Here is a 72089-nt window from a genome sequence, read left to right as displayed (position 1 = left end):
TCTAGAAGCTGCGTATGATACGGGTACATATACTCTAGGTATACGTATAGAAATCTTTGAGGAAACGGAACGAGGATTCAAATATAGCTATCTTTTGTAAATATACTTATATTGTTTTATGTATGTAAGCCCTTTAAAAGTAATAAAATACATATCTATACGATGCATGTATAAGTAATATAGGTTATAAGTATTTACGTCGAAAAACATTACGTATAGTTATCGTTTTGAAAACTTAAGTTAGTAGTTTTAAAATATACTTATAACTTATTGTTATTAATACAAAATGAGATATTAAAACATTCTTAGATCATGTTAAATATGTATATATACATATATATATACACAAACGTATAATTATCATATGTTATATAGTTCGTGATATCATCGGTCAAACTAGACGGTCAAACGTTGTGTAAACTCTTTTCGGAAATATAAATCTCGACAATTTGGATTGCTTATCATGTTGGTAAGGTTTAATTTATGTAAATATTAATCTTATAAGTATAGAACGATCGAAAAAGTGCGGGTCATGTTGGTAAGGTTTAATTTGGTCTATTATTATGATTTGATATATATAGGTTAAACCTATAACTCACCAACATTTTTGTTGACGTTTTAAGCATGTTTATTCTCAGGTGATTATTAAGAGCTTCTGCTGTCGCATACTTAAATAAGGACGAGATTTGGAGTCCATGCTTGTATGATATTGTGTAAAAACTGCATTCAAGAAACTTATTTTGTTGTAACATATTTGTATTGTAAACCATTATGTAATGGTCGTGTGTAAACAGGATATTTTAGATTATCATTATTTGATAATCTACGTAAAGCTTTTTAAACCTTTATTGATAAAATAAAGGTTATGGTTTTTTTTTAAAATGAATGCAGTCTTTGAAAAACGTCTCATATAGAGGTCAAAACCTCGCAACGAAATCAATTAATATGGAACGTTTTTAATCAATAAGAACGGGACATTTCAGTTGGTATCTGAGCGTTGGTCTTAGAGAACCAGAATTTTGCATTAGTGTGTCTTATCGAGTTTGTTAGGATGCATTAGTGAGTCTGGACTTCGACCGTGTTTACTTGAAAAATGATTGCTTAACAAATTTTGTTGGAAACTATATATTTTTAACATATGAATATTATGTGATATATTAATCTCTTAACGTGTTTGATATTATGTGATAGATGTCTACCTCTAGAACAAGTCCCATTGACTCACCTAATAATAATGAAGAGTCAAATGTAAATTGGAATGATTCGTGGACTGATTCACAAGTTCCCGAAGAGGAACCGGAAGAAGAGTCGGAACCGGAAGAAGAATCGGAATCGAAAGAAGAACCGGAAAAAGAAATAGAACCGGTGGAGGAAATAATAAAATGGTTAAGTAAAAGAGAATCCTCAACCAACCGACCAAGGTTAATTATGGTCAATGGTGTTTCCGCTAAGGAAGCAAAATATTGGGAGGATTACCAATTCTCCGATGAATCAGATTCCGACGAGAATTCCGATGATGTTATAGAAATTACCCCAACTGAATTTAAAAAGGCAAAAGAAAATAATAAGGGAAAGGGCATAAAAATAGAGAAATCTAATTCCAACCCCAATGAACTTTATATGTATCGTCAACCCCCGAAGTCCTTAAGTTGTAACAATGACCCGGGAACCTCTAAACCACCAGGTTTTTCTAAACCAATGTGGACAACGACGGCTCGTATTAGAGGAACATCATATATCCCTAGAAACTTGGCAAAACGAACCAAAACCGAACAAGAAGAAACGAGCGAGTTGGAATAAGATAGTTGTATTCGTGTGGTGTAATATATGTAATATAGTGTGCTTATGCTTTATGATATATGTAAAAATTGCTTGTATTAATAAGTATTTTTTTTATGAATCTAACTCTTGTCTATTTTACAGTATAAAAACACAAAATGGATAGACAACCCGATATTTTAAGAGACCTACCCGGAGACATGATTGATGAAATCTTGTCTAGAGTCGGTCAGAATTCTTCGGCACAACTATTTAAGGTGAGATCAGTTTGTAAGACATTCGAAGAACGTTCCAAGAATGCCTTGGTTTATAAAAGGCTTTCGTTCGAAAGATGGGGGATATCACATTGGGAAATCCATAAGTTACGATGTGTTTACTTTGACGCATATATTGCGGGGAACCCAAATGCTATTTTACGCAATGGGTTAAGAAATTATTTTGACTCAATATATCCGAATATTGGTCTTCGTGATTTAGAAAAAGCGGCTAACATGCAACATAAAGAAGCATGTTATGCTTATGGATTAGTAATGTTCTTCACCAAAGTGAGAACAAGAACATCGGGCTACAACTATTAAACAAAACGTTCCCACAAGTGACGGAGTCGGTAATTAGGGTAAGAAATGAGGTTTTTAGATTATTACGGGACTGTTGGACATTACGTAACCCTCGTCCCTTTGACGATGTTACAACACGCTGTCTTATCAATGGCCATAACGGTTATGTTCCACAAGACCAAGGATGGGAAGTAGTCCTAGTAAAACCAGAATGCATGACTTGTTTCTGGACATATGAATTACGTGTCTTTATTGCCTTTGCTGAACGACTTGTGTACTAGCTAGAATTATCTTCACAACTATCTTGTATCAAAGTTATTGTGTGCTTTATGTAAAATAAACGGTATTGTAAGTTTGTAAAATATTATATAAAAGTTTGAACGCGAAATATTATTACAATCAGTTTTTCATATAGAATTGTAGTAGTTGAATTGTATACTAGCTCCTAAGTATGAACTTAACGGGTAGGTACTACCCGAATTTAAACTTATAAAACGCTAATATGAAGAAAAAGCTTTTATAAATGAGTTCATATTATGCTACGAAATACTATTAACTACTTTTAATATTCTGTATGATTAACTTGTTCCATTTGACTATTTTGAAGGAAATGGCACCGACTACTCGACACACCGTGAATATGAATGAAGAGGAATTCCGTATTTTTCTAGCTTCAAACATAGCCGCAGTACAGGCTGCGCTACATACCAACAATAACCTTGGATCTAGCAGTACAGGAAATCGTGTAGGATGCACCTACAAAGAATTCACTGCCTGCAAACCTTTGGAATTTGATGGAACCGAAGGACCGATCGGATTGAAACGGTGGACCGAGAAGGTCGAATCGGTGTTTGCCATAAGTAAGTGTACTGAAGAGGACAAAGTGAAGTACGCTACGCATACCTTCACAAGTTCTGCGTTAACATGGTGGAATACCTATCTAGAGCAAGTGGGACAAGACGATGCGTACGCACTACCGTGGTCAGCATTCAAGCACTTGATGAACGAGAAGTACCGTCCCAGAACCGAGGTCAATAAGCTCAAGACAGAACTTAGAGGGTTACGAACCCAAGGATTTGATATTACCACGTACGAAAGACGATTCACAGAATTGTGCCTATTGTGTCCGGGAGCATTCGAAGATGAGGAAGAGAAGATCGACGCGTTTGTGAAAGGATTACCGGAAAGAATCCAAGAAGATATAAGTTCACACGAGCCCGCCTCCATACAACAGGCATGTAGAATGGCTCACAAACTAGTGAACCAGATTGAAGAAAGAATTAAAGAACAGACTGCTGAAGAGGCCAATGTGAAGCAAGTCAAAAGAAAGTGGGAGGAAAACGGTGATAAGAATCACCAATACAACAACAACAGCAATTACAACAATAATCGCAACAATTATCCCAACAATCGCAACATCAATCGCAACTACAACAAACGGCCCAACAACAACAACAACAACAACAACAACAACAGCAACTACAACAATCATCCCAACAACAATAATAACCGCAACAACAACAATCAGAAGCAGCTATGCCAAAGGTGTGAAAAGTATCACTCGGAGTTCTGCACCAAATTTTGCAACAAGTGTAAAAGAAATGGTCATAGCGTGACGAACTGTGAGGTCTACGGACCAGGAGTTAATAGAACGAAAGGAACAAATGGTGTCGGAACGAGTAATGGCGGAGCAAGTAGTGTCGGAGCAAGTTATGCCAATGTAGTTTGTTATAAATGTGGAAAACCGGGCCACATTATTAGAAATTGCCCGAACCAGGAGAACACGAATGGACAAGGCCGCGGAAGAGTTTTCAATATTAATGCGGCAGAGGCACAAGAAGACCCGGAGCTTGTTACGGGTACGTTTCTTATTGACAATAAATTTTCTTACGTTTTATTTGATTCGGGTGCGGATAGAAGCTATATGAGTAGAGATTTTTGTGCTAAATTAAGTTGTCCATTGACGCCTTTGGATAGTAAATTTTTACTCGAATTAGCAAATGGTAAATTAATTTCAGCAGATAATATATGTCGGAATCGAGAAATTAAACTGGTTAGCGAAACATTTAAGATTGACTTGATACCAGTAGAGTTAGGGAGTTTTGATGTGATAATCAGTATGGACTGGTTGAAAGAAGTGAAAGCAGAGATCGTTTGTTACAAAAATGCAATTCGCATTATACGAGAAAAAGGAAAACCCTTAATGGTGTACGGAGAAAAGGGCAACACGAAGCTACATCTTATTAGTAATTTGAAGGCACAAAAACTAATAAGAAAAGGTTGCTATGATGTTCTAGCACACGTCGAGAAAGTACAAACTGAAGAAAAGAGCATCAATGATGTTCCCATTGCAAAAGAATTTCCCGATGTATTTCCGAAAGAATTACCGGGATTACCCCCACATCGATCCGTTGAATTTCAAATAGATCTTGTACCTGGAGCTGCACCAATAGCTCGTGCTCCTTACAGACTCGCACCCAGCGAGATGAAAGAACTGCAAAGCCAATTAAAAGAACTTTTAGAGTATGGTTTCATTCGACCAAGCACATCACCGTGGGGAGCTCCTGTTTTGTTTGTCAAGAAGAAAGATGGTACATTCAGGTTGTGTATCGACTACCGAGAGTTGAACAAACTTACCATCAAGAATCGCTACCCACTACCGAGAATCGACTACTTATTTGATCAACTACAAGGCTCGTCTGTTTATTCAAAGATTGACTTACGTTCCGGGTATCATCAAATGCGGGTGAAAGAAGATGATATTCTAAAGACTACTTTCAGAACACGTTACGGTCATTACGAGTTTATGGTCATGCCATTTGGTTTAACTAATGCACCAGCTGTGTTCATGGACCTTATGAACCAAGTGTGTGGACCATACCTTGACAAGTTTGTCATTGTTTTCATTGATGACATACTTATTTACTCAAAGAATGACCAAGAACACGGTGAACATTTGAGAAAGGTATTAGAAGTATTGAGGAAGGAAGAATTGTACGCTAAGTTTTCAAAGTGTGCATTTTGGTTGGAAGAAGTTCAATTCCTCGGTCACATAGTGAACAAAGAAGGTATTAAGGTGGATCCGGCAAAGATAGAAACTGTTGAAAAGTGGGAAACCCCGAAAACTCCGAAACACATACGCCAGTTTTTAGGACTAGCTGGTTACTACAGAAGGTTCATCCAAGACTTTTCCAGAATAGCAAAACCCTTGACTGCATTAACGCATAAAGGGAAGAAATTTGAATGGAATGATGAACAAGAGAAAGCATTTCAGTTATTGAAGAAAAAGCTAACTACGGCACCTATATTGTCATTGCCTAAAGGGAATGATGATTTTGTGATTTATTGTGACGCATCAAAGCAAGGTCTCGGTTGTGTATTAATGCAACGAACGAAGGTGATTGCTTATGCGTCTAAACAATTGAAGATTCACGAACAAAATTATACGACGCATGATTTGGAATTAGGCGCGGTTGTTTTTGCATTAAAGACTTGGAGGCACTACTTATATGGGGTCAAAAGTATTATATATACCGACCACAAAAGTCTTCAACACATATTTAATCAGAAACAACTGAATATGAGGCAGCGTAGGTGGATTGAATTATTGAATGATTACGACTTTGAGATTCGTTACCACTCGGGGAAGGAAAATGTGGTAGCCGATGCCTTGAGCAGGAAGGACAGAGAACCCATTCGAGTAAAATCTATGAATATAATGATTCATAATAACCTTACTACTCAAATAAAGGAGGCGCAACAAGGAGTTTTAAAAGAGGGAAATTTAAAGGATGAAATACCCAAAGGATCGGAGAAGCATCTTAATATTCGGGAAGACGGAACCTGGTATAGGGCTGAAAGGATTTGGGTACCAAAATTTGGAGATATGAGAGAAATGGTACTTAGAGAAGCTCATAAAACCAGATACTCAATACATCCTGGAACGGGGAAGATGTACAAAGATCTCAAGAAACATTTTTGGTGGCCGGGTATGAAAGCCGATGTTGCTAAATATGTAGGAGAATGTTTGACGTGTTCTAAGGTCAAAGCTGGGCATCAGAAACCATCAGGTCTACTTCAACAACCCGAAATCCCAGAATGGAAATGGGAAAACATTACCATGGATTTCATCACTAAATTGCCAAGGACTGCAAGTGGTTTTGATGCTATTTGGGTAATAGTTGATCGTCTCACCAAATCAGCACACTTCCTGCCAATAAGAGAAGATGACAAGATAGAGAAGTTAGCACGACTGTATTTGAAGGAAGTCGTCTCCAGACATGGAATACCAATCTCTATTATCTATGATAGGGATGGCAGATTTATTTCAAGATTCTGGCAGACATTACAGCAAGCATTAGGAACTCGTCTAGACATGAGTACTGCCTGTCATCCACAAACTGATGGGCAGAGCGAAAGGACGATACAAACGCTTGAAGACATGCTACGGGCATGTGTTATTGATTTCGGAAACAGTTGGGATCGACATCTACCGTTAGCAGAATTTTCCTACAACAACAGCTACCATTCAAGCATTGAGATAGCGCCGTTTGAAGCACTTTATGGTAGAAAGTGCAGGTCTCCGATTTGTTGGAGTGAAGTGGGGGATAGACAGATTACGGGTCCGGAGATTATACAAGAAACTACCGAGAAGATCATCCAAATTCAACAACGGTTGAAAACCGCCCAAAGTCGACAAAAGAGCTACGCTGACATTAAAAGAAAAGATATATAATTTGAAATTGGAGAGATGGTCATGCTTAAAGTTGCACCTTGGAAAGGCGTTGTTCGACTTGGTAAACGAGGGAAATTAAATCCAAGGTATATTGGACCATTCAAGATTATTGATCGTGTCGGACCAGTAGCTTACCGACTTGAGTTACCTCAACAACTCGCGGCTGTATATAACACTTTCCACGTCTCGAATTTGAAGAAATGTTTTGCTAAAGAAGATCTCACTATTTCGTTAGATGAAATCCAAATCAACGAAAAACTCCAATTCATCGAAGAACCCGTCGAAATAATGGATCGTGAGGTTAAAAGACTTAAGCAAAACAAGATACCAATTGTTAAGGTTCGATGGAATGCTCGTAGAGGACCCGAGTTCACCTGGGAGCGTGAAGATCAGATGAAGAAGAAATACCCGCATCTATTTCCAGAAGATTCGTCAACACCTTCAACAGCTTAAAATTTCGGGACGAAATTTATTGAACGGGTAGGTACTGTAGTGACCCGAACTTTTCCATGTTTATATATATTAATTGAGATTGATATTTACATGATTAAATGTTTCCAACTTATTAAGCAATCAAACTTGTTAAGACTTGATTAATTGAAATATGTTTCATATAGACAATTGACCACCCAAGTTGACCGGCGATTCACGAACGTTAAAACTTGTAAAAACGACATGACGATATATATAAGGATATACATATGGTTAACATGAGATTATGATAAGTAAGTATCTCCATAAGTATATTAACAATGAGTTATATACATATAAACAAGACTACTAACTTAAGGATTTCGAAACGAGACATATATGTAACGATTATCATTGTAACGACATTTAAATGTATATATATCATATTAAGATATATTAATATATCATAATATCATGATAATATAATAATTTACCATCTCATTAGATATAATAAACAATGGGTTAACAACATTAATTGAGATCGTTAACTTAAAGGTTTCAAAACAACACTTACATGTAACGACTAACGATGACTTAACGACTCAGTTAAAATGTATATACATGTAGTGTATTTAGATGTATTAAAATACTTTTGGAAGACTTCAAGACATATAACAAAACACTCATACTTAACGAAAATGGTTACAGTTACTTTCTCATTCTTTTCTTTCATCAAGAATTATAGTCGTATTCTTACCCGTATTATACACAGCTTCAAAACGTACTTACTATGGGTATATACCAATAGGAACTAGCATGAGATTCCACTCTTGATTATGTCATGTATGACTAATCAATTTTAACTTCTACCATGAGCTAGTCAACTAACTAGAACTCCTTTTAACCCCACTCACCACTCACCAATTACCACTCATCATTCACTCCATTTCACTTCCAATTCTCTTTCTAATTCTCTCTCAACACACACACACACACACACACTATTATGAACGTATTTTTCCAATAGTTAATCATCATCTTCATCAAAAATCACTTCAAGAATCAAGCTATAATTATCATAGGAAGAACACTTCAAGAACACTTCAAAAATCCCTTCAAGTTTACTAATTTACTTCCAAGCTTTCTAATCCATTCCAAGTAATCATCTAAGATCAAGAAACCTTTGTTATATATAGTAGGTTATCTTTCTTATTCAAGGTAATATTCATATTCAAACTTTTATTCAGTTTCTATAACTATAAACTATCTTAATTCGAGTAAAAATCTTACTTGAACTTGTTTTTGTGTCATGATCCTACTTCAAGAACTTTCAAGCCATCCAAGATCCTTTGAAGCTAGATCATTTCTTGTCACTTACAGTAGGTTTACCTTCTAAACTTGAGGTAGTAATGATGTACATAATATCATTCGATTCATATATATAAAACTATCTTATTCGAAGGTTTAAACTCGTAATCACTAGAACATACTTTAGTTAATTCTAAACTTGTTCGCAAACAAAAGTTAATCCTTCTAACTTGACTTTTAAAATCAACTAAACACATGTTCTATATCTATATGATATGCTAATTTAATGATTTAAAACCTGGAAACACGAAAAACACCGTAAAACCGGATTTACGCCGTCGTAGTAACACCGCGGGCTGTTTTGGATTAGTTAATTAAAAACTATGATAAAATTTGATTTAAAAGTTGTTATTCTGAGAAAATGATTTTTATTATGAACATGAAACTATATCCAAAAATTATGGTTAAACTCAAAGTGGAAGTATGTTTTCTAAAATGGTCATCTAGACGTCGTTCTTTCGACAGAAATGACTACCTTTACAAAAACGACTTGTAACTTATTTTTCCGACTATAAACCTATACTTTTCTATTTAGATTCATAAAATAGAGTTCAATATGAAACCATAGCAATTTGATTCACTCAAAACGGATTTAAAATGAAGAAGTTATGGGTAAAACAAGATTGGATAATTTTTCTCATTTTAGCTACGTGAAAATTGTTAACAAATCTATTCCAACCATAACTTAATCAACTTGTATTGTATATTATGTAATCTTGAGATACCATAGACACGTATACAATGTTTCGACCTATCATGTCGACACATCTATATATATTTCGGAACAACCATAGACACTCTATATGTGAATGTTGGAGTTAGCTATACAGGGTTGAGGTTGATTCCAAAATATATATAGTTTGAGTTGTGATCAATACTGAGATACGTATACACTGGGTCTTGGATTGATTCAAGATAATATTTATCGATTTATTTCTGTACATCTAACTGTGGACAACTAGTTGTAGGTTACTAACGAGGACAGCTGACTTAATAAACTTAAAACATCAAAATATATTAAAAGTGTTGTAAATATATTTTGAACATACTTTGATATATATGTATATATTGTTATAGGTTCGTGAATCAACCAGTGGCCAAGTCTTACTTCCCGACGAAGTAAAAAATCTGTGAAAGTGAGTTATAGTCCCACTTTTAAAATCTAATATTTTGGGATGAGAATACATGCAGGTTTTATAAATGATTTACAAAATAGACACAAGTACGTGAAACTACATTCTATGGTTGAATTATCGAAATCGAATATGCCCCTTTTTATTAAGTCTGGTAATCTAAGAATTAGGGAACAGACACCCTAATTGACGCGAATCCTAAAGATATATCTATAGGGCCTAACAAACCCCATCCAAAGTACCGGATGCTTTAGTACTTCGAAATTTATATCATATCCGAAGGGTGTCCCGGAATGATGGGGATGTTCTTATATATGCATCTTGTTAATGTCGGTTACCAGGTGTTCACTATATGAATGATTTTTATCTCTATGTATGGGATGTGTATTGAAATATGAAATCTTGTGGTCTATTATTATTATTTGATATATATAGGTTAAACCTATAACTCACCAACATTTTTGTTGACGTTTTAAGCATGTTTATTCTCAGGTGATTATTAAGAGCTTCCGCTGTCGCATACTTAAATAAGGACGAGATTTGGTGTCCATGCTTGTATGATATTGTGTAAAAACTGCATTCAAGAAACTTATTTTGTTGTAACATATTTGTATTGTAAACCATTATGTAATGGTCGTGTGTAAACAAGATATTTTAGATTATCATTATTTGATAATCTACGTAAAGCTTTTTAAACCTTTATTGATGAAATAAAGGTTATGGTTTTTTTTTTAAATGAATGCAGTCTTTGAAAAACGTCTCATATAGAGGTCAAAACCTCGCAACGAAATCAATTAATATGGAACGTTTTTAATCAATAAGAACGGGACATTTCAATTATTACTAACGATTTCCTTGTATGGCTTGGTGAGATTCAAATAGAAGCGTATGTTCACAACAAGCATGAAGAGCAGATTGTGGGGCAAACGGAGTTCATTACTATCGGCTCGTGTGGTTTGTTGTCATTTCAAGGAAGAGTGTGGGTACCTAAGATGGGTGGTAACCGACAAGTGCTACTAGATGAAGCACATAAGTCAAAGTATTCCATTCATCTGGGTGCAACAAAGATGTACTATGACTTAAAGAAAGATTATTGGTGGCCCGGTATGAAACGTGATGTGGTTAAGTATGTTGAACAATGCGTCACATGTTTGCAAGTTAAAGCCGAACACCAAAAGCCGTACGGTAAGTTACAAACCTTGGAAGTCCCGAAATGGAAATGGGAGCCCAATATGATACGATTTGGGTGATAGTTGATCGATTGACGAAAAGTGCTTTGTTTCTTCCCATTCGGGAAACGATATCATCGGAGACTTTATCCAACTTGTTTATCAAGGAGTATTGTTTCGGATCGAGATACTCATTTTACATCCCGGTTTTGGAACAAGTTTCATGAAGATATGGGTACTCAATTGAAAATGAGCACGGCGTATCATCCTCAAACGGACGGTCAAACCAAGCGTACGAACCAAACGTTGGAGGATATGTTAAGGGTGTGTATTATTGATTTTGGTGGAAGTTGGGATGAGCACTTGCCATTGGTGGAATTCTCGTACAATAATGGTTACCACACTAGTATTGGAATGCCACCGTATAAGATGCTTTATGGGCGTAGGTGTCGAACTCCCATTTGTTGGGGAGAAGTGGGACAAAGAGAGATCGGGAGCTCTGATTTGGTTTTGGAGACGAATTGTAAGATTGAGATGATTCGGGCTCGACTTAAAGCGGCACAAGATCGACAAAAGCCTTATGCCGATAAAGGTAGGAGAACGATTGAGTTTCAAGAAGGTGACATGGTGATGCTTAAGGTTTCTCCATGGAAGGGTGTTATCCGGTTTTGGAAACGAGGAAAGATAGATCCTCGGTGTATTGGTCCTTTCAAGGTGTCGGCACGTGTTGGTGAGGTTGCTTATCGACTAGAGTTACCCGAAGAACTTGCGGGAATCCATAACACATTTCATGTTTCCCATCTTCGTAAGCGTCTTGCGGATGACTCGACTTGGGTGCCTTTAGATGAGATTACGTTGAATAACAAGCTAGAGTATGTGGAAGAACCGGTTGCAATCCTTGATGAGAAGGTTAAGATGTTGCGAAACAAGGAAATTAGAACTTTCAAGGTGCAATGGCGACATCGTAAGGGTTCCGAGTTTACATGGGAATCCGAAGAGTTTGTCTTGGTCTATCTTCTGGCTTGTCATGCGGCTTGGATCGCGAGGACGCTCTCTGATACAAGTGGGGGAGAGTTGTAACATCCCGTTTTTCCCGTACGTATCGAAAGGTACATGCTTAATCATTTGTACGTTTTTAACTCGTTGTTTATGCGTAATTGTGTAGATACATATATATATGTACTTGTTAATGTGTGCGTATATAAGTTTGTAAATGAGTTTTGGTTAGCGTTAAGTCTTGTGAGGCTTAGATACGATGTTTAGACGTGTATTGGAAGCTTGAACGACTTGAATGTTGTGTAAAATGATTTTTGTGTTTAAGGTTGTCGAGCTGGCCAGAGAGTGCCTTAGGCCGCGCCGCGACAAACGTGTCCGCGCCGCGGCATATCAAGCAAACCAGGGACAGAACATGGGTTAAGAAAGGGTGATTTTCCCTTTGTTCGTCGCGCCGCGATGATTAGAGCCGCGCCGCGGCATTACTGCCAGACTGGTGTCGAACTTAGCTCTTTATAAGTGATTTTAAGGGGAAATTTGGTAAATTGGCGTATGGATCAGATTGGAGAATTAAATCTGCACCACTAGTTCATTTAATTCATTTTCTTTTCCCTTTTCTTTCTATTTTCTCTCCCAAAACTTAAAACCCAATTGAATTAAAGGTGAGATTTGAGAGTGAAGGATTGAGGGTTGATATTTGGAGCAAAATTAAAGTTGTTCCTCTTGTCTCTAGCTACCCGATGATAGTCTCGGTAAGTTCTAACTCTAAGTTTTAAGTTTTAATTGGTTAATGGCTAGGGTTTTGGTTACTAGAGACTTGTATGACCCATTTGGGGTTAAAATGGGTGAACTTGGGTTATGTGGGTGAAAGGAAATCTTAAATAGCTATAACCTAGGGTTTGGCCTTATGATTTAAGATTTGTAAGTATTAATGGTGTTGTTAAGCTTTAAAACACTTGTTTAATGTTGAAAGAGTGTTAAAATGGGTCAAAAAGGGTAATGTTGACCTAGTTTGGGTGAAATGGGTATGAATTACCCTATGTTGCGATTAAGTAATGTTAGTAGACTTAAATCACTAGCTTTAGTGATTTAATATGAGTCTTGGCCATTTATGGGCGGTTTTGTGGTAGGTGAGCTATTTAATGCAAATGAGTCATTAAATGCTCAAGTGATATGTAGTGTGGTAAGTTCCACTAGTTGTGTAATTAAATGTGTACTTATGTATTAGGTACGTTGCCTTAAAGTTTCGGAAGTGCATAATCATCACCGAAGTGTTAAGGTGAGTGGAATAATTATATGCGTGCATATATGATGTATTTATTTGTGTAGTTGAGTTGTGAAGTGTCGAGTGTTAAGACACCACTCCTCACGTGGCGAGTGAAGTGTCGATGTGTTAAGACACCACTCGGGAGTGAAGTATCGATGTGTTAAGATGCCACTCCGAGAGATGTAACGAGTGAAGTGTCGATGTGCTAAGACACCACTCGGGGTGAAGTGTCGACGTGTTAAGGCACCACCCGGGGTGAAGTATCGACATGTTAAGATGCCACCCGTAGGGTTAGTGTACGAAGTGTTAAGTGCACTAATGGTTGTTATGAACTCCGACTGTCTTTAAACAATGTTCCCTCGTTCGTTTGGTTAACCATGGTTGTGTGTGTGTGGATTGTAGCATATTATATTGTTTAAACTATATGCTATTGTTATGCTAGCTCGTATGGTGGAAGGTTTAGTGTTATACTTGTGATGGTATGATTACTTATAATGCTAGCATGTATGCGGTAAATGCGTAAGTGATTGCAAGTAAGTAGGTTGTATATGTAAACGTATAATTGTTGCACTCACTAAGCATTAGCTTACTCCTCTCGTTATTTATCTTTTAGATGCAGGTGTGGACAAGGGCAAGGGGGTTGTTGGGCACTAGGTGTCCGTTGATGATGTTATGTTGGAGCTTTTGGAAGTTGGCCTAGCGTTTGGGTAGTTTAGTCCCAAACCATGCTCGATGTGTTGTTTGGTTTAAAACTATCATTTTTGTATTGGTCAAACTTGTATCACATTCGTTAATGGCCTTTGTGCCTTTTGTAAACACTAAACTTGTTGTATGTTTTAACGAAATGTGTGGAATGGTTTACATATTTAATTGGTGCGTAAATGTGTATTATTTTTAAAAAAAAAATTTATCATATGGAATACGGGTTGGGTTGTTTCACCTACTATAAATAACAAAGGTTTCTTGATCTTAGATGATTACTTGGAATGGATTAAAGTAAACTAGTAAACTTGAAAGTGTTATTGAAGTGTTCTTGAGTAGTTGTTTTGTAAGTTGATTAATGGTTGGATTTATGAGCTAGATTGAAGTAGACTTTGATGAAAATGATGAAGAACACTTAGAACATCATCATGGAATAAGAGAGAGATCAAATGGATGAAAGAAAATTGAAAAATGCAAGTGTATGTTATGGGTAAAAAAAACGTGAACTAGCATGTCATTATATGCTCCATTTAGTTTGTAATTTTGTTAGATATTTTATGCTAGTTGCCAAATGGTTGGTTCCACATGTTTGTTGACTAAATGAGGGCTGCTAATAGCTGATCATTGAAGTGTATATACCAATAGTATATATATATATATATATGTATATATATATATATATATATATATTGGAGCTGTGTATTGTACGAGTACGAATACGGATTGAATACGAGTAAATAGTGTTTACTGTAGTAAATAGTATTTTACTTTAGCAAATAGCATTTTGCTGTACATCTTTGATTTAATTGTATTTCTTCTTATATATATATATATATATATATATATATATATATATATATATATATATATATATATAATAAAAACTTACATCATAAAATAAATATAACGATTATATAACTATCACAAGTTATGACGTTCGTGAATCATCAGGCAAACTGGGTGGTCAAACGTTAACACTCAATCCGTTTTAGTTAATCAAGTCTTAATAAGTTTGATTGCTTAATATGTTGGAAACATTTATTCATGTAAATATTAATCGCATATAATATATAATCATGGAAATGTTCGGGTCACTACAGTAACTACCTGTTAAATAAATTTCATCCCGAAATTTTAAGCAGTTGGAGGTGTTGTCGTATCTTCTGGAAATAAGTGTGGGTATTTCTTCTTCATTTGATCTTCACACTCCCAGGTGAACTCGGGTCCCCTATTAGCATTCCATCGAACCTTAACGATTGGTATCTTATTTTGCTTAATTCCTTTAACCTCACGATCAATTATTTCTACGTGTTCTTCAATGAATTGAAGTTTTTCATTGATTTGGATTTCGTCTAAAGGAATAGTGAGATCTTCTTTGGCTAAGCATTTCTTCAGATTCGATACATGAAAAGTATCATGTATGCTGGCGAGTTGTTGAGGTAATTCAAGTCAGTAAGCTACTGGTCCGACATGATCTATAATATTGAATGGTCCAATGTACCTTGGATTCAGCTTCCACCGTTTACCAAATCGAACAACACCTTTCCAAGGTGATACCTTAAGCATGACCATGTCACCAATTTCAAATTCTATATCTTTTCTTTTACTGTCCGCGTAGCTCTTTTGTCGACTTTGGGCGGTTTTCAACCGTTGTTGAATTTGAATGATTTTCTTGGTAGTTTCTTGGATAATTTCTAGACCCGTAATTTGTCTATCTCCCACTTCACTCCAACAAATCGGAGACCTGCACTTTCTGCCATAAAGTGCCTCAAACGGTGCCATCTCAATACTCGAGTGGTAACTGTTGTTGTAGGAAAATTCTGCTAACGGTAGATGTCGATCTCAACTATTTCCAAAATCAATAACACATGCTCATAGCATGTCTTCAAGAGTCTGTATCGTCCTTTCACTCTACCCATCAGTTTGTGGATGATAGGCAGTACTCATATCTTGACGAGTTCCCAATGCTTGTTGTAACGTTTGCCAAAACCTTGAAACAAATCTACCGTCCCTATCAGAGATAATAGAGATTGGTATTCCGTGTCTGGAGACGACTTCCTTCAAGTATAGTCGTGCCAACTTTTCCATTTTATCATCTTCTCGCATTGGTAGAAAGTGCGCTGATTTGATGAGGCGAACGACTATTACCCAAAAAGTATCATAACCACTTGCACTCCTTGGCAATTTAGTAATGAAATCCATGGTAATGTTTTCCCATTTCCATTCCGGGATTTCAGGTTGTTGAAGTAGACATGATGGTTTCTAATGTTCAGCTTTTACCTTAGAACACGTTAAACATTCTCCTACGTACTTAGCAATATCGGCTTTCATACCCGGCCACCAAAAATGTTTCTTGAGATCTTTGTACATCGTTCCCGCTCCGGGATGTATTGATTATCTGGTTTTATGTGCTTCCCTAAGTACCATTTCTCTCACATCTCCAAACTTTGGTACCCAAATTCTTTCAGCCCTATACCGGGTTCCATCTTCCCGAACATTAAGATGTTTCTCCAATCGTTTGGGTATTTCATTCTTCAAATTTCCCTCTTTTAAAACTCTCTGTTGCGCTTCCTTTATTTGAGTAATAAGGTTAGTACGAATAATTATATTCATAACTTTTACCCGCATAGGTTCTCTGTCCTTTCTATTCAAAGCGTCGGCTACCACGTTCGCCTTCCCTGGGTGGTAACGAATCACAAAATCGTAATCATTCAACAATTCAATCCATCTATGCTGCCTCATGTTCAGTTGTTTCTGATCAAATATATGTTGAAGACTTTTGTGGTCGGTATATATACTACTTTTGACCCCATATAAGTAGTGCATCCATGTCTTTAATGCAAAAACAACAGCGCACAACTCCAAATCATGAGTCGTATAATTTTGCTCATGAATCTTTAATTGTCTGGACGCATAAGTAATTACCTTCGTTCGTTGCATTAATTGAAACAACCTATCTCGTATTTAAACCGGCCCGTAAATTTTTTTCTTTATAATACATTAATATCGTTAACATTTAAGTCCCATTACACCATTTCCAAAACTTATTTATCGTCAAAGTAAGTTCAATATACATTTAAAACATTTAATGCATAGTTTAATTATCAGAACGGGCAAACACGACCCGACTATTTTAATGTCCCTCCAAACCGAGCATAGTGATTGGGGATATGCTACCCAATCCAAATCGATCCAAAAGCACATCTTCTAAAGAAAACTACGCAAGTCCACTAGTCCCCACGCTTACCCGAGCCACCGCCTCCATGCAAATCTAAAAAAATGTAAACAACGAGAGGGTAAGCTAACGCTTAGTGAGTGAGAATATACTACATACATATATATGCATAAAATAGACACGCCACACAAGTAATCAAATAACGCATACCAGAGCATCCAAACATAAAGGCAAGCTAAGCTAAGCATACCGTACGATCACTAAGCAACAAGCTAAAAATAACAACAAATATAAGTTCACCAACGACGATGTGAACAACGCCAGTAAGCTACACCCGGAGGGTTAGCTACTGAAGCGCCCCGTCCTAATCCATCCAGACGAAGTTCATATCGATTATAAACGATTCACAACAGTTGATTACATCGTGAGGTACTTGACCTCTATATGATACATTTTACAAACATTGCATTCGTTTTTGAAAAGACAATCTTTCATTACATCGAAAGTTGACAATATGCATACCATTTCGTAATATATCTTACTATAATTGACTTAATAATAATCTTGATGAACTCAACGACTCGAATGCAACGTCTTTTAAAATATGTCATGAATGACTCCAAATAATATCTCTAAGATGAGCAAATGCACAGCGGAAGATTTCTTTCGTACCTGAGAATAAACATGCTTTAAAGTGTCAACCAAAAGGTTGGTGAGTTCATTAGTTTAACATAAATAATAATTTCATAATTTTAATAGACCACAAGATTTCATATTTCCATTTCTCATAAACATACGTCCCATGCATAGAGACAAAAATCATTCCTATGGATTGAACACCTGGTAATCGACATTAACAATATGCATATAAGAATATCCCCATCATTCCGGGATCCTCCTTCGGACATGATATAAATTTCGAAGTACTAAAGCATCCGGTACTTTGGATGGGGCTTGTTGGGCCCGATAGATCTATCTTTAGGATTCGCGTCAATTAGGGTGTCTGTTCCCAAATTCTTAGATTACCAGACTTAATAAAAAGGGGCATATTCGATTTCGATAATTCAACCATATAATGTAGCTTCGATTACTTGTGTCTATTTCGTAAAACAATTATAAAAGTATTTCATGCATTCTCAGTTCAAAATATATTTCAAAAGCATTTAATAAAGCAGTTATAAAAACAGCGCATGTATTCTCAATCCCAAAAATGTAAGAGTAAAAGGGAATCAAATGAACTCACGCATATAATTATTGTAAAATAGTTACTAAAGCATTTGCATGTAATCTCAGCCCCAAAAATATAAAGAGTAAGAGGGGATCAATGAAACTCACATATTGTATTTTGTAGTAAAAATACATATAACGTCATTGAACAAGTGCATGGTTGGCCTCGGATTCACAAACCTATATCAGGTATATATATTAATACATGTAATCATAATCAAACAAATTTATACATATAGTTAGTGATATAAATGTTATTTTTATAGTTTATGTGTTTTATTAATAACTTAATTAAATATTTATGTTATATACTTTAAATAATTTATAAAAATATTAATCAAATTTTATTAAGTAAAATTTTTATACGACTAGCTTTTATCGTAATAATAATATTAATAGTAACATTGGTAATAATAATAACATAGTTGTATTATTAATAATAATGATACTAGTAGTAAAAATGATAACAATAATAATAATATAGTTGTACTAATAATAGTAATAAGTAAAAATTTGTGATATCTTTATAATGATAATAATACTACTAATAATAATAACTATAATAATTTTTCTAATAATAATACTAATATTAATAACTATCATGATAATAGCTATAATAATAATTTTTACTAATAACAATTATACTAATATTTATAATAATAAAAATAATAATGATAAGAATAATAATAATAATAATTCTAATAATAAAAATAAAAATGATAATTTTTGTAAAAGTGATAATCATGATAATAATTGTTAATAATAACAATGATAGCCATATTAATAATAGTAATGGTATTATCGATAATAATACTTATGTTAATCAAAATAATAATGATAATAATATTTATAAAACTGATAGTAATCCTAATATTAATGATAATTATAATCTTGTTATTAATATTAGGGATAATAACAATTAACATGCTAATAATAACAATAATTAATAATAATAATAATAATAATAATAATAATAATAATAATAATAATAATAATAATAATAATAATAATAATAATAATAATAATAATAATAATAATAATAATAATAATAATAATAATAATAATAATAGAGAACTACCTCAAAGAAGTATCTCAAAAAAAATACCCAAGTCCGGGTTTGAACCCGCGACCTCCCGCTAACCCGGAAATACCCTTAGTCATTCTTCTGTATCTGTTTTTCTGATTAATATGATACCTATATTTATATAACCCCTTTTCTTCGTGTTTCTCTTTCTTCTTCTTTTCTAAAAAAAATGTCACAACCGAGGCTCGAACCCGAGACCTCTAGTTAAACACCCATACTACCAACCATTGAACTTCCATGATACTTTCTTAATTAAAGCCCACATTTAATTCTTTTATCATATAGGAAGTTGAAGTCCAATTCAAAAAGTTTATTAAATCCACCAAGCCTAAAACTAATCTATGTCTTTTTAATCCCCAAGGCCCAATCATAACTAATTAGTAGCCCACTTAGCATCCCAAACAAGAGGGATTTTAAACGTACAAGCCCTAGTTTGATTAACAGGTAGAGATTGAGCAGGATTACATCAATAAAACCACTACAGTAATTAGTTCTGTAACAACAGCATAATAAATTACTGGTTTAACTTTACAGCTCATCACCATCATATATATACTGCGTTTATTATATGAATCATCATAATCATTCAAACAGTAAATCACCATCGCTATCACCATCTTCATCGTAATCACAGAACAGTAGCAGTAATAAACAATCTCATCTCCAACGCATCATCATCATTATATTTGTATCTTCATCTTCCTCGTTTCATTATCACAGTCTTCGTTCACTGTATCATCGTCATCGATCCCTCTTACTCCTAACATAAAATCACGGCTTCATCATCATTATCGTCTCCCCTATTCATCGTCATCAATTAATCATCATGATTATCATAATCGGGTTATAATTTCAAACAGCTGCAGAAGACACGAGGTTACGGTGGTGGTGACTGTTTTCGATTATGAAGAAGATACAGAAAGTGATTTGTGGTGACGGTTGTGGGTTTTGAGGTTCATGAGGAATAGATGAAGAGAGAGAGAGGGGAGAGAGTGATGGTTGAGGGTGGTTCTCCGGTGGCACTGGTGGTTACCGGTGGGTGATGAAGGTGGTGTTTTGATGTTGGTTCTCGTCAAGAAGTAGAAACAGAAAGGCAAGGTGATGTGTTTTTAATGGGAATGGTTTATGTGTGCACATATGCATATATATTATATTATCTATATTGAAAAGAAAAAGAAACACTATCATAACCTTAATAATTCAATCACATGAATAATTAGCTACCGACACTCTCATATATATATATATATATATATATATATATATATATATATATATATATATATATATATATATATATATATATATATATATATATATATAAATTATTTAGTCAAGTAGTCTTCAATCACATAATAAATATATAAAAGAGTTTTTGGCTATTTGTGTAAACTTCACAAAAGGAATCGTGTAGTAATAATGGTTGTGGTTTGTCAAAAGAAGATAGCAAGAAATAATAGTAAACAATTGATGGTTGTTATTGTTTTTGTCTTATCACTAGAAAAGCAATACGCGAATATATATATATCTAGTTTGATGGGGATATATGCTAAACAATTTAACTAGCCTACTATTCTTCTTGTGAAAACATGGGATCCAGCTCATTTTTCTTGGACGATGGAATCCAACATTTAAATGTGGTTGTTATGAATTGGAAAAAGGAAACATATATAGTTGGCAAAATTTTCATTTCAATAAAACAAGTGTGATTATATAATGTTAAAAAGTTTACTGCAACCACATTTAAATATTCAAATGACTATGTTTAATTTAAAAGTTGTATTATGATTTGAAAAAAAATATCTACCGACAATTTTACGGATTGTTATATCGAGCTCTGTTGTTAATCATTGGCGGCTAAAAGTTTTCAGAAAATCCCATATTTTTAACTTAACTATATTTATTTATTCTAATCATTAATTGTGATCAAAATGGTTCGTTTAATATTTATTTTAATGCTCTCACAAGCTAGCATTTTACATGTTTAATATCAATAAAAAAATGAGTGCAATTATCTTTTACGAAATAGATTCGAAATCATATATGTATATTCCATATACTTTATATATATTTACATATATCTATATATTTAAATATATATGTATCTATTTACAAATAGTTGTTCGTGAATCGTCGAGAATGGTCGAAGGTCAATTGAATATATGAAATAGTTCAAAATTCTTGAGACTCAGGATAACAGACTCTGCTTATCGTGTCAAAAACATATAAAGATTAAGTTTAAATTTGGTCGGAAATTTTCGGTCGTCACAGTACCTACCCGTTAAAGAAATTTCGTCCCAAAATTTGAGTGTAGTTGTCATGGCTAACATAAAAATGTTTTCATGACGATATGAGTCGATAAATAGAGTTCCATTATTATTGATTAATATAGATTAAATGATTCGATCATGTGAAGCGTACGAGTGAAACTGTCACAAAAGAATGAAATGAGAAATAAAGTTTCGTTTTTAACTTTTGACGTTGTCTGGTTTGAATTTAGAAAATAAGGTGCGTCTTAGTTTTTGACGTTATCTTGGTTGAATTCTAGGATTCAATGGATTTAAAAGAAAATCTTCGAAATCTAAAAGATTTGATTCTTAGGGATTTATGGAGATTAAGATCTCTTTATTTAAATGCGGTCATCTGCCTCGATTGCTCTGTCGAATATTTCCATTATAAATTTACCTTTTCCATTCCATTAGTTTTCACCACTTCTATACTCAATTCCTATATTCAAAAGATTGTGAAGATGCTTAATCCAGTTCTGATTCTTGTTCTTTTCCTTACTATCGCAACAATCATTCTCCTTTACCAATTATCAACGGAGGAATCTGTTTTCTTCTACTTCGCCCTTGGGGTTATAATGTTTTTAATTCTCCCGTGTCTTTATGTTGCGATAAACATTGATATACACGGTTTGTAATTTAGGTGTTGTTATCGAGCTTTATATTCTCCCTTATATTTTGGAGTTCCATGCCTTTGTTTTCTCTTCCCGACTTCCAGACAAGCGAATAATGGTCCAGAATTTGTAGGTATAAAGTTTCAATTGATCATAATGTTCTAAGTAAGAAGGAACGTAATAGCACGATTTGATTTGGTAAATTACCAGAATTACAGAGAATAGAACTATCAAGAATATATTTTTCTTGATATGTTCGGTGGTTAATTAGAATGAAAGAGTTATGTAACATGGCACATGATGATGGTATGATCTGTGAACCATCATTATGTTCCACTAGAAATTTAGCATGACTTACTGGTAATATAATCACGTTAGCCGAGCGTCATTATATTATACTAACCCATGCTTCAATTTCCAACACTTCTCTACAATTCATTCATAATTTATACTTAGATTTTACAGAAGTTTCCAATATAATGGAATACAGAAAACACGAAGAGGTAGATAATTTCGGACAAGAATATTTATGAAAATATCCTCAGAAATATCGAAGATATTTATGATGATATTTTGGAATTTCTAAGTTCGAAGGTTAATGAAGAAAAATTTTTCGCAAGATTTTAACATGACTTCGGAGCAAGATATTCTCTAAAGATTTCATCGGATCCAGAATTACCTGGATTCTTTGAATATAGGGTTTGGTCCTTGTATTTGTCCTTCGTCTCCTTCATGGTTAGCTCAATCCGTTTTTCAGTACCAAATTTTCTAGTAAGCGTTTCCAACACTCCATTCTTTATTATCAAACTTTTGGCTGTTTAGACCACCTACAAATTTGTTGTTTTCTCATTTAATGCAACCATATCTGAATCATCAGTTATCAATCCGAGGTGGTTTCAAGAGAATTGTGTTTTTAGATGATTAAACGCTGATGGTAATATGGTGGAATATAAAAGGTTTCTCCGATAACGATGATGAATAAGGTAATCATATATATCAAGGTTATAATAAGGTTGTTTCGAACAAAAAATCGAAGTTGACTTGCTGGAGCTGTGACAAAATTGGCTAATTTGAAAAAAAAAAATTGCAATGATATTTTCGGTAATTACAACGCCAAAGGAGTTAGCACAAATACGTGTTAAACGTTTACTCAGGTTCCGAGTGTTTTGAGGTGCATAACTATATGACTCAATCTTTTCTTCCGTAGATGAAGTGCGGTTGGTTCATATTCTCGATTGAGGTGTTTTCAAGAATCATGAAAGGTTTGAACACAGATCGTAATCGTCAAGATACAAATGAAGTTTAAGATGAAATCAAGTGGCAAACTTGAAGAATTGTTTATTTTCATATGTTATAATCAATATTTTAATTCATTTTAATTGTCCAATGTTATTAGTCCACAGTCAATAGTCCACAGTTGACAGTCCAATAATTCATATATAGTTTAATATATAATACTCGAATTAATTAATACGTGTCGTGACCCGTATACGTCTCAGACTCGATCACAACTCAAACTATATATATTATTGTAGAATCAACCTCAACCCTGTATAGCTAATTCCAACATTACTTCATATAGAGTGTCTATGGTTATTCCAAATAATATATATAGATGCGTCGATATGATATGTCAAAACCGTGTATACGTGTCCCGATATTTAAAGTGCGTAAAATAAATAACAGAAATTAAATGACGATAAATAAAATTGCGAGAATTAAAATTGCGATAAATAAAATGCGATAAATAAATTGCGATAAATAAATTGCGATAAATAAAAGGTAATACGGAATTAACAGTTTGCTAGGAATAGTTAGCTAGGAACAGTTAGCTAGGAACAGTTAGCGTGGATTCTTAACAAATTTTCTCATAGTTAATTTGTTTGTTTCTAACAAATTTTATTTTGTCCAATGTTTTCTTCATTATGCCACTTGTTGGATTCTGATAGATCAAAATCCAAATATGAATTTGAATAAAAATGGTTATTCTGCGGTGAACGGATACATATATCTGTGGATATAAGTAGGATAGTAAATGACTGTTGTATCAGATTCGAAGAATGTACAATGTAACTTATTAATGTGAAATCTAAATATTCCTCGGGTATTACCTACCCGTTAAAATATTTTCACCATTAACAGTTTGTACGAAAGAATTTTTAATTACAATCTTTATGAAAATATACTTGCATATATATTTTCCTCAGATGTAATCATGGATTTAATGAGTCAATATGTTATTAGACTCATTTGATTTACCGTTAGAACAGGAATATATAATCTCTAAAATATTAGAGATTACATAATCGCCATATCGAACGAAGATAAATGATGTAGAACGTCATGTAGAACGATGATTATACTCGAGGTACAGAATGAGATGTTGAGGCATGTGATGTTGAAAGTTGGGTTGTTGGTGGTACTGTTGGTGCCGGTGATGTTGTTGAAGCTGGTAAATTTTGCACCATTTTCTCCAAATTTATTTTTCGAGCGCGAAGTTTGTTGACTTCTTCTATTATTCCGAGATGATTGTCGGTTGGAACGAGCGAATGAATAAGGTTTAGAATCTGAGATATTATGTAATCATGATGAGATATTAGAGAAATGAGGGTGAAAATGATATTTCAGACTGGTTCAACGGTAAGTGCTTCAGGTTCTTCGCCAAGAGGTGAATTTGGTTGATGGAAGGGATCGCCTTCTTCGCGTCTCCTTTGATTAAGTCGACTATGAACCCATCAGATGAATTGGGGATGACTGATTGGTTGATTCATTCTGGTTACACTGCTTTTCGGAGCTAGAGTGAAAATCCATATTGGAATAGTTATCGAAATTCGAGGAATTCGAACTGGTTAAGGGATTCATCTTGTACGATCAGCTGAAGGACTTTTCGATAAGAAACAGATTATAGGATGTAGATCAGTACCCTGCAATACATAATTTACATATGCATATATAATATTAAAATCCCATAAGTTACAGAGAAATCTACGGAAGCTGTCAGGAAAAGTCTATAGTAACAGATATGCTAAGATATGAATTTTGCCTATACACTATCGATGCACTAAATGCAGTAAGACGTGTCTAGACTTAAGATGATAAGCAAGTGATTCCCTAAGAATTATAAGCAGGTAATTTTCGACATGAAATGATAAGCAAAACTTTTGACATGCAGACATGTCGAAGTCCAGACTCACTAATGTATCTAAACAACTATTAGTTAGACACACTAATGCAAGACCTGGTTCGCTAAGACCACCGCTCTGATACCAACTGAAGCACCCCGTCCTAATCCATCCGGACGAAGTTCATATCGATTATAAACGATTCACAACAGTTGATTACATCACGAGGTACTTGACCTCTATATGATACATTTTACAAACATTGCATTCGTTTTTGAAAAGACAATCTTTCATTACATCGAAAGTTGACAATATGCATACCATTTCGTAATATATCTTACTATAATTGACTTAATAATAATCTTGATGAACTCAATGACTCGAATGCAATGTCTTTTAAAATATGTCATGAATGACTCCAAATAATATCTCTAAGATGAGCAAATGCACAGCGGAAGATTTCTTTCGTACCTGAGAATAAACATGCTTTAAAGTGTCAACCAAAAGGTTGGTGAGTTCATTAGTTTAACATAAATAATAATTTCATAATTTTAATAGACCACAAGATTTCATATTTCCATTTCTCATAAACATACGTCCCATGCATAGAGACAAAAATCATTCCTATGGATTGAACACCTGGTAATCGATATTAACAATATGCATATAAGAATATCCCCATCATTCCGGGATCCTCCTTCGGACATGATATAAATTTAGAAGTACTAAATCATCCGGTACTTTGGATGGGGCTTGTTGGGCCCGATAGATCTATCTTTAGGATTCGCGTCAATTAGGGTGTCTGTTCCCAAATTCTTAGATTACCAGACTTAATAAAAAGGGGCATATTTGATTTCGATAATTCAACCATATAATGTAGTTTCGATTACTTGTGTCTATTTCGTAAAACAATTATAAAAGTATTTCATGTATTCTCAGTTCAAAATATATTTCAAAAGCATTTAATAAAGCAGTTATAAAAACAGCGCATGTATTCTCAATCCCAAAAATGTAAAGAGTAAAAGGGAATCAAATGAACTCACGCATATAATTATTGTAAAACAGTTACTAAAGCATTTGCATGTATTCTCAGCCCCAAAAATGTAAAGAGTAAAAGGGGATCAATGAAACTCACATATTGTATTTTGTAGTAAAAATACATATAACGTCATTGAACAAGTGCAGGGTTGGCCTCGGATTCACAAACCTATATCAGGTATATATATTAATACATGTAATCATAATCAAACAAATTTATACATATAGTTAGTGATATAAATGTTATTTTTATAGTTTATGTGTTTTATTAATAACTTAATTAAATATTTATGTTATATACTTTAAATAATTTATAAAAATATTAATCAAATTTTATTAAGTAAAATTTTTATTCGACTAGCTTTTATCGTAATAATAATATTAATAGTAACATTGGTAATAATAATAACATAGTTGTATTATTAATAATAATGATACTAGTAGTAAAAATGAAAACAATAATAATAATATAGTTGTACTAATAATAGTAATAAGTAAAAATTTGTGATATCTTTATAATGATAATAATACTACTAATAATAATAACTATAATAATTTTTCTAATAATAATACTAATATTAATAACTATCATGATAATAGCTATAATAATAATTTTTACTAATAACAATTATACTAATATTTATAATAATAAAAATAATAATGATAAGAATAATAATAATAATAATTCTAATAATAAAAATAAAAATGATAATTTTTGTAAAAGTGATAATCATGATAATAATTCTTAATAATAACAATGATAGCCATATTAATAATAGTAATGGATATTATCGATAATAATACTTATGTTAATCAAAATAATAATGATAATAATATTTATAAAACTGATAGTAATCCTAATATTAATGATAATTATAATCATGTTATTAATATTAGGGATAATAACAATTAACATGCTAATAATAACAATAATTAATAATAATAATAATAATAATAATAATAATAGAGAACTACCTCAAAGAAGTATCTCAAAAAAAATACCCAAGTCCGGGTTTGAACCCGCGACCTCCCGCTAACCCGGAAATACCCTTAGTCATTCTTCTGTATCTGTTTTTCTGATTAATATGATACCTATATTTATATAACCCCTTTTCTTCGTGTTTCTCTTTCTTCTTCTTTTCTAAAAAAAATGTCACAACCGAGGCTCGAACCCGAGACCTCTAGTTAAACACCCATACTACCAACCATTGAACTTCCATGATACTTTCTTAATTAAAGCCCACATTTAATTCTTTTATCATATAGAAAGTTGAAGTCCAATTCAAAAAGTTTATTAAATCCACCAAGCCAAAAACTAATCTATGTCTTTTTAATCCCCAAGGCCCAATCATAACTAATTAGTAGCCCACTTAGCATCTCAAACAAGAGGGATTTTAAACGTACAAGCCCTAGTTCGATTAACAGGTAGAGATTGAGCAGGATTACATCAATAAAACCGCTACAGTAATTAGTTCTGTAACAACAGCATAATAAATTACTGGTTCAACTTTACAGCTCATCACCATCATATATATACTGCGTTTATTATATGTATCATCATAATCATTCGAACAGTAAATCACCATCGCTATCACCATCTTCATCGTAATCACAGAACAGTAGCAGTAATAAACAATCTCATCTCCAACGCATCATCATCATTATATTTGTATCTTCATTTTCCTCGTTTCATTATCACAGTCTTCGTTCACTGTATCATCGTCATCGATCCCTCTTACTCCTAACATAAAATCACGGCTTCATCATCATTATCGTCTCCCCTATTCATCGTCATCAATTAATCATCTTGATTATCATAATTGCGTTATAATTTCAAACAGCTGCAGAAGACACGAGGTTACGGTGGTGGTGACTGTTTTCGATTATGAAGAAGATACAGAAAGTGATTTGTGGTGACGGTTGTGGGTTTTGAGGTTCATGAGGAATAGATGAAGAGAGAGAGAGGAGAGAGAGTGATGGTTGAGGGTGGTTCTCCGATGGCACTGGTGGTTACCGGTGGGTGATGAAGGTGGTGTTTTGATGTTGGTTCTCGTCAAGAAGTAGAAACAGAAAGGCAAGGTGATGTGTTTTTAATGGGAATGGTTTATGTGTGAAAATATGCATATATATTATATTATCTATATTGAAAAGAAAAAGAAACACTATCATAACCTTAATAATTCAATCACATGAATAATTAGCTACCGACACTCTCATATATATATATATATATATATATATATATATATATATATATATATATATATATATATATATAAATTATTTAGTCAAGTAGTCTTCAATCACATAATAAATATATAAAAGGGTTTTTGGCTATTTGTGTAAACTTCACAAAAGGAATCGTGTAGTAATAATGGTTGTGGTTTGTCAAAAGAAGATAGCAAGAAATAATAGTAAACAATTGATGGTTGTTATTGTTTTTGTCTTATCACTAGAAAAGCAATACGCGAATATATATATATCTAGTTTGATGGGGATATATGCTAAACAATTTAACTAGCCTACTATTCTTCTTGTGAAAACATGGGATCCAGCTCATTTTTCTTGGACGATGGAATCCAACATTTAAATGTGGTTGTTATGAATTGGAAAAAGGAAACATATATAGTTGGCAAAATTTTCATTTCAATAAAACAAGTGTGATTATATAATGTTAAAAAGATTACTGCAACCACATTTAAATATTCAAATGACTATGTTTAATTTAAAAGTTGTATTATGATTTGAAAAAAAAATATCTGCCGACAATTTTACGGATTGTTATATCGAGCTCTGTTGTTAATCATTGGCGGCTAAAAGTTTTCAGAAAATCCCATATTTTTAACTTAACTATATTTATTTATTCTAATCATTAATTGTGATCAAAATGGTTCGTTTAATATTTATTTTAATGCTCTCACAAGCTAGCATTTTACATGTTTAATATCAATAAAAAAATGAGTGCAATTATCTTTTACGAAATAGATTCGAAATCATATATGTATATTCCATATACTTTATATATATGTACATATATCTATATATTTAAATATATATGTATCTATTTACAAATAGTTGTTCGTGAATCGTCGAGAATGGTCGAAGGTCAATTGAATATATGAAATAGTTCAAAATTCTTGAGACTCAGGATAACAGACTCTGCTTATCGTGTCAAAAACATATAAAGATTAAGTTTAAATTTGGTCGGAAATTTTCGGTCGTCACAGCTACATCACAACAATACGACAATATATAAAACAATATATAACGTCCAAGGTTAACCCCTTAACCCAATACCAAAACCGACTACCAATTACCAAAACGAAGATTGGCCGAACTACACGAACCTTAGTAAATCCGCATCCACACGAGACTATTATCTTTAATAACACAACAACATCGAGGTTGGCCGAACTACACGAGCCTTAGTAATCCGCAACCACACGAGATCACTACCTCAATAAGATGACCGAACTACACGTGTCTTCGTGAATCCGCATCCACACGTGACTCACTTCTCACAACTACCCCACGTCATCGGGATTATACAACTCCACATCACAAGACCATGTGATATCGTACACACAAAATGTGCACCTCGCCAAAGGTGGTCAACCAAAACGCACAACCGTGCCAATTGGACCCATACAAAAGTCCATCAAATCCACCTATATGTGAAGTGAGCTCTAAAACCGAGAACCACTTCACCCGACCCGCACCCATCCTACACATACATATGCACATAGGATATTAACACTCACCTTGTCGCCTTGATGAATGCCACCGAATAATCCGCAACTCGCCGATGGAATGTACCTATTCCATTATCACAAATACAACAACACAATTAGGGAGGATTTACAAACCAGCCCAAATTGACAACTACTGCAAATCTCTACCCAATTGCACTTCCAAGTCCAAAACGCGCCCAAACTAACCAATAATCACTAACACTAGTGACAATGGTCCTAATGCACCAATTAAACCCAATCACAAGTGTTAAATACCAAACTTGCCCAATTTAACACCTAAACCCTAATTTTGACCCATTTCAAAATTAGTCAACCAAACACACCCAAAAGAGTTCCAAAATTTCCATAATCACTAATCATAGTGATTACACTCAATTAAAGCCCTAATCATGGCCAAATCGGTTTCCAACCCAAAACCCGCCTTCATCACTTATAAACCCAAATTCTTGGTGTTAACCTTCCATTAACAACTAATGGGGTTTCATTATGAACTCACAATCAAAAGCCCTAAATTTAGAAGATGAACACGAAAATGAAATTCGGAGTTAGTGTTTACCGCTAGTATCACCTTGTAGCTAAGAACGAGGAGAACAAATTTGTCTCTTACGCTTTCGATAAAAACCCGCTTCTTCCTTCCCAAATCTCACTTTGAATCAAATGGGGTTTTAAAGTTTGAGAGGAAAATAGGAAAGAAAAGGAAAAAGAAATGAAAAAATGAAATGAATAGATGAGATTAAGATCTCAAATCTGGCTCACACGCGAAAAGACCAATATGCCCTTGAACCTCATTTAAAATTACAAAAACTGGTACCAGTCCGCCCAGAACGCCGCGCCGCGGCCCCAATCCTCGCGCCGTGACATTTAACGAAATTTGATGCCTGCCTTACCATGTCTCCTGATTTTGATTTGTTTGGTTTGTCGCGCCGTGACACCCTTCTCCGTGCCGCGACATATAACGCGGTCTGATCATTTTCTCGTGTACAAGAACTTTAACACACGAATACGCCTCGAATCCTTCATACACTAGTCGTACATACACGACACACCTACATATCATAAACGGGGAAAACGGGGTGTTACAACTCTCCCCCACTTAGATTCGATCTCGTCCTCGTGATCCTAATCACTTAACCAATCCGAACCTTTACGCTACGGTTCTCAAACAATCTTTCCAATCCGACTTCCAACACATTTCTCATTAACCCGAAGATTAATCCATTAACTAAATACACACTTGCATGCATTCCGAGACACACAATACACACAACATCCGAAATCTATAACGATCGCTTAGAATACGCGAAGTCGCCACGTATTCTTCCAACACCTCTAGGCAATTATTTTCAAAGAGTTACCCTTAACAACTTAAACTGTCACCCGCGATTCATTAATATCCACAAATCCAAGCACTAAAACTTGCTCGATCCCTCACATCGGGAAAACTCAACTAATCTCGTACCGAGATATCAACCCGTTAGCGTACCATACCAAGTACAATGCTAAAAGTAAACACGTCCCAAACTAAAGTCAACCATCTAACCGATGAAGACCAAATAAAAGTGAAATCTCACGGATAACACTTACCACTTAACATTCCTTGTAGTGCGCAAACACGTCTAATACGCAACTACCGCAAATACGTGAGCAAAATACGACTATTGCATCACAATTCACACCAAAATGGTCCTTACGACCCCACCATTGGCGTATAAAACAACCAATAGATCACACAACATGGTCCTTACGACCCCACCATTGGAATATAAAACAACCAATAGATCACACAACATGAAGGCTGGCCGAAAAATACACGCGCCTTAGTGAATCCGCAACCACACGCAACCCACTACCTCCATCGCACAACAATCGGGATTGGCCGAACTACACGCGCCCTAGTGAATCCGAACTACACGAGAATCACTATCCCAAAAGAATGACCGCATCCACACTCGTCATTGTGAATCCGAACTACACGAGACTCACTTCCTCTATATAATGACAGCATCCACACGAGTCATTGTGAATCCAAACTACACGAGACTCACTTCCACAATAAGATGACCGAACTACACATGTCATCGTGAATCCGCATCCACACGTGATCCACTCCCAAAACTCAACACAGGAATGGTACTCGCATTTCCCACTGGTACTCGCATTTCCTGATAATGTTATACCATGCCGATATAACACTACTCCCATCACACACGCTCTTTTGGCCTCCATCACGACGAGTAGTTTAACATCGCGCACTGCTACACCATAGTGAATCGTAACGGAATATACTAACCATCAACACACGCTCTTTTGGCCTCGAACAGCGAGTAGTGCAACATCGCGCACTGCTACACTATAGTGAATCCTAACGGATACCACTAACCATCACCATACGTACGCGTACACAACGCCAACACAATCGAGCAAGAACCGCCCATATCGTACATAGGTATAAAACAACAATTCTCTAAAAGAGAATCCGACACGCACATCCCTTAGCCGAGGGATCTCACCTTGCTCGTCAAACACGTCCATTATCTCTCAATGAGATTCACCACATTACCACCTCGGTGATGATTTAAATTCAAAATCATAAGTACAATTTATTCCAAATCGTACTCTTACCACAAATCGACTAAATCTAGGTCCCGACACCAATTCCGGATCTAGTAAGAGTATCATCCGAAATCTCACACTAAAACCTCCTCGTGCGGGAGTGTAACTCCCCCACTTGTAACTAAGTTCCATAACCGCACCTTGTACAACAGTACAATGCTACCAAGGGTAGACTTTACTAACAATTGAGTTCACACGACCTATCACCACATCTTGCTCCAACCTTGAGCATACGAAAGATTTTAACAAATCATCAAACACTTCGAACGAAGAGCTTACCACAACTCACACAAACTTCATTCTTACAACCTTCTAATTGCTATAGTTTGTCAATCTCCACCTAGTCACTCATGTACCTAAGGGTTTCTCTCCGGTACCTTAAGTACAATGTAACCACAACACCATCGGAGTCGAATAGCACGCTAGTAGGTATGAAAGAGGTACCTAACATCGCGTCACGTTGACTCCATTACCAACATACATCAAGATCAAACACTCGACCTTTAGAGTTTTAAACCACCCGTTGAACCTCATGGTTCATCAACCTCAACACGAAAGCAAATACATGCTTCACAACCGAACACCCAAGCCCATACCCATTGCTTGGTAGAAACATTTCTCAACACTAAGGAATGCTTGGTTGCACCAAGTCTTACGCCCTTCGCCCATCGATCAAAACGTCACCATAGGGTACTTCCATTAGGAACGTCACCCATAACAATAACATGCACAACACAAGGCTTTAAACAAATCCAAACTCAACGGCACATAATAAATAATCAAAGGACATATTTATTAAAACGAAACGTACCTTAACGTCTCCTTACCGCACCCGTCCCTGCTAACTTGGGACACTCTGACTTACGATGTCCTTCTCCTTGGCAATTGAAGCACACCGTGCCATCACCCTTTGGCACCAAACATTCCCAAGACTTGTGACCCCTCACGCCACAATTGTAACATCTAGATGCACTAGAATCCGATATACTCGTCCATGTACCACCCGTGCTCACACTTACACTCTTACTTGGAGCACCATACGAAAAAACCCTTCTCTCACTTGAAGGTTCACAAATCTTCGATCGCGAATATGAATCGTAACCCTTAGCCACTGCGAATAACTCCGCAAATGATTTCGCGTAACCCCGGCTAATTTTATTCTTCAAGTCATCATTCAAAGTTCGATAGAAATCCTCCATCAACAAAAGATCATTCCCCAAATACTCCGGGAAAAAACGAGCCTTCGCCATAAAGGTCGTCTTAAGAGTATTCAAATCCATAGAACCTTGTTGCAAATTTCGCAACTCATTACGCAATTTAGACAAATCGGATGAAGTCCGAAACTCCTCAAGGAATTCCTTCTTAAAATCGTCCAACGATAATGCCATAAACGGTTCACCACCAACAAGATCAATCTTACCATCCAACCAATCCTTCGCCCTACCCCGCAATAAGCTAGTAGCGAGTCTTGTCCTCTTCTCGGAAGGACATTCAATAGTGCAAAATCACCCTTCGACATCCGAAATCCATGTGGTACTTACCAAAGGATCCGGTTTCCTATCATACATGTTTAGTCCTCATGAAGCTCTTAAGACAACGCTCCATTTCGCCACTACTTTGAAATTCGGAATACTTCCTATCCATTTATTCTTGAAACGCACCCATTTGCTCCGCAACGACGGCCACAACTCTATCTTTAAAGCAAACTACGCAAGTCCACTAGTCCCCACGCTTACCCGAGCCACCGCCTCCATGAAAATCTATACAAATGTAAACTACGAGAGGGTAAGCTAACGCTTAGTGAGTGAGAATATACTACATACATATATATATGCATAAAATGGACACGCCACACAAGTAATCAAATAACGCATTCCGGAGCATCCAAACATAAATGCAAGCTAAGCTAAGCATACCGTACGATCACTAAGCAACAAGCTAAAAATAACAACAAATATAAGTTCATCAACAACGATGTGAACAACGCCAGTAAGCTACACCCAGAGGGTTAGCTACATCACAAAAATACGACAATATATAAAACAATATATAACGTCCAAGGTTAACCCCTTAACCCAATACCAAAACCGACTACCAATTACCAAAACGAAGATTGGCCGAACTACACGAGACTTAGTAAATCCGCATTCACACGAGACTACTATCTTCAATAACACAACAACATCGAGGTTGGCCGAACTACACGAGCCTTAGTAATCCGCAACCACACGAGATCACTACCTCAATAAGATGACCGAACTAAACGCGTCATCGTGAATCCGCATCCACACGTGACTCACTTCTCACAACTACCCCATGTCATCGGGATTATACAATTCCACATCACAAGACCATGTGATATCGTACACACAAAATGTGCACCTCACCAAAGGTGGTCAACCAAAACGCAAAACCGTGCCAATTGGACCCATACACAAGTCCATCAAATCCACCTATATGTGAAGTGAGCTCTATAACCGAGAACCACTTCAACCGACCCACACCCATCCTACACATACATATGCACATAGGATATTAACACTCACCTTGTCGCCTTGATGAATGCTACTGAATAATCCACAACTCACTGATGGAATGTACCTATTCCATTATCACAAATACAACAACACAATTAGGGAAGATTTACAAACCAACCCAAATTGACAATTAGTGAAAATCTCGACCCAATTGCACTTCCAAGTCCAAAACACGCCCAAACTAACCAATAGTCACTAACACTAGTGACAATCGTCCTAATGCACCAATTAAAGCCAATCACAAGTTTTAAATACCAAACTTGCCCAATTTAACACCTAAACCCTAATTTTGACCCATTTCAAAATTAGTCAAACAAACACACCCAAAAGAGTTCCAAAATTTCCATAATCACTAATCATAGTGATTACACTCAATTTAAAGCCCTAATCATGGCCAAATCAGTTTCCAACCTAAAACCCGCCCTCATCACTTATAAACCCAAATTCTTGGTGTTAACCTTCCATTAACAACTAATGGGGTTTCATTATGAACTCGCAATTAAAAGCCCTAAATTTAGAAGATGAACACGAAAATGAAATTCGGAGTAGTGCTTACCGCTAGTATCACCTTGTAGCTAAGAACGAGGAGAACAAACTTGTCTCTTACGCTTTCGATCAAAACCCGCTTCTTCCTTCCCAAATCTCACTTTGAATCAAATGGGGTTTTGAAGTTTGAGAGGAAAATAGGAAAGAAAAGGAAAAAGAAATGAAGAAATGAAATGAATGGATAAGATTAAGATCTCAAATCTGGCTCACACGCGAAAAGACCAAAATGCCCTTGAACCTCATTTAAAATTGCAAAAACCTGGTACCAGTCCGCCCAAAGCGCCGCGCCGTGGCCCCAATCCTCGCGCCGCAACATTTAACATGATTTGATGTCTGCCTTACCATGTCTCATGATTTTGATTTGTTTGGTTTGTCGCGTCGCGACACCCTTCTTCGCGCCGCGACATATAACGCGGTCTGATCATTTTCTTGCGTACAAGAACTTTAACACACGAATACACCTCGAATCCTTCATACACTAGTCGTACATACACAACACACCTACATATCATAAACGGGGAAAACGGGGTGTTACATTAATACACAACCAAGACCTTGCTTTGAGGCATCACAATAAATCACAAAATCATCATTCACTTCATGCAATGACAATATAGTTGTAACATCCCGCCTTTTTTCGTTTACTTTTCCGTTTAATTATTTAAAGTCCGTTATATGTTTATAACATCTCCCGTTGATACGCGTTTTTAAATATCTCGTTTAGGTAATTCATGCACCCGAATGAAACTAGAGGGACCATTGTTGCCAAGAGAGCAAAGAGGTGACTAGGTCAACTAGTCAACCCTTCACTCTCATCCTTTCATTTATTTCCTTTTTCTTTTTCCTTTTTCTCTAATACTTTCACCAAATCTCTCAAACACCACTTCAAGGATTCATCATCCAAATCAAATCGAGCAAGCATCCAACTAAACAAATTGAATATTTGGAATCCTCTCATCTTCCTCTTCGATTCCATACCGATTTAATCAAGTTTGGGTAACTTTCTAAAATCACTAGATTTTGTGTTCTTGATGTTTTTAACTTATAAAGTTGTTAATTAGTGTCTATGGCTCAAGTCTAACATGATTATATGATTTATATGCTCGATTTTGTTATTTGAAGTAACTAGCTTGAATATGAACTTTGGTGTGTTTGATTTGGTAATTTGGTTGCTTGAATGTTGTTAAATGTTATAAATGCATGTATTAAATGTGTTCCTAGTATCACTAGCTTCAATTTGATGTGTAGGTTGCTTGAGAAAACTCCATAAACTTGATTAGTGATTTTGATGAATTCGGGTTAGGGTTTAATAAGCTTGAAATGAATATTTGACGCATTGAATGCCATGAACTATTGTTAGTAAGTAGTTAGTTGTATTGTATGCTCGATTACCTACAAAACGGCGTGTTGTATGTATGCATTAAATGGCCGAATCATAAATGTGCACTTGCATTAAATGTGTACATTGATTGATCATTTGATTTGAAATGTCGGTTATTGCAAATAATATTTTCGGTTGGTGAAATGTGTTTAGTTGTGTTCTTTGTCACATTAGCTTTCCAACGATATATAATGAGTGTCATAAGTGGTTGCGGGTTGTGATTTGTGTTTGATCGGAGTTCGGAAAAAGACTTGATCAATTGAAACCAACCAGGCACCAGTACACGTTATGTGCCACGGCCTGGCCAGCTTATGTCGCGGCGCGACATAAGCCGTGTTCAGGTTTTGACCAACATGTCAATTTTATGAAAAATGTTTGGCACCCTAGGACCTCTGATTCGCATGTAACTTGTCCTAACATGCTTATATATGACTCCTAACCTCAGAAAAATAGTTCGGGACCCGACCCGAACATGTTGACTTTTTCGTTGACTTTGACCCGACCAAAGTTTGAGTTTTTGTCAAACTTAACCAAGTGACTATTCAATCTTTCTAACATGATTCTTTACTTGTATCTTGCATGAAACTTGACAATGTGTTTCACATGCTATATAATCGAGTCGTAACGAGCCATAGGACTAATTGAACATCTTTGACCAATCGTGACTATCGTTATTGATACAACCTATTTGTTTAGGTCAAGACTAGCATTGTTCTTTGCACACGTTACTTGTCGAAGTACTTATTTACTCTTGCGCTCAAGGTGAGATCATAGTCCCACTTTTACTCTTTTTGAACTTATATTTGGGATGAGAAAACATAAACGTTTCTTTGTAACTAAGTGAACACAAGTACATGAAAACAAACATTCTACATACGAGTTTAGAACGAAAGCCTCAATTCGATTAGCATTAGTTACACTTACAGGGTGTAAGTGTAGGCGTGAACTTATGTTGTATGGCCATATGGGTTTGACAAAACCTCATCTCGGACGGTTTGCTACCGTCCACAGATGAAATATATTTTCGGGAAACAGTGTATGTTCTAACACTATTGTGATGGGGTACTATGAAATATATTGGGTGCTCGTGAATATTAACTTTTAGAATGTATTACTATTTATTAATGATGCAAATCTTGTGGTTCGACTTACTTTTACACACTTACTTACTTAAACCTATGATTTCACCAACGTTTTCATTGACAGATTTCTATATTTTTCTCAGGTCCTTGAACATTAGGTGATACATGCTTCCGCACATTCTTTTTTATACTTGCTTTGGATGTCGAGTATACTTGCATATGTGGAGCGTCTTTTAACTACTTTAAACTGTGTCGCATGTGTTTCATTTGTACTTTAAACATCATTATGTACTAGTTATGGAAACTACTTTTGTAAACTTTGAAACATCCACACTTATGAAATGAATGCGACATATTTTCGGTCAAACTTTGTCTTAAGGACTTATGACCATGTATGGGACCTACGTAGACGGCGCCGTCAATCATGATTTGGTCGGGTCGCTACAATAGGTGCCGTAGTTAACTTTTTCTTTAACAACTGAAATGCTCTTTATTGCTCATCCTTCCATTCAAATTTTTTCCCTTTATGCGTTAATGCAGTCAAGGATTTTGCTATTTTGGAAAAATCTTGGATGAATCTTCTATAGTAACCAGCCAATCCCAAAAATTGGCGTATTTGCGCCGGGGTTTTCGGTGTTTCCCACTTCTCAACGGTTTCAATCTTTGCCGGATCAACTTGAATACCTTCTTTGCTCACTATATGACCGAGGAATTGAACTTCTTTCAACCAAAATGCACACTTTGAAAATTTAGTTTTACAATTTTTCATTCCTCAACAATTCTAGCACTTTTCTCAAATGTTCTTCATGCTCTTGATCATTCTTTGAGTAAATAAGTATGTCATCAATGAAAACAATGACAAACTTATCAAGATATAGTCCAAACACTTAGTTCATGAGTTCCATGAATACTGCTGGTGCGTTAGTCAATCCAAACGGCATAACCATAAACTCATAATGACTGTAACGCATCCTAAAAGCAGTCTTCAGAATATCATCCTCCTTCACCCTCATTTGATTATATCCAGAACGTAAATCAATCTTCGAGTAAACTGATGAACCTTGCATCTGATTAAATAAGTCGTCGATTCTCAGTAGTGGATAACGGTTCTTGATGGTAAGTTTGTTCAACTCTCAGTAGTCGATACACAACCTGAATGTACCATCTTTCTTTTTGGCAAACAAAATAGGAGCTCCCCACGGTGATGTGCTTGGTCGAATGAAACCACGCTCCAAAAGTTCTTGTAATTGGCTTTGTAACTCTTACATTTCGCTGGGTGCGAGTCTATATGGCGCACGAGCTATTGGTGCAGCTCCGGGTATAAGATCTATTTGAAATTCAACAGATCGATGTGGAGGTAGTCCCGGTAATTCTTTCGGAAATACATCGGGAAATTCTTTTGCGACGGGAACATCATTGATGTTCTTCTCTTCGGTTTGTACTTTCTTAACATGTGCTAGAACACTATAGTAACCTTTTTTTATTAGCTTTTGTGCTTTCAAATTACTAATAAGATTTAGCTTCGCGTTGCTCTTTTCTCCGTACACCATAAAGGGTTTTCTTTTTTCTCGTACGATGCGAATTGCATTTTTGTAACATACGTTCTCTACTCTCTCCTTTTTCAACCAATCCATGTCACATCAAAACTCCCTAACTCTACTGGTATCAAATCAAACTTAAACATTTCGCTAACCAGTATAGCAGCAGTATTATCAATATAAAGAGGAGAGAAAGAGATTCTTAGCCCGTAATCGCGAAGTTGTTGTTGGACCCAAACAACTTGCGAACAACAACTAGCAGCAGCTATATATTCAGCTTCACACGTGGAAAGAGCAACTGCAGTTTGTTTCTTGCACTGCCAGGTCACCAGCCTTTCACCTAAAAATTGACATCCTCCTGATGTAGATTTGTTGTTGATTTTGCAACCTGCATAATATGAATCGCTGTAAGCTACAAGATCAAACTTCTCATCGTTCGAATACCAGATGCCGAGATTTGGCGAATGAAACAAATAACGTAGGATTCCCTTAGCAGTTGTAAGATGAACTGTATTCGGATTAACTTGATAACGAGCACACATACATGTTGCAAACATAATATCCGGCCTAAACGCAGTGAGATTCATAAGCGACCCGATGATTGCTCGATAATATGTAGGATCAATAGGTTCTCCTTCACACTCTAGCAAAATACCATGATTCACAGCTAATGGAGTTGACACAGGACGTTCTTGAGTCATACCAAAACGTTCCAGTATATCATTCACATACTTTGCCTGTTGAAGAAAAATTCCATTTTCTGTTTGTTCGACTTGTAAACCAAGAAAGTAGTGTTGAAGACCCAATTTACTCATTTTGAACTCGTCCTTCATCACCTATTCGAATTCATCAACGAGTTCCTGCTTAGTAGCACCGAAGATAATATCGTCAACATAAATCTGGACTAAAATAATGTCGTCATCTTGAACTTTTGTGAAAAGAGTACAGTCTACCGTGCCTATTTGATATCCGTTTTCGATAAGATAACTCGATAATCGTCCGTACCAAGCTCTAGGAGCTTGATGTAAACCATAAGATGCTCGTCGTAATCAGTAAACTTTGTCAGGATGAAGATGATCTTCAAAAGCCGGAGGTTGACTGACATATACTCGTTCGTTTAGCTTGCCGTAAAGAAATGCGATCTTAACATCCATTTGATAAACTTTGAACTTCATGAAAGAGGCGAAAGTCAAGAAAATGCGAATCGCTTCCAATCTGGCAACAGGAGCAAAAACTTCATCGTAACCAAAATCAAGATCTTGCTGATAACCTTTAGCAACTACTCTTGCTTTGTTACAGGTAACATTGCCATCTTCGTCGAATTTGCACTTCCAAACCCATTTGAGGTCGATTATTTTCGCACCTTTCGACTTAGTAACTAGCTTCCAAATATCTAGACAATTGAATTGCTGAATTTCGTCTTGCATAGCCATGACCTAATCAACATGCTTCAAAGCTTCTTTCGTAGTCTTTGGCTCAATTCTTGAAATATGACATGAGTACTCGTAATATGCAGCAACATCTGTCATATGAGCATCAACTTGACAATCAAACTGAACTTGTCTTCTTGTCCTAACGCATGCATTTGGATCTCCAATTATATTTTCTCTAGGATGTGCAGCTGTAGTTCTGGGAACTGGGTGTGCGGGAACAGGTATCTCGTGGTGTATATTCGTGGTATCTCCATCTTCAGGATTATCAGAATTCTCACTTGAAATATCATATCCGCAGGTATCGTACACTGGATCAACATCTTGATCTAAATCCTGTGCTGGTTCAACGATAGTAGGTAATGGAGTTGGAGTAGGTGCAAACACTTCTGGCTCTTTCTGTAAATCAAACAGCATTTGTAACTCTACTTCATTCTCCATCTGATCTGGAGCAAGATTAAATGAATCAATCAGCTCATCATAGTTGTAGATCCAAGGATGACTTTTGGTAGCAGTCTTTGTGTAATTCTGTTAGACGTCAACTTCAGACCATTCTTTAACACATCTCGTCTCATTGTTGAAAACTCGCTTGTTAGGAGAACTATACCCTAGAAACACTCCAGTAACCACTTTTGAATCAAACTTATTTCCTGGTTTTCTCTTCAAAATGGTACACGGGGCACCAAATGGTTCTAGATGCTTCAAAGAAGGTTTTCTCCTATGCAATAACTCATAGCATGTTTTACCTAGTCGTTTAACAGTTAAAACTCGATTCATAGTGTAACAAGCATTTGCAACAGCTTCACCCCAAAAATGAACAGGTAGAGATGAATCAACTAGCATAGTTCTAGCAGTCTCAATCAAAACCCTATTCTTTCTTTCAGTAACACCATTCATCTGTGGAGCGTATGCAGAACTGAATTGCATATTGATAACTTTTTCAATACAGAAACCTGCAAGATACTGATCCTTAAATTCTGTACCATTATCGCATCGAATCTTTCTAACTTTCAAATTAAAACCTGTCTCTAATCGATTGATTAGCACTTTCAAATTCTCAAACGTATCAGACTTCTCTTTCAAAAACATAACCCATGAGAATCTTGAATAATCATCAATTACCACCAGACAATACTTACTACCATCAATACTTTCAAACCGAATTGGAACAAAGAGATCTATGTGCAACAACTCAAGTGGAGCAACGATTGGATTATACTTCACCAACTTGTGTGCTTTCTTGCTCTGGTTACCCTTCTTACAAGGAACACATGTGCCTGGAATCTGAAATGAATGAAGATCAACACCTTCTACGAGATTGTTGTGAACCAAATAGTTCATCTTCTGAAAACTTAAATGACCCATGCGTTTGTGCCATGTAATAGAATCTTGTTCAGTCGCTTTAGAAACAAAAGCTTGATGATGTTTAGCAGTTGAAGTAGCAACATTCATATCTAGCATGTATAAATCAGCTTGTTGAGGAGCCTTCATCAAAATCATTTAAGGAGAAATCACAAACTCTGGTTTCAAGATGTAGCTGAATTCGTCATCAAATGCTACTTTGAAGGATTTTTCACAGATTTGTGAAACTGATAACAAATTATTTGCAAGCTCTTGACAATAGTTCACTTTATCAAAACTGACTTTATCATTTTTCAATACACCCTGAGCTGAAATATGACCACCCTTATTTCCAGCAAATGCAACATAACCTCCCTTAATTGGGTGTACATTCGAAAGAAGAGATAGATGCCCAGTCATATGTCTCGAAGCGCCGCTATCCACAATCCAGGTGTTGTTTGCAGGTAGCCTGGTTCCCTGCATATCACATTAAGAAGTTAATTGATAATGGGAACCCACGCCCAGATGGCAGAAGGTTATCCATTAACACCCATAGCTTGAACTTCCATCCATTTCCTGTTTGAGTCCGGAGGAATCTCATTATTAGAAACCTTAAACTTAGAAAGTTTGGAGGGAGAGGTGTCACACTCTTAGCGTTTGACATTCCTCTCTGAATCTGAATGATTCATCCGTGGTCTAGTTATTGAAAAATACTTTCTGCGACTAGCTCTTTGAGATGGAGACCTCATCTTTGTTTCAAAAGATCTACCTTGCTCATTAGCATTGGCAACATTTGCCTCAAAATTTCTTTTAGGAATTTTTCCCTTCACAGGAGAAACAGATCTATTGAAGTACTTCCTTTTGGAGTCTCCAAAGACAACATTTGTCTTAGATCTTTTATCATGAAGTTCATCATTTACAGGGAAACCTGTTCGATGAACATGAGATGATCTAGAATCATCATGTGATAAGTCAACCTTATGTATCGGGGATCGGAATCTTCTAGGACAATAAGCAGCAATGTGTCCAAAAACAGCACAATTAAAACATTGTCTAAACTCCCTATGTCCTCTGAATTGATACACATTATTAGAGTTTGAAGATGACGGATCTTGTGTTCTTACTAACACAGGAGAAACATTTGATCTCTCTATTTGAACTGGCTTAGGGGTAACAGGAGGAACTGGTCTGTTAGCAAATCTAGGATTTTTCAAAATCTTAACAGGACCTTTTGGAATTCTAACTCTATTTGTCTTAGAGTTATCTCCTAACCCAGTTTTCCTATCTTCCTCATGATCTAGAGCACCTTCAGCAGTATCATCAGAAGTTGTATTCTTAGTTGAACTACATTTTTTATTCTTTTCAACATAATCTTCATAACTAGGAGGGATACAATCTTCTGGTCGATTGTCAACTACGTTAGCATTAATAAATGTGTTCTGAAAAGGAGGAGATGTAGAACTATATCCAATACCCTTTCCCTTGGTGTCATTAAGTTCCACCATTAATGCATTCCATTGTGACGCACTTGCCCAACATTTCATTTTGATTGAAATTTCCTCTAAATCAGCCTTAACGCATTCATTTTCTTTCTTAAGTTCATTAATTGTGTCAACACGTTTAATTAAAGCTTGATTTATGTCAAAGTTATAACATTTGAGATCGTGAAGTTGTTTTTTATAAACTTTGATTTGCTCTTTCAATTCATTTTCAACCTTAGTGGTCACATGGTCAGCATGCCATTTTTCTTTCATCTCCGCATAGGCCTTTGTTAAATTATCTATTGTTACCTTAGATTCAGCACATTTAACACATTCAATAATAGTAGATGGATCAGAAGATACCTGTTGAGCGTTATTTGATGAGGAAGTCTCAGCCATAAATGCAAAGAAATCTGTCTTCTTGCCATCATCGAGCTCATCTTCTGATTCTGACGAGTCTATAAGAAACTCTGATGTATCAGCATCTTTACCCAAATGAATCTGCTCAAGTCTGTCCCATATATCCTTAGCTCTTGTCAAACCTGAAACCTTTTCAAGATCACTTTCTGATAAGCACATCTTTAGTAAATCTACTGCTTGTTTGTTCAAAGCTTCAAACTCAGATTGATCTACTCTAGTATGATCAGCTTTATCTTCAGCCTCTAATTCTGACGTCTTGTCCGAATCATCAACATCTGAACTTACACTCTCAAGATCTGAACCTTCACCCATGAGAACTAACATTTCCAATTCATCAGCAAACATTTTACCCCATTTGTCTAGTTCCGTATCAGAATCAACCAATGTCTCTTCACTCTGATTAGCCTCTAGACTTTCTTCAGACACAGAGGTATCACCATAGTTAACCTTCCAATTGTTAAAGTAGTAGTCCTCTAATGATGTTGGTGAAATACTTCCAGATTCAGGTGTACGAGGAACTGAATCACGTGCCTTCTTGAATTTATCTTTAACCATCTTTTGAATCTTCTCTTTCCGAATGATTCTTGATAACTTTTTAGCTCTTTCAGCACGAGCAGTCAGCTTCTCAATTATACTTTGACCGATAACACAGTTTTCTTTTTCTTCAAAAATCTTGGCCATGCATGACAACTAAAGCTTTGTTCGTGCCCTCAGCTGTATCAGCTTCATTTACTTTATCAGTAATGTAAATCTCACGCTTTGTAGATTGACTCTAAGAACTGTAGTTTTAATTCTTGAACGGATTACGATTACCCTGCTTCTTCTGTTTTGTGCACTGTCTTGAAAAATAACCTAATTCTCCACAGTTGTAACAAGTAACAGAATTCATATCAAAACCCAGTTTTATATCTTTGGTCAGACTGATCGGTTTTCCAGTTCACTCTTCATAATCTCTAGCTCATCTCACAAGATTTTCCATACCCCACATAATATCCATCTTTTTTGCTTCATCTTTATCAAGCTGATGATAATCTTCTGTTGTTAGATGAATGTTACCCACACGACCATCAAGATAACTGTCATAAGAATTAACAAGGCTTGACAACAAAGCTGTATCTTCACTAATCTTTTCTTTTCCAGCTTTCCTCAAGTTCTCGATCTTAAGAGCAGAAAGAACATCTGATGCAGTCGGTGTAGATGACGTTGTAGTATTGGTTGTAGGCTGTGATTGAGTATTGAGAGAACATGGTGAAAATTGTGGTGGATATGAAGTTTGTTGAATAGGCACACTGCTTACATTCAAACCATACATATTCTGATTATTCGTAGCAAAAGCTGTTTGAAATGGTGCATGAGCCGACTTAGGCGGTGTATAACCATTTGGACAATACATTTTCGTGTCTTGAACTTGTTTGGACCTCTTGACTTTGTTTAACAATTCTAACTCTTCTTCTTGAAGTCTTGCAATAAACGAGTTCACTGTAGCAGTAGCTAATTCTCCACTGGTCTTCATAGTTAATACGAAACCATTCCAATCCAAAGGTAATGCTCCAGCTAGACAAGTAATTTTATCTTTCTCTTCAATGGTTACATCATGCTTTTGTAGTTCAGCTAGCAAATGACGATATCTTTCAACCAATTCTGTAATAGACTCTCCAACTTGCCAGTGAAAATGATCAAACTCAGCTTTCAGTTCTAACACTTTTCTTGTTCTGTAAGATGAATTCCCTACATTGAAGGTATGAAGTACTTCCCATATCTTGAATGAGTTATCATGACATAGAAATTGATGGAAAATCGGACCATCAAGAGCACTTTTCAAGTTACAGTACATCTTCTTTTCCAAGTTATACTCATCACGTTCTTCCGAAGGCATATTATGTAACGTATACAGTTCATTTGTCACAGGTGAACGTGGCCATTGAAATTCGGTTTCAATATACTTCCAAAGTTTCGTGTCTTGACCATCAGACCAAATCTTAAACCTCGACCTCCAATTGGAATAGTTATCCATATTCATTAATCTTAGATATTTCGTACCATTTTCAGATTCGCTTTCAGCAAGAAGTAATCGTTGAGTCATATTCGTAATGCTCAGAACTAACGGTGCAGCCAATGCATAATCATTTGAATTAAACATCTTGAGAAATTACCAAAACGGGTAAACCGTGCGGTTCAAGTTATCAACCGTGCGGTTCAGGATGTCAAGCGTACGTGTGACAGTCTCACTCGTACTTGTCACAACTCAAACGTACGTGTCACTACTCAAACCAAAGTACCAAACACTAAGTATCAAACGTGCGAGTAAGGATCACTCGTGTGATTACTCGTACGTGTCACAGTCAACCGCACGATCACTCGTGTGATCAGACTTGTAGTTTCTTAACCTAAAAGGTTATGCTTACCCCTGCGTGTGAGTTCACGACAGTCAACCGTGTGGTCAACCGCGAGTGTGATCAAAAATCTTGACCCACTCGTGTGAACTGCTATTCAGCTCAAATCACTCAAAAACCCTAGAAATTAAAGCTAAACCTCAATTTCTTCGTTCACAAGCTGGATTAGCACTAAACTAACATAAACACACTCTCTAAAAACAATTACACACGTAAAAATAATTCCTTTTTGATTAAAATCACTTTTAACTCAAAAACCCAAACAAATAAACTCTTTAATCACCAAAAATCACTAGGATGATGTTGAAATCACAACCAACGCTCTGATACCAATGATGAAACATGACTAGGAACTTAGAAATCAACAGATTTAACTCACACAATGGCGGAATAAGTGAATCAAACCATCTAGTGAATATGTTAAGCTTTTTGGGATTAATTTAGTCAAACTACAACTAAATCAAGTGTGATTAGATCAACACCTAGAGCTATTATTCACCACCTGGGTGATTTGGGCTGAGAGAGAATCAGAGGAGCTCACCAGATCTGAGTATGTGTAACAAATGAGAGGCTTAACCTAAAATGAAGAACATAAGACTTTATATACCCCTGTTGTTGACTCACCCGTACGAGTCATCCATCACACGTACGAGTTGGATTCATCAGCCGTACGGGTGATCACTCACTCGTGTCTTCTCATTTAGGTTGTAATTATGACTTAGCTCAGCATCAACCGTGCGTATGAGCCTGTCAGCCGTACGAGTGAGGCTTCACTTGTACGTCTGACTAAGTCTAACATAGTCAAACATCCAAATCTTGTCCCTGTAGTTCCTGTAACCACATACAAAAACAGATAGGATAATAACTAGCGATCATGGTGGCCTGTAAACTGTTGTACCTGCAATCGACGTGGGTAGATGTCTAGGGACTTGCATAAAATGCATCAACAACATGGTGCTCCTCTAATACGAGCCGTCATTTTAAAAAATGGTTTAGAAAAACATGGTGGCTTAGATGTTCCCGGGTTATAGTTAACATTTAAGAAATACGGGTGTTTACAGTATATCCCATCGGTATATTTCATGTTAACATAAAGTTCATCGGTTTTGGACTCGGGTTTCTCTATTTTGATAGTTTTCCCTTATTATTTTTTTTTCTATTTTAAGTTGGGCCGAAGTAATTTCTATAACATCATCGGAATCCTCGTTAGGATCCGATTCATCCGAAAATTGGTAATTTTCCCAATATTTTGCTTCCTTGGCAGAAACACCGTTGACCATTTTTAACTTTGGTCCATTGATTGAGGATTTTCTTTTATTTATATGTTTTTCTGTGGTTCTTAATATTTCCTCCTCTAGAACCTCTTCTTCCGGTTCCTCTTCTTGCGGTTCCTCTTCTTGCGGTTCCTCTTCTTCCGGTTCTTCTTCTTCTTCTTCTTCTTCTTCTTCTTCTTCTTCTTCCGGAATTTGTGAATCTTCTCAAAATACATTCGACTCTTCATTGTTATTAGGTGAGTCGATGGAACTTGTACTAGAGGTATACATCTATCACACAATAGCAAGCACGTTAAGTGATTAATATATCACATAATATTTACATATATAGTTTCCAACAAAAGTGTTAACCAATCGTTTTTAAAGAAAAGCACGGTCGAAATCCAGACTCACTAATGCATCCTAATAAACTCGATAAGACACACTAATGCAAATTTCTGGTTCTCTAAGACCAACGCTCAGATTCCAACTGAAATGTCCCATTCATATCGATTATAAACGTTTCATATTAATTGGTTTCGTTGCGAGGTTTTGACCTCGATATGAGACGTTTTTCAAAAACTGCATTCGATTTTTAAAACAAACCATAACCTTTACTTTCATAGCGTAGATTACCCAAAAATGGTAATCTAAAGTACAACGTTTACATACGACCATTACATAATGGGTTACGATAATATATTACAAAAATTTATTTTCCGAATGCAGTTTTTCTTTAAACATTATCATACAAGCATGCTGACTCCAAATATTGTCCTTAATTTAGCATGCAACAGCGGAAGCTCTTAATAATCACCTGAGAATAAACATGCTTAAAATGTCAACAAAAATGTTGGTGCGTTATAGGTTTAGCCTATATGTATATCAATTTGTAATAATAGACCACAAGATTTCACTTTTCATAAACATCCATCTCATATCAGGCATTTCGCAAATTGCATATAGATAAAAATCATTCATATAGTGAACACCTGGTAACCAACCTTAACAAGATGCATATGGAATATCCCCATTATTTCGGGACTCCCTTCGGACATGATAAATTCGAAGTACTAAAGCATCTTGTACTTTGGATGGGGCTTGTTGGGCTCAGTAGATCTATCTTTAGGATTCGCGTCAACTAGGGTGTCTGTTCCCTAATTCTTAGATTACCAGACTAAAAAGGGGAATATTCGGTTTAAAATTCAACCATAGAATATAGTTTCACGTACTTGTGTCTATTTTGTAAAACATTTATAAAACTGCATGTATTCTCATCCCAAAAATATTAGATTTTAAAAGTGGGACTATAACTCACTTTCACAGATTATCAATTCGTCGAGAATTAGACTTGGCCACGGGTCGATTCACGAACCTATTGTAGTGACCCGAACTTTTCCATATTTATATATATATTAAATGAAATTGTTATATACATGATTAAGTGTTTCCAACATGTTAAGCAATCAAACTTGTTAAGACTTAATTAATTGAAATAGGTTTCAAATAGACAATTGACCACCCAAGTTGACCGGTGATTCACGAACGTTAAAACTTGTAAAAACTATATGATGACATATATATGGATATATATATATATATATATATATATATATATATATATATATATATATATATATATATATATATATATATATATATATATATATATAGTTAACATGATATTATGATAAGTAAACATATCATTAAGTATATTAACAATGAACTACATATGTAAAAACAAGACTACTAACTTAATGATTTTGAAACGAGACATATATGTAACGATTATCGTTGTAACGACATTTAATGTATATATATATATATCATATTAAGAGATATTCATACATCATAATATCATGATAATATAATAATTTAAAATCTCATTTGATATTATAAACATTGGGTTAACAACATTTAACAAGATCGTTAACCTAAAGGTTTCAAAACAACACTTACATGTAACGACTAACGATGACTTAACGACTCAGTTAAAATGTATATACTTGTAGTGTTTTAATATGTATTCATACACTTTTGAAAGACTTCAAGACACTTATCAAAATACTTCTACTTAACAAAAATGCTTACAATTACATCCTCATTCAGTTTCATCAACAATTCTACTCGTATGCACCCGTATTCGTACTCGTACAATACACAGCTTTTAGATGTATGTACTATTGGTATATACACTCCAATGATCAGATCTTAGTAGCCCATGTGAGTTACCTAACACATGTGGGAACCATCATTTGGCAACTAGCATGAAATATCTCATAAAATTACAAAAATATGAGTAATCATTCATGACTTATTTACATGAAAACAAAATTACATATCCTTTATATCTAATCCATATACTAACGACCAAAAACACCCTTAAACACTTTCATTCTTCAATTTTCTTCATCTAATTGATCTCTCTCAAGTTCTATCTTCAAGTTCTAAGTGTTCTTCATAAATTCTACAAGTTCTAGTTTCATAAAATCAAGAACACATCCAAGTTTGCTAGCTTACTTCCAATCTTGTAGAGTGATCATCCAACCTCAAGAAATCTTTCTTATTTACAGTAAGATATCTTTATAATATAAGGTAATACTCATATTCAAACTTTGATTCAATTTCTATAACTATAACAATCTTATTTCGAGTGGAAATCTTACGTGAACTTGTTTTCGTGTCATGATTCTACTTCAAGAACTTTCAACCCATCCAAGATCCTTTGAAGCTAGATCCATTTGTCTCTTTTCCAGTAGGTTTATCCACAAAACTTGAGGTAGTAATGATGTTCATAACATCATTCGATTCATACATATAAAGCTATCTTATTCGAAGGTTTAAACTTGAAATCACTAGAACATAGTTTAGTTAATTATAAACTTGTTCGCAAACAAAAGTTAATCCTTCTAACTTGACTTTTAAAATCAACTAAACACATGTTCTATATCTATATGATATGCTAACTTAATTATTTAAAACCTGGAAACACGAAAAACACCGTAAAACTGAACATACGCCGTCGTAGTAACACCGCGGGCTGTTTTGGGTTTGATAATTAAAAACTATGATAAACTTTTATTTAAAAGTTGTTCTTCTGGGAAATTATTTTTCTTATAAACATGAAACTATATCCAAAAATCATGGTTAAACTCAAAGTGGAAGTATGTTTTTCAAAATGGTCATCAAGACGTCGTTCTTTCGACTGAAATGACTACCTCTTACAAAAACGACTTGTAACTTATATTTCCGACTATAAAACTATACTTTTTCTATTTAGATTCATAAAATAGAGTTCAATATGAAACCATAGCAATTTGATTCACTCAAAACGGATTTAAAATGAAGAAGTTATGGGTAAAACAAGATTGGATATTTTTTGATTTTTGTAGCTACGGAAAATATTAACAATTCTATACAAATCATATCCTAGCTAACTTATATTGTATTATACATGTATTCTAATATATTATGTAATCTTGGGATACCATAGACATGTATGCAAATATTTTGACATATCATATCGACCCATATATATATATTATTTGGAACAACCATAGACACTCTATATGCAGTAATGTTGGAGTTAGCTATACAGGGTTGAGGTTGATTCCAAAAATATATATACTTTGAGTTGTGATCTAGCCTGAGACGTGTATACACTGGGTCGTGGATTGATTCAAGATAATATATATCGATTTATTTCTGTACATCTAAGTGTGGACAACTAGTTGTAGGTTACTAACGAGGACAGCTGACTTAATAAACTTAAAACATCAAAATGTATTAAAAGTGTTGTAAATATATTTTGAACATACTTTGATATATATGTACATATTTATTATAGGTTCCTAAATCGACCAGTGGCCAAGTCTTACTTCTCGACGAAGTAAAAATCTGTGAAAGTGAGTTATAGTCCACTTTTAAAATCTAATATTTTGGGATGAGAATACATGCAGTTTTATAAATGTTTTACGAAATAGACACAAGTAAATAAAACTACATTATATGGGTGAATGATCGAAGCCGAATATGCCCCTTTTGCTTGGTAGCCTAAGAATTAGTAAACAGATCTACTAATTGATGCGAATCCTTAAGATAGATCTATTGGGCCTAACGAACCCCATCCAAATTACCGGATGCTTTAGTACTTCGAATTCGTTTTTATCATCTCCGAAGGATTTCCCGGAATGATAGCGGATATTCTTATATGCATCTTGTTAATGTCGGTTACCAGGTGTTCACCATATGAATGAATTTTATCTCTATGTATGGGATGTATTTATTGAAATATGAAATCTTGTGGTCTATTATTATGATTTGATAATATATAGATTAAACCTATAACTCACCAACATTTTTGTTGACGTTTTAAGCATGTTTATTCTCAGGTGATTATTAAGAGCTTCCGCTGTTGCATACTAAAATAAGGACAAGATTTGGAGTCCATGCTTGTATGATATTATGTAAAAACTGCATTCAAGAAACTTATTTTTGATGTAATATATTCTTATTGTAAACCATTATATAATGGTCGTGTGTAAACGGTATATTTTAGATTATCATTATTTGATCTTCTACGTAATGCTTTTTAAACCTTTATCGATAAAATAAAGGTTATGGTTGTTTTATAAATGAATGCAGTCTTTGAAAAACGTCTCATATAGAGGTCAAAACCTCGCGACGAAATCAATTAATATGGAACGTTTATAATAAATATGAACGGGACATTTCACCTATAATAAATATATACATATATATTAAAGTATGATCGAAATATATTAACAACATTTTTATTACGTTTTAACGATTTAAATTTGTTAAGTTAACAGTCCAACGTTAGTAGTCCACAATTTGTTGTCCACAGTTAGTAGTACAGAAATAAATCAATATATATTATTTCGAATCAATCCACTACCCAGTGTAGACAAGTCTCAGACTCGATCACAACTCAAGGTATATATATTATTTTGGAATCAACCTCAACCCTGTATAGCTAACTCGAGCATTACCGCATATAGAGTGTCTATGGTTATTCCAAATAATATATATAGATGACGTCGATATGATATGTCAAAATAATGTATACGTGTCTGTGGTCTATCAATATTACATAATATATGTTAGAATACATGTATAATACATTATAAGTTAGTTAAGTTATGGTTAGTATAGATTTGTTATAAAATTTTCGTAGCTAAACTAGTAAATCTAACCAATTTTGTTTTACCCATAATTTCTTCGTTATAAATCCGTTTTGAGTGAATCAAGTTGCTATGGTTTCATAATGAACTGAAATTTATAATACTAAACAGAAAAAATATAAGTTTAGAGTCGGAAATATAGGTTACAAGTCATTTTTAAAAGAGGTAGTCATTTCCGTTAAAGTGAAAAACATACTTCCACTTTGAGTTTAACCATGATTTTTGGATATAGTACCATGTTCATATGAAATATCATTTTTCCAGAAAAAAAATTTCAAATTCAAAGAATAAGATAGTTTTTATTTTTCTAACCCAAAACAGCCCCCGGTTTTACTACAACGGCGTATGTCCGGTTTTACGGTGTTCTTCATGTTTCCAGGTTGTAAATTATTAAGTTAGCATATCATATAGATATAGGACATGTGTTTAGTTGATTTTAAAAGTTAAGTTAGAAGGATTAACTTTGTTTGCGAAAAAGTTTAGAATTCACTAAACTATGTTCTAGTGATTACGAGTTATATTCTTCGAATAAGATAGTTTTATAAATATGATTCGAATGATGTTATGAACATCATCAATACCTCAAGTATAGTAGGTAAACCTACTAGAAATGACAAGAAATGATCTAGAGGTTCAAAGGATATTCGATGGCTTGAAAGTTCTTGAAGTATAATCATGACACAAAAACAAGTTCAAGTAAGATTTCTACTTGAATTAAGATAGTTATAGTTATAGAAATCGAATCAAAGTTTGAATATGAATATTACCTTAAATAAGAAAGATAACCTACTATAAATAACAAAGGTTTCTTGATCTTAGATGATTACTTGGAATGGATTTGAAAGCTTGGAAGTAAACTCGTAAACTTGAAAGTGTTATTGAAGTATTCTTGAGTAGTTGTTTTGTAGGTTGATTAAAGATTGGATTTATGAGCTAGATTGAAGTAGATTTTGATGAAAATGATGAAGAACACTTAGAACATCATAATGGAACAAGAGAGAGATCAAATGGATGAAAGAAAATTGAAAAATGCAAGTATATGTGATGGGTAAAAAAACATGAACTAGCATGTCATTATATGCTCCATTTAGTTTGTAATTTTGTTAGATATTTCATGCTAGTTTCCATATGGTTGGTTCCACATGTTTGTTGACTAAATGAAGGCTGCTAAGAGCTGATCATTGAAGTGTATATATCAATAGTATATACATATAGGAGCAGTGTATTGTACGAGTACGAATACAGAATGAATACAAGTAAATAGTGTTTACTGTAGCAAATAGTATTTTACTGTAGCAAACAGTATTTTGCTGTAGGCAAATAGTATTTTACTGTAGCAAATAGTGTTTTACTGTACATCTTTGATTTAATTGTATTTCTTCTTATATATATATATATATATATATATATATATATATATATATATATATATATATATATATATATATATATATATATATATATATAAAATAAAAACTTACATCATAAAATAAATAAAACGATTATATAATTATCACAAGTTATGAAGTTCGTGAATCATCAGGCAAACTGGGTGGTCAAACGTTAACACTAAATCCGTTTCAGTTAATCAAGTCTTAAAAAGTTTGATTGCTTAACATGTTGGAAACATTTATTCATGTAAATATTAATCTCATATAATATATAATCATGGAAAAGTTCGGGTCCCTACAAAGATGAATGGTAGATTCCGTACCTGATTGAACAGATTCGGTATATGAATCTCATTTTGTTGCTGTTATTGCGGTATGTGGCAGTTACAGGACTCGGTTTGTCAATTGAATTCTTCAATCGGTATTTCTTTCGGTATAATACTCAGTATCATACTCTGTATTCATTCGGTATTCCATGGCTGCTCTATTTTTTTATTCAGCATCTACTTGTGATCTACTGCTTTGATACAGTACATGGTTACCAAATCTATTGGATTTTTTTATTGAGCCATCTCTTAAAGTGAATATTATTGTATCCATGACGGGCCTACCGAATCTACAGGCCCAACAAATGCCAAATCTGATATGTTTATTGGATTTATTGGATTCCAAGGCCCAATATCGAATCTGGTGGATATTTTGGCATATTCAGTCCCTGACATGTATCAAGATTCTGCAAGCACAGTCCTTTACCGAATTTGGCTACAAAATTGACCGTTTTGGTCACTGACTTTTAACAAAATTTTCATGACTAGTTCTTTACCGAATCTGGACCTCCAAAGCTTAATTTTCCACTACTTTTGAGGCTCAGATTCACGCAGCTTTTCTCACACGCGTTCTTGAAAATATTTGGAGATTTGCCGAGCACATCAACCATTTTAAACAATGAAGCTTTTATTTGATGCAAGCATCATTGTAGGGGAGATATGTATATGGTTGATGTGCGTGTGACTTCAATACACGTACGATATTAGACTTAGACTTTAAAGAAGACAAAATCGAAGCGTTACTTGTTTGGCGAGTGAGCAAAGTAAAATGAAAAGCAACTTCCACATCCTTGGGGGAGTATTTGAGACGTTAGGAACTTCGAAGGAGCCAACGATCTATACGCTTTTTGAGACCATCATGTGTTTGATTGAAATCAAACTTGATCTGCCGTGCCCCATATACTTTGAAGGGGGGGTTTCTCTAGTTTTTCGAGCTTACTAATCAAGGCAAGTGTTGGGGTGAGTTATGAGAATTCAAAGAAGATCGTTTCTCACTGGTTCCAATATCAAAGACTCTAATTGAGATTAGAATTGTGCTTCAATGAGGTATTAGGAGTATGAAGATCCTTGAGGGGAGAGCCTCCAAGATATTCAAAGTATCTTTCCAAATAACATGAAGTGATGCAACGATGAATGTCAAATGTATGCGCATTCTGCTGTGCAAACTCAAAGCCCGTTGAAAGAACAATGACATCAAGTTTTGAAGATTTCAAGATCTTCATAAATGGTCGTACATCATTCGGGGGGAGTTAGTTAGCAATAGTTGATTCTTTCCTTGTAATGTTGTATGTTTTACTAGCGAGTTAGTTTTTGGAAACTCGTCTCACTCCTAGGGGGAGATTGTTAGAACCCCGAGAAGGAGTAAAACGTGTTTCCCTAGCCTTATAAAGGATCCTTTATACGAGGGCTATATAAATGATTCAAGGCTCCCTAGAAATGCTAACATTAGCCACCGATTTGTAATGTATTCAAGAGAGCCGCGGAATATAGTTGACTAGTTTGACTAATGCTCTCTACATTCATGTGGTTTATTGTTTACATTCATGGTATTCATGAGATCTAGGATCCTATAGTGTTTTACAACCCCGGGCCGACATCGACCCGTTTTACCAACAAATTTACACATTTCGACCCAAAAGACACTAGACCATGGCGATTGGGGACACACTGCCCAATCCTAATCGTTCCAAAAGCACATCTTCTAAATCAACCTACAAATCACTATATCACATGTTCACCCGAGCCGCCACTTTGTGAACCTATAAAAATAATATCAACGAGAGGGTAAGCTAATTGCTTAGTGAGTAAAACAATTATACATATACATATATAACGTATTTACCCGCATACACATACACAAATACCTCATATGTACAAGCAATTCGAATAGCGTACAATCACAATGTATAATGCTAATTAATCACAATGTCCACAAGCTAGCATCACCAATAACATATGTCCACAATGATAATAATTATGCTATCACATAAACGAAACACACATCAACTTTAGCTAAATATTCTCGAATTTTAAATAGCTAAAATATTATACACAACCATGGTTAACCAAAATCCAAAGGGAACGATTCTCGAGAATGAACCGTTAGCACACACAGGTGCTGCTAGTGTGCATCACTAGCCCCTTGGGTGGTATCGATCGCCCGAACTTATGACCACCCTTTACGCTCAATGTGGTATCGATCGCCCGAACTTAAAAACCCACATTTCATGCCACACGCACATGATGATAGGGTATTGAACGCCAGAACTTAAACACCATATCCTACACATCACTCATGATAATAAGGTATCGAGCGCCCGAACTTTAAACCCTTATTACATGAAAAGTACAATGTGGTATCGATCGCCCAAACTTTAAACCCACATTCCACCCACACACACAAGCAAATAAACTATATACATACACGTATAAATATTCCACTCACCTTTTAGCCAAAGAAGGCTAGTGTAAGAAAGCACGCTTTAACCGTCAATGTAATTCACCTCTTACATTATCATAACAATCAATCACATAACTATATTGGACTCACAACCTGCCCAAATGAACATTAAGTGCAAAATGCACTATTTTGCACTTTTAACGCTACCCGAAGGTCAAAAATTAACAAGGCTAGTTCTCGCGCTCCCAAAATACACAAATACACCAATTTTAGCCTTTAAACACTCACTAGCACGAGTTTCGCATGAAAACCCATTTTGACCCTCAACTTAGTCAAATTTCCAAAGTTTGCTAGTTCGACACCAAAACACTTTTAATTCAAGTTTATTTTCTTAACTTAACTCTTTTAATTTTATAAACCTTACACAATCGACAATCAATCCAAAATCACCAACGAACCCGATTCACTCTTCTTATTCCTCAAATAGAGCTCTCTCTCTCTATAAACTCTCTTTCTCACTCTAAAAGGTTGAGAGTGTTTGGGGAGGTGAAGATGAGGTGGAAAACGAGGATAAGGATGGGCTTGATCAGTTTTGTGGCTCAAAAACGACCCCCACATGAAAAGACCCAAATGCTCCTCATTAAAACTTCAAAATCACGACCAGTCTGCCAGCAAGTTTTTGCACGGCGCGCGGCCAATTGCCCGGCGCGCTTTCAACTGAATGGAAATCAGCACAGTTTTTCTGATGTAAAATCTGAAATTGCATAAGTATAAGTAGACTTTTCCTGAAACTTTCTGAGGATACTCTCTGGTGACACTTCCCTATGTATTAAAATTCAGGGCGTTACAACTACCGAATGACGATCCTAACTCTCACCTTGATAAATTCATATCTCTTTCAAACTTCTACAAACAGCCAGAGATATGACAAGATATAGTCCAACTATACGTGTTCCCCTATTCTCTCACTCATCATGCACAGACATGGTTTAAAGGATTGGAAAAGATTCCATCACGTGATGGACAGAGATGACTACTAAATTCCTAACCAAATATTTCCCTCCTTCTAAACAAACCAAGCTCAAGAATGACATCATTAACTTTAAATAAAGTTATGATGAATCTCTTTACACCGCATGGGAGCGATTCAAAACCTTGCTGAAGAAATGCCCTAATCACCAGCTAGAACATTCAGCTCAAATCTGTACCTTCTACAATGATCTTACGGTAAATCATACGATGACGATTGACGCAGCAGCTCAAGGAAATCTGATGAACCAAACCGCAGACGAAGCATGGGAGTTGCTCGAAAACATGACAATGTATCGTCATGACTGGAACAGTGGTGAAACAACTTCATCGTCTCCTCCACTCTCCATGCTTGATAATCAAACGGAGCCATCAAATCCCTCAAGGACAAGATGGAGTCTTTTGCCAAATAACTTGCAAAATTAAAGACACAACCGCATCAGGTTAACCAGGCTCAGTCCTGTACTAACTGTACCAACCTACAAACCACTAAAGAATATCAAGTTGAGTACAAGAATCCTGACGGTTCAGTCTTTTACGTTCAATACACTGCTCGTCAACCAAATCCCGGATTCAATCAACAACCTAAGGTTAACCAATTTCAAAGAAATAACCAACCTTTCCGCTATCGTTACCTACCTTATCTACCCCAACAACCTCAATTGACCTACGATCAACCACTTCCACTCACTGGACCACCAGCTGAGGAAAATTCTCCAACCACCCAAATTACGAAAATAACCAACCCTGCTCTCGGGACTGGTAATCAGTTGACTCAGTTCAGTCAAGGACAACAATAGCTAAATCAGAGAACCGCATCTAGAGAAGACTAGACACAGATACTCATGCGAAATCAACTGGCTCTACTCAAAAGTCTAGAAACTCAGCTCGGACAGTTATCACAACGCCTTGATACCTGACCACAAGGAAGATTACCTAGTAATACTATCCAAAATCCACACATAGAGGAAGCTAAGCAAATGGATCCAATAATCTCAAAAGAAGAACCAAGGAGGAGGTCAGCTAGGCTCAAGAACAAATCAACACATACTCAGTAGCTGCCCACTTAAACTCTAGTTCGTGTACCTTATCCCAGAAGGCTAGTGGATAAACCATCCAAGCTTGATACTTACAAACTTGACAGAACATTCCTGGACACCATGTCCAAAGTTCCTAACCCGAAGAGATACATACGAAGGCTTCTCTCTACAAAGGAAAGGATACCAGATTCCAACAAAATTCCACTGGTTGAAGAATGCTCGGCATTGGTCAGAAAATCTCTACCCAATAAACTAGGGGATATGGGCCGATTCATTATCCCATGTTCAATCTACCAATCTGGAACCATTCATGCACTAGCAGATTTAGGAGCAAGTATCAACCTCATTCCCTATTATCTCTACAAGTGATTAGAGCTGGGAGACTTAAAACAAGCCAAAATGACCATCCAACTTTTTGATCACACAATCCGATATCCTAAGGGCATAGTTGAGAACGTCTTGATGAAAGTCGACAAATTCTTGTATCCTACAGATTTTGTAGTGATGGACATTAAAGAAGACCTACATACGCCGATAGTATTAGGAAGTCCTTTCATGAACACGGCTAGGATTGTCATTGATGTGTACAATCAAACCTTGATCTTACGATCACATGAGGAAAGCGTACCTTCAAAATTGACTGACCTACGTATCTTTCTGGGGAGGCTGAGATGTTTGCTATTTCCACCAGAAGGATCACTTTCGATGATGAGTCTCCACCACCAGCCGATGATATCAAAATGGGTGTCGAATCACAGTCTGCTGACGACCCATAAATGGAAGAAGAGGATCCCAGAGATGCAATAGAGGAAGAGGAAGAATCTGAGGAGGACGATGAAATGGGAGACATAGAGAAAACTGCGATAGTACCCTCTCTAAGCTTGGAAGCAAATCAGAACTGTCACGAAGAATTAATGAGGCTAGAGACGGAGGATCACAGTTTAATTATTCTATTCAAAAAGAAAACTGATAAGGTTGCAGAAGTGAAAGATATAGAGATTGACCCTGCCATTGTCGAAGTGAAATACCAGAATACTGAAGAAGCCCATTCATCAGACGAATCTACAGATGAAAGCTATACCGATGATGAGCAAAATGAACACATTCTGGATGATTCATATTCACCACCACTGGAAGATCAAGAGGAGCCGGACTCTTCTTTAGATAACTCAGAGGTACCAGTCATATCTAATCTCGCCAACATGATAGCCTTCATCAATAACACCGATGAATTTGAATATATTCTCGAAGCCATCCGTAAATCAACAATTATTTTCACAGCTTCTTTAAAGGAGCAGGTCAAGGCTATCAAAGAAGAATACAACCTTTATCTACCAATGAAAATGACAATGTTGAAATCTTAGAAGGGCGCATTCAAGACTTTATCAATACTTTTCACGATCATATCTACCATGAAGTAAGGCAACGAGAGTACAATTCAGTTGTTCGCACTGTTCTCGAGACAAGATTTTGTCAAGATCAGAAGATCATTTACTCTAAGGTTTACAACACCTTAGCCGGATCTGCACTTCCGTTCCCAGCAAATCAACGAGCACTACTGACTCTCATCCGGAAGCATATGGATCTTTCTATCGGAAGCCCGACTTATCTGTCTGACTCGCAAATGATCAAAGATATTCACAGCCACTTCGTTCTCTTGGAAAGAGATAATTTCGAAAGGACACAAGACACACTAGTGAATTACGTAACAATTGATCACCACACTGATCTGATTATCAAGGAATTACGAGACTTAGTAGCACAAGAAGGAAGACGCGACAATCCATTCTCACATCTGGAATCAGACCGAGTCAACATTGCCACCTTTGTTACGAAGTAGTTAGCACGTATCTTCCAAGAATCCACGGATCACAGATTCACATTTAAAGCTGGATGTCGAGAGATATATTCCAAGAATGTGATATTAATGCTTGGGTCTGGATTGCTTTTTACTTCTTTCCAGCTTCGCCTCTTATCAAATTTGTGCAGAGCTACAGACTTCATCTGTGAAGACCACCGATCAGAAGATTTTGAGATACTGAAGATATAATTTTTAACACTATTTGAAGAGCACCAAAAATGAACATCCCGTCAGAGAAACAATCACCACAAGCACGGCCTTGATGATTGACATTCATGGATCAATCAGCAGAGCCGTAGATCATGTTCTCATCGGACTTCAAGATTTGTCACGAGCTAAAACCGCCCCTTATCTCTCCTTAAGAAGATCTTCAAGAGAAATACTATATCTTCTACCACTCTTGGTCCGGTATTTTTTCAGAATCTATCCACCAAGACTCACGTTCCCTTAAGAATACTAAGATTACAACTACCAGAGGGGAATGTCTTCTTTTTAGGCATCATTATGGTCGAGCAAACGACCTTAAACAAAAACGCTTCTCGGGAGGCATCATTATGGTCGGGCAAACGACCTTAAACACCGAAGAAGAACTTGTCCGAAAATTACTAAAAGGAGAAGAGTTCAAAAAGTGCTTCTCGAAAATATCATCACTCCTATCTATCTTTCATTTCCAAAATTCAAAATAAAAATCTTTAAAAAGACTATTTCACCCCTTAACACCCTTTAAACAACTTCACCACCATTCTAAAATTCATTTTTCCTCCTTCCAGATTGACAAATGATGTAGAAGCTATGGTTATTACCGTTTTCGCATTAGTAGCAAGGATTTGAGTCTTTATCAAGCCTATGACTAAGGGTGCACCATGACCGGCTATGAGAGAATTTCTTAGATCTATAGGGAACCCTAAACACTTGTGTGATTTGAGTGACCCGAGAAAGCTAACCTAAGTCATGTAACCTCCTCTCATGCTTGCAAAGATAGTTTAAACCCTAATATAGAGGACTCACCTTATTTTTCACTCTTATAATTAAAAGAGCAAACTGCTTAGGCAAATAAAAAGGAAACTCTAAAAAGCTTTCTTGAAGTTAAAAATGAGAAGTTTGTTTGAGGGCAAGCAAAGTCTAAGTGTGAGAGATTTGATATCGGCTAAAAAGTTACAATTTCACCCCGGTGTTGGGGCCCAAAAATAATAAAGTTCCAAGCTTTATCGCCTAACTACTCACTTTGTTGGTTAAAAGTGAAGATCAAGTAATTATAAAGATGGTGCAAAAAAATCAAGAGAATCGGAGCTAAAACGAAGATTCTAGAGCGAAAACGGTGAAAAATAAGTTACGACCTCGGAAACCAAGTTACGATCCCGGGAACGAGCAAAACGATCCAAGCAAACAACAAGACCAGGAGCGAGAACCGCCTGCCCACCGTCCTGCCATACGGCGCCGGTTTGCCTATTGCTTGGCCACTGGCTACAAGAAACGACCACAAGAAATGGGTTGCCCAGGTACCGGCCTCTGGCACCGGCCCTTGACATCGGCCTGCCAGCCGGCCCCAGCCAAAAATTAACTATAAAAAGATGCCATTTGTCATCCATTTTCCACACACTTCAATTCACTTCTTTCTCTCTCTTTCTACAATATTTAGTCATACTTTCAAGGTCTTCGACTCCGTGCGGGAAATTTAGTACCCAGAGAAGAACGCCGAAGATTATATTAGGAGCGGTCCGAAGTTTGAATTAGTCACTTTTGTATTTTTGGAACTCGTTTAATCTACTGATGCTTATATCCTTTGTCTTTACATAATGTCTTCCATTATTATGTTTTATGATAGTGCTACCATGATTAGCTAGTTATTATCTTTAGTGTATGCTATGATGTAGTTAGTTATAATGCATATTATGGTTTGTGTATATTGTTGAGATGCTTTCCTATTATGCTTTAAAATCAATCGATTTTCCAACTAATGGAACGTAGTTATCGGCTCTATTATTAGGAAGTCACGAACCCCGATTCAGGGTACACTATCTGCATCACCCCTTCATAAGAGAAGTCTATCGGATACAACGCAAGTTTGAATGAGTCACACCGGTTGTAGTAAGTCCACAGAGCCTTGGACTCTGACTAAGGACTATTTCATAGTGAAACATCTAACTAGGCCCATAGTACATTGTTGGTCCTAGACCATGCTAATGTAGTCACCAAGCATATAAACTTCGTACGTGCATGCTGAAGCACAACGGTTCTTGTAAGCTGTACCTCTGCTAAGTAATGCCATAGAACCCTGTCAGTGCTGATTAGTACGATTCACTATAACGCGGTCTCAAGCATTGCACTCCACTTAAGGGATTGTTAATTAATTAAGGAACCATTTGTTTAAAAACATAAAGGATTGGACCGTTAGGATAACCAAACGTGTTCATGGAAGTCACACCGACTTGGCCATGGTGTTCTTTATGATTAAACTCTTTTTAAGGGCCTAACTATCTTTTAAAACTCAATCATTAATGAAACATTGAAAAACATCACATCTCTCGGATATGGCATACCGTGTACTTCATTGTGCTTAAGAAAGTTTAGACCTTTTGGAACGTTAATATGTCACCTAACCGAGTCGCTCAATTGGATGAGCTGTTTGAACGTGTATGCCTGTAGTCAAGCTGCACGGGCGTAGGGGGTATGGGACGTTGCTGTCTATTCAGAATCTTCAAGCCTAACGCATTATCCAGTGACATGTTTTATGACAGGGGTGGTAGGACCAGTGTAGTGAATACAAGGTCACTACCTATTCATGAGCTAGCATTCCATAATCTAGGCAAAGTAACTAACCAAATCATAGTATGCACTTGTTTCAACCTTATCTGAATTACAAATTTTATCGCATTTACTTTATTTTATCTTATAAGCTAGAAAACCCAAAATTAGGTAATATACAACTACTCCTTCACTTTAGGATTATTTTAAGTTATAAATATAAGTTCGATTCTACTAATCTCTTAAAAATTCGACCCTAGGTCATACTTCCCTTACTCACCATAATAAGGAGTAGCACTATTTAGGCCCCGCTAAATATAAATTTAAAACTATTGCTTCCACTCCTGGTAACTGATTCTGATGTCTTGAGACCTAACGACACCGCATAATATAAACCATCCGTTTTGGTCATATCAACGTTGCAACTCTGATGTGAACTTTTGTAATAAACGTTTTATAATAAGTATCACCGTGGTGTATTCGTAAACTTAATTTCGTGGATTAATGTAAGATGTGATTAATGCTTTGATTTCAATAATTAAGTATTTCGCTATCTTATAAAAAATGGCCGGAGTTTCAAGTTGGTATCCGAGCATAGGTTTGGCAGCAAGTGCATGCGTGTATCTTGTTCCCAAACTTAGTGTCAAGTTAAACATGTCCATGGGTAGGGTCAAGTGAATGCAGGGATACGTGTGCATTAGTTGTGTTGAGCTAACTAGTTATCCACTAAACCTTTGTGTGAGCTATTTTGTAGCACATGTATGGCTGACAGGGATGAAAATGCTACCAGCCAATCAAATCTCGGAACATACAGAGTGCCTGACGAGGGTATTTAGTCCGATGATGACCAGCAGAATTACATACTTGAGTTAGAAAGCAAACTGAAAGAGGCTCAAGATGGTGTTACTGAGCTTGAATTGTTAACCTCTGCGAAAAATGATGATACACCTCCTGGATATCCACCAGCACAATCGCTAACAATGTCGATCATGAATCAGACACAATTCTAATACCCAATGCAAAGTCAGATACCTCAACAGTATTGCATGCCACAACAAAATGCCTTCACAAGAAGTTTACCTATAAGCAGTTCTTAGATTGCAAACCCCCAGAGTATTCAGGAAGTTCTAACCCGACGCAAACCTTGAATTTGTTGATGGAGGTAGAAAGGGCTTTGAAAACTTGTCAATGTGAACCGAAATTGAGGGTTATGTATGCTAGTAGATTACTAAAGGGCAAAGCTATGGTTTGCTGGAATGTATTGGTGTCGAGTATTCCTAAGGAGTATGTGAACCAAATTACTTGGGAACAGTTCCAAGGGAAAATTTGTGAGAAATACTGCACCTCATTTGACCTTAACCGGCTGAAGATTGAATTTCTAGAAATGAAAATGACACATCAGATGACAATTGATGAGGTGATTGAACAGTTCATGGATAAGTTGAGGTTTGTGTCTCAGTCATTAACAAACGGTCCTACATCAATGGTTACGCCCCTATATGAGATGTTTTCAAAGATTCATATTTATTATTTCAAATGTTTCCATCAATAGAAGGATTCCGTACATAGTAAGAATTTAAAAGTAATACAGAACACGCTTAAAACATTAAAGTAATTAAACTCAATGCGAATTCATAAGTGTTTCAAATAAAATTGAAACTCCAGCTATGCATTATGCGACCTCTAAGCGAACAGCGGAAGAAAATCATCTAGTACTTCAGAATAAATATGCTAAAGGTCAACATGAAGTAGGTGAGTTCACAGGTTTGTTTGTCATAGGTATAAACAAGTTGTTTGACCACGATATCTAAATTATAATACATTTTCATAAGTTTTTCATAAGTTTGTATTCATGAGCACCCGAATGATGAAGCTTAACCAAAAACATGGTTTCTCATGTAATATACGTTTACTCTTTCATACGCATACACTAACTAGGTGTACGTTAAACAAAGTAATATGCACCTTAGATAATTCGTAGAGTGGGGTTGTCAAGACTAAACAGATCTGTCCATATGATTCACGCTTACATAAGTAAATTAACATAATCGAGATAAGGGATATTTAGTCTGCAACTCATGCATTACAAGATTTCATTTAAATAATTGTGTCATTTCGTAAGAAAATTTTCAAAACCGCATGTATTCTCACCCCAAAAAGATTAGAAAAAGGGCATGTAAACTCACATTTAGCACAACTACAAATAGCACAACAGACAGGTAAGCTGTATTGTCATAACCCGTCCTTAACCATAAGAACGAGTTAGATAACGTATGATTTCATTGCGAGGTATTGACCTCTATATGCGACATTTTTAAAAGAACAACTGCATTTATTTTACATTACAAACCATAACTCTTATTTTAATACAAGCTTTAGACAATAAAAAGATGATTATCGTTTAGCGATAATCTTAGACTTACAAACTTTACATGTGATGATAACAATACGATTTCTAGAATATTTTACATTACAAATCCTCCGATATGCAGTTTTATTTTTGACACAAATATGCATACTCAAGATCTTGTTTAAATTCAACATGTTGCAGCGGAAGCTTCTAATTATCACCTGAGAATAGACATGTTTAAAACGTCAACATAAAGTTGGTGAGATATAGGTTTAATGCCGGCAGCAATATATATATAGACCACAAGATTTCATATATAAACGTTTTAATAAAAATATTCTAAGTGGTTGAGCACTTGGTAACCATACTTAACATTTAATCACGTCGCATATTCCCTTTATTATGAAATCTTACTACACCGTACCAAGTGTAGTCACGAAACGAAGTACTGTGCAACCGTTGAATACTGGTCGTCCAGTCCGGTTGGGGTTGTCAGGCCCGATAGATCTATCAACAGGATTCGCGTTTACAATACCGCTGTAAATAACAGTTACCAAGCTACAGGGAAGTATGCCAGTGGTACAACTCAACGTAGAATATATTTTTCAGTTACTTGTGTCCATATCGTAAAACATAAAATACATGTATTCTCATCCCGAAATATTTAGAGTTTAAAAGTGGGACTATATACTCACTTTCGTCTTGAAGATATGTAATTTTGACTTGGTCTCCGATTGATATCACAAACCTAACCATATATAATATATCAATACCTTTTGTTTTTAAACAATCGTCACATATATATACTTATAATACTTTTAATAATTCCTTAGTCCGTAGTTAGCAGTTCGACGTTAGTAATTCAATTTTAAATGGTTCATTTTTAGGTGTTTAATAAACCCCCAATGAAATAAATAAAAATCCCCATCGTATATGTATTGGTCGAGATTAATCTTGACCCACGGTACCGGTGTTGTCAAATGACGTGTTGCGTACATAAAGTACCGGTGTTGTCAAATGACGTGTTGCGTACAATCATGGGATCTTATGATTAATCTTCTCGTATTGTTTACGGGTGATCCTGAACCATATAAAATTAAATTATGAGTACATATATATAAAACATCATGTTATTTTAGAAAGATGTGATTTATTTAATTTTTTTCCATTTAATCACGTAGCTAAATTAGTCTTGGATATCCGATTTCGTTTTGGTCATAGTTTCTTCGTTACAACTCCGTTTTCGTTGGTTCAACTTGCCACTTCCTTGGATCGAGTCCCTCTTTAAGAATATGAACTGTAAATACCTTAGTTTATATTCGAAATCACAGGTCATAGGTCAAACTTTGGTGAAACTTATGAAGTTAATCATTTTCCATCATGTAAACAACCGTAAATGATTATTTTTCTAAAAATACTTATACTTTGAGTTAAATCATAAAATTTTTATGCGTTAACATATTCATAGTAAAAATCATTTTTCCAGAAAATAAACCTCCAATTCAAAGTTTAAGATGGTTTTTAATTATCCAACCCAAAACAGCCCCCGGTTACACTCCGACGTCGTAAAAACAGTTTTTAAGGTGTTCTTTGAAAAACCAAGTTAAACCTTGTTAAATTAGCATATATTTAAGATATATTACAGGTCTTGAAGTATTTTAAAAGTTAAGTTAGAAGGATCTATTTAGTTTGCAAACAAGTTTGAAAACATTCAAACTATGTTCTTGTTGTTAAAATTTTATACCACAAAATAAGATAGCTATATATATATGAATCGAATAAGGTTATGAACATAGTTACTACCTCAAGTTCCTTGGACAAGGTTGCTGTAAAAGAGGAGTAAAAAGTTATAACCAAAAGGGTGATGGAATTGGATGAAAGATTGGAAGTAAGTTTGTGTTCTTGGAAGGATTCTTGAAGTGTTGTTGTAAGAGTTTTCTTATGGTGATTAAGTAAGGTTTTTATGGCTAGATCTTCTTGGTAACTTGCTGGATTGTTATGGAGTTTAAGGTTCTTGAAAGAGTGTGTGTTTTTAGCTAGAAAATGGAAGTTAAAATAAATCAAAATGATGATCCATGATACTCCTATAAAAACGTGATTAAGGGGGTATGAAGACAAAATTTTTAGCTTGTAATCTTGTGTATTTGTCAAACAATCATACAAAAGCAATTACCTCTACCTTAGGGCAGTAACAAGGGCTAGTTAGGTGGTGATTTGATGTGTATATACCAATAGTAAATACGTATAGAAGTTAGGTATGATACGAGTACATATACTCTAGAAATACGTATAGAAATCTTGTGAAAAATAGAATGAGGATTCAAATATAGCTATCTTTTGTGAATACACTTATATGATTTTATGTATTTAAGTCCTTAAAAGTGATTAAATACATTACATATACGATATATGTATAAACATTATAGGTTATAAGTATTTATGTCAAATAACGTTACGTATGGTTATCGTTTTGAAAACTTAAGTTAGTAGTTTCAAAATATACTTATAACTTATTGTTATTAATACAAAATGAGATATTAAAACATTCATTAATCATGTTAAATATGTATATATACATATATATACACAAACGTATAATTATCATATATTGTATAGTTCGTGATATCATCGGTCAAACTAGACAGTCAAACGTTGTGTAAATCTCTTTTCGGAAACATAAATCTCAACAATTTGGATTGCTTATCATGTTGGTAAGGTTTAATTTATGTAAATATTAATCTTATAAGTATAGAACGATCGAAAAAGTGCGGGTCGTTACATTACCTCCCCGTTAAATAAATTTCGTCCCGAAATTTTAAAATTGTACCTATTTTGCGTCATCGAGAAACAAGTGTGGATACTTTTGTTTCATCTGATCCTCTCGTTCCCAAGTAAACTCAGGACCTCTTCGAGCATTCCAACGAACCTTAACGATCGGTATGTTGCTCTGCTTGAGCTGTTTAACTTCACGGTCCATGATTTCGATTGGTTCTTCGATGAATTGTAGTTTCTCATCGACATGGATTTCTTCAAGAGGAATGGTGAGATCTTCCTTTGCAAGACACTTCTTAAGGTTTGAGACGTGAAATGTATTATGTACTCCGGCGAGTTGTTGTGGTAACTCGAGTCGATAAGCTACCGGTCCAATGCGTTCGATAATCTTGAACGGGCCTACATATCTTGGGTTCAGTTTACCCCTTTTTCCGAAGCGTATTACACCTTTCCACGGTGACACCTTTAACATAACCATGTCACCGATCTGAAACTCTAATGGTTTCCTTCGAACATCGGCGTAGCTCTTTTGGCGACTACGGGCTGTTTTCAATCTCTCCTTGATTTGTACTATCTTCTCAGTCGTTTCGTGTATGATCTCGGGACCAGTTAATTGTCGATCTCCTACTTCATTCCAACAAATAGGAGATCTACACTTCCTTCAGTACAATGCTTCGAATGGCGCAGCTTTAATGCTCGCATGATAACTATTATTATACGAGAATTCTGCTAATGGTAGATATTTATCCCATCCATTTCCAAAATCGATCACACATGCCCTGAGCATGTCTTCAAGAGTCTGAATCGTTCTTTCACTCTGCCCGTCGGTTTGCGGATGATACGCGGTACTCATATCCAAACGAGTTCCTAGGGCCTCCTGTAGTGATTGCCAGAACTTTGATGTAAATCTACTATCACGATCGGATATAATGGAAATAGGTATTCCATGCCTTGAAACAACTTCCTTTATATACAATCGTAATAGTTTCTCCATTCTATCTGTTTCCTTTATAGGCAAGAAATGTGCAGACTTGGTGAGACGATCAACAATCACCCAAATGGTGTCGTATCCCCAGGCAGTCTTTGGTAACTTCGTGATGAAATCCATGGTAATACCATCCCATTTCCATTCTGGGATTTCTTGTTGTTGAAGTAACCCTGACGGCTTCTGGTGTTCAGCTTTGACTTTGGAACAAGTTAAACATTCCCCAACATATGTTGCAATGTCTGTCTTTAAATTAGGCCACCAATAATGTGTCTTAAGATCTTGGTACATCTTTCCAACTCCAGGATGTATCGAGTATCTTGTCTTATGTGCCTCATTCAATATCAACTTCCTTAATCCACCCAACTTCGGTACCCAAATACGGTTTGCAAAATATCGAATTCCATCTTCCCGTATAACGAGTTGCTTCTCATACTTCTTCATTATTTCATTTCCTATATTTTCTTTAGTAAGTGCTTCTCGTTGAACTTCTTTGATTTGTGAGTTGAGATTCATGCGAATTTTTATGTTCATCGCTCGTACTCGAATTGGTTCTCGTTCCTTTCTGCTTAGAGCGTCGGCCACCACGTTCGCTTTCCCGGGATGATAACGAATTTCACAATCATAGTCATTTATTAACTCAACCCACCTACGTTGCCTCATGTTCAGCTGTTTTTGATCGAAAATATGTTGAAGGCTTTTATGATCAGTAAACACAGTGCATTTAACCCCATACAAGTAGTGTCTCCATATCTTCAATGCAAACACGACTGCTCCCAGTTCTAGATCATGCGTCGTATAATTCCGCTCGTGAATCTTTAATTGTCGGGATGCGTATGCAATAACTTTCTTCCGTTGCATAAGAACGCAACCAAAACCTTGTCGCGAAGCGTCACAATATATTTCAAAATCATCGTTCCCTTCTGGTAACGATAAAATAGGCGCTGTAGTCAACTTCTTTTTCAGTAATTGAAATGCACTCTCCTGCTCAGAAGTCCATTCATATTTCTTCCCTTTTTGCGTTAATGCTGTCAACGGCTTAGCTATTCGGGAAAAATCTTGAATAAACCTTCTATAATAACCGGCTAAACCCAAAAATTGGCATATCTGCATTGGTGTCTTAGGAGTCTCCCATTTTTCAATGGCTTCAATTTTTGCTGGATCAACCTGAATTCCTTTGCTACTAACAACGTGGCCAAGAAATTGCACTTCTTTCAACCAAAAAGCACATTTAGAAAATTTAGCATATAGCTGTTCTTTTCTCAACAACTCTAATATCAACCTTAAATGCTGCTCATGCTCTTGTTCACTCTTGGAATAGATAAGAATATCATCAATGAAAACGATAACAAACTTATCTAAATATGGACTACAAACTCGATTCATGAGGTCCATGAATACAGCTGGCGCATTTGTCAACCCAAACGGCATGACCAAAAATTCGTAATGTCCGTAGCGTGTCCGAAAAGCAGTTTTCGGTATATCTTCTTCTTTGACACGTAATTGATGATAGCCCGATCTTAGGTCAATTTTCGAGTACACACATGATCCTTGGAGTT

Source organism: Rutidosis leptorrhynchoides, chromosome 4 (genome assembly GCF_046630445.1).
Source record: "Rutidosis leptorrhynchoides isolate AG116_Rl617_1_P2 chromosome 4, CSIRO_AGI_Rlap_v1, whole genome shotgun sequence".
In the NCBI taxonomy this organism is placed as follows: domain Eukaryota; kingdom Viridiplantae; phylum Streptophyta; class Magnoliopsida; order Asterales; family Asteraceae; genus Rutidosis; species Rutidosis leptorrhynchoides.
This window is presented reverse-complemented; position numbering follows the sequence as displayed.